Here is a 54,216-nt window from a genome sequence, read left to right on the forward strand (position 1 = left end):
ATGGACTAATGGTTCTACCAGATACTATCAGGTGAATTTCCCAATTTGACTTCGCTAAATCAGATTACTATAAATGAGATGTAGAACATGGTGTATTTTTTATGCATAGTCTTATTCTAAATTTTTTCTAGATTGCCATCAGCCTTGTTCCTAAAAGATTTGATTATCAAGACAAAGTAGGAAAAGAGAGAATATATATTATGCATACGCGGAAACTCATTTTCTCTCTGACTCTGCAGAAGAACCTAGTCCTTTTCAGTCATTCACTACAAAGTTCTACAAATAAACGGAGTTTAAGCAAATCTCAGGTAACTCCAAGTGAAAAAAACACTGCAGGTATCTAGTTTTCAAAGAACATCTGACAGAAAAATTAGTGTTAAAATTTTTGGTGTCACTAAATTAACTTTAAAATTTTTAAATGTGGCATATCTTGGTATTAAAACAAAGGATGCTTTAAAACAACTTTATGAAGCCACTTCCAAGGCTTTTTTGGTCTTCTACAACTTCTAGTCCTAGAAAAGAACTTACAAGGATATGCAGGACTCACCTTGGCATAGCTGGCTCAGAAATGTGAGATACGGTATGGGATTTATAATCCAATGAGGGTTCTGGGGATGTAAGAGAGCATTTGGGACAAAGCAGCAGTAAGGCCTGATTCCGATAAATCTAAAATGTGTTTTAATGTTTGCTATTCATTTTGTAAGTAACTGAAGTCCTGCATAAAATTTCACACAAAGGGGAAATACTTCCAAGTGGTAACTATTTCCTAATGTAACACGAGACCACCTTTCTTGACCTTAAGGATTAAGAAAATTGATGTTATGTTTATAAAAACGAATCAAAATACCCATAATCATTTTGGCAAAATCTATACCATTTAAATTGTTTTGTAAATAATTTTCATATTGAATATGGCAGGTATGCAACTAAAGGAGATTTCAAAACCCTAATTTGTAGAAAATGTTCCATATTATACTTTTTACCTATGTCCTTCTTCAAGTCTGAGTGCTCCAATACATGCTAGTGAAAAAAAAGATCAAAATTAGCATTAGCACAAGGATTTTCAGGTAACACTACAAATAGAATCACCAGGGGAAAAAAGGCCAAAATAATGGAAACTCAAGTATGTGACTAAATGAGAAATCCTTGAGACATACAAAATCAAACTGTATTACTTACCAAACCTCTACACCATCTCCTGATAAATATCCAGGAAAAAATGTGGGAGATCTAAAATGTATCATACACGGGCAAAGAGAACACTTTAATAGCCCTCCCCCTAAATAACATAATTCAAAATGAAAAATTTTAAGACAAGACCAAGTCAATTAAGCATAATTACTTTGAAGTCTTTTATAAAATCTCTAAACTTATAAATTCCCAGTTTTCTGAGGATGCTAAAATCCTTTGAAAAAGAATAAAAGCAAAACAAAACAAAAATCACTTAAATAATGGGGGGGGGGAAATCCAACACAGAACATGGGGTAGAGGGAAGTTGAGGTGAAGAAAGAGAGAAACACCAAACTTAAAATAGAAATAAAACAAAACAGGAGCTCTCTACAATACTCTGGCATTCTAGTTTTGAACAAACCAGTTACTGGGTATCTGAATCATGGCTCTACTACAAAATGTTCAGGCATCCCGGTGTCCTCATCTCTGAAGTTGTGAAGATTAAAGCAGACCACCCAAAAACACTTGGCACAAGTACTTGACATGCAGTAGACACTCAATAAATGCTATTAGCACTAAGCACATATTCATACCTAAGTATTTTTTATTGGCTATTATTTTTAATTTTGCAAGAGCAAAAGCAGGGATCTCCCTGACTGGCTGGAATTTGAGTCCAGATTTTAAGAATTTATCTAATGATACCTAACTTTCAGAACTGCTTTAGGTAAATTCTTTAAAATGCTGTCTTGACATAGAAGTAACAGACCTACATAGACGGTATCACTCCTCTTCTTGCTTGACACCAATTACTGCTATTGATATCAGAAGAAGATGGTAGACAGTGTGCCCTTACATATACAGTGTGTCTGCATGCTAAATGATGAACTGAATGTTCAAGATTGCTCTAGGGATAATCAAAGCGACCAGGCTATACTTGCAAGTACAGAATCAACTTCTTTCCTCTGAAGCTTCTGTATATATACAGAAGCATACATGAATCAATCACAAAATGTGGAAAAGGAAATATTCTATGATGCTGAGGGCAGGGTAAGAGAAGCACACAACAGCAAATTAATTTCTACAAATTTAAACCTTATATTCTAGAATAAACCTTTTGCTCTTTTAAGCCTGTCATTCAACCTCCCCCCACAATAAATCTAACATAAGAAAAGCTTTTGTCTCTAGCTCTAAAAAGCTAAATAAATATGTAGAGAAAGATAAAAATGAAAGGAAGTGTAATTCTCCTACTTGCTTTATCACAAACTAGCTGCACAACCCTGGCTAAGCCTGTTTTCCCATTGGTAAAATAGGGGTACTACTGATACTAACTTAGGAGTTACTGCAAATATTAAATGGAAAGCACCTAGGTTCGTGTGTCTGGTACACAGGAACTCAATGAATGGGAGCTATTCCTTGACTAATGTGAGGGGTGTTGGATTAGGTATCAAGTTGTTGGAATATCAAGAAGCCCTTCTTTTGCACTTTCCCCAGGAAGAGACAGCTGGAGCACAGATGTCATAAGGAGGCAAGTCTAACGGATTTTATCTAAAGTAGTTTATCACCCTGACTAGAGAAAAAAACTCTTATAAAAACAATCTCACCTGTAGTTTGGATGACTACTGCAATAACATCACAGTACGTTTACTTTCAGAAAACACAAAAGCATGTGAAAATCTGTGTACTCACCTGTGCAATTTTTAGGCCAGGACTGGCCAACTAGGTTGTTTTTCTGTTTGGTCTATGTACTCTACCAGAGCAGGCAATCCCCTTTGACTCACTAGGGTCACTTCAAAACCTGACAGCAAACTCTCATATCCAAATGATTAATTCTGACCCTTCTGCATTTTCTTGCATATTGTTACCCACAGCACCTAGATAACAAGGTTCAATACAATGTTGTCAAACTGTCATTTAATTAATTCTTAAATGCTCCTTGGAGTTCTGGTTGGAGTCTAGAAATCATTTAGTATATGGCAATTTTGATAGTTCTACCATGTATTCCTGTTATTTCATGAATGATACCCATTTCAATCCAAGTCTCTTAAAATGGAATAATCTCCAAAATGATTGCTAGGACTAAATTTAAGTGAGGTGGACAAAGGCAGCATAACTTTCCTTAAGCTAACAGTAAAGGTTTAAGTAGAATCACAGTCAGATTAGGAAAGGAATAAAAGGTCTGAAAGGGAAGACAAGAAGTATATGAAAGGCCTCAAATTTCAAGATTTTAGATTTGTTACCATGATGTAATGGGGATGTTGGCATTTGTGAAAATTATGGCAATTGTACAGGACAAAGAGAGAAGTGGGAGAGACTGAGTAGGACAATTAGGAAGGCGTGAAACAATATAGGACCTGACTTTTAAATCACAGAGCAATGCTTCCTCACCTTTACGTCTTGGACTTGGGGGTCTGTCAAGCAGACTCAACATGAATTTTTCTTCCCTTAATAGAACAGTAGCTCCAAAAGGGGAGAAGACTATCTTACACCCACTGCTATATTCTTAGAACCTAGAATATTATCTAACATAAAGGTGGCTCTCCCAAATTACCATCTAGATCTGAATGTAAATGCTGTTGTAATTAGTAAAACATAATTCATTTATGAGGTACTGCTGAATTCCTAGAATGTTTTAACTCAAGTTTTCCAATTACCTGAACTATTACAGTAAAACTGTTAGTTGTTAGTATTGGTCTGACACCTTTTCCTACATTGGTTCCAAGTCATTCTCTTAGAAGATTAAGAACTGCCACCCTAGGATAGTAGATTAATGACTAGAGAAATTAAGGAAAAAACATCATAGAAGAATAAGCATGACTTGATTAACAGAAAATCTAATATAAGGAACCATTATGATTGCAACCTGTAAGATCAAGAGGTGCTGCCCGAACACATTAATTCTTCTATGGCTAGGTCTATAAAGCTTTGCTCCCTATGCCGATGCTCCACCTTTATCCCCAGTGCCAGTACAGGGCAGGAACATATGTACTCATTAAGCATCTATTGAATGAACACAAACTGGTAATTATTTTTCAACATTATCAAGTTCCATGTGATTTGGAGGGACATATGAGAGTGAAAGATTGGGGTGAGAGATATAAAAATCCAGTAGTCCTAACAGTGGTTCAAGTTCCTAAAGATGGACAAAAGACACAGGAAGGGGACATTACAGGGGACAAGGAAATTCACGGAAGTGTGGATCCAAACCAAGCCAGCAAAAGCCAGAGAAGTTTTGAGGTCTGTCACAAAAATAACAAGATCAAGGACAGTGATGGCAAGAAAAAAGGCAACTGAAATGACATGAAGGTCACTACTGCCATCCTGGTTTGTACTGAAAAGCAACGAAAATGATCTGTGATTACAAATCTTCTAGGCAGAACATAGGTGGATGGAGCCCCAAAGCAACCAAGGGCGCTTTAGTTCATTAGATGTCTATTTGGAAAGAAGTTGGTCTTGGTGCTAAGTTTAACTAGAGCCAGCATGACTTTGATGACTACCTTCCATGTCATTAAATAAATCCCAGTTCTGAGATATTGCTACACATACATACTACACATATATACTACACATACATATGTAGGCTGTTACTATTAGAGAACAGATTTTTCCAAAGTTAACAGGCAATCAATCAGGATGCCACTGAACTTTGCTTAGGTATACTGACAGGCTTCTTTCTCCAGGAATCAAAGTGAGAGGAAAACTATCAGGACATAAGTTCTGGTTCTGCTCTAGCTTTATTCTATAACCCTAGCGTAGGCAAATCCTGTGAGTTATGAAGTGAAATGGAAACAACAATGCCCCAGTTCTAAAACATACACACACAAATGGAAGGAGAACAACTGCAAGTAATCAGAAAGGTGTTAAAAAAAAAAAAAAAGGATAATCAACACTACACAAAGCCATGGCTATGTATGCACCCAGCATACTTCATGACCTTCTGGTAGCCACTTCAAAGACATAAAAGAAAGCCAGGGAAGGTACAAAACAGGGCAACTAAGAAGTGTTTACAAAAATAAAGTGGCTTTTACCTTCAAAGAGTAAGAACTCCAATCTGGAAAGAAAGTTAAGACAATAAAATTGAATTCCATGTAAAATCATAATGATTGCAGATAAAAAAACCAACAAGACTGGCTCCATTTTATTAAAAGTAATTTAAAACAAATCCTGAACACTCTAACTAGGAGATGTTTAAAACTGGTAAAAGGAAATTTCAAATCACAAGATGTTTGTGGCTTTTGTCACAAGAAAAAAGAGCAGTTTGAAAAATCATACACAGGTTTAAGAAGCATTGTTCGATTAACGGATGCTACACAGTTAGCATTTATTTCCAAAGGGAAGTTTCACAGCTATTCAGTGGCAATCAGTAGTTTTACTATCACAATACAAAGTAGTTCTTATGCTCTTATTCCTAAAACTAGTTTTTGGCCCCATCTTTAGTTCTGAGCTGGGGAAACCACCAGTCTAACAAACTAGTTAGCAGTATCCCATTTATTCTATATTCCAAAGAAGCCTAATGACATTTACCTGTAAGACAACAAACAGCAAGTAAAATCCAGAAGGTAGTACAGAGTGGTGGTTAAAATATAAGCTCTGCTATCAGCCCCATCTGGGTCCAATACCAGATTGACTACTTCTGCTTAGGCGGTCTTAGACCGAACTATCTCTGGACCTCCGTTTCCACACTTACACTTTAAGTTCAAATAACTTAAAACAATGACAGCCCACTGGAAATATTCAGTATTAGCTCTTCTGTCAAGTTTCTTTTTGACTGAAATTATGAAACATGTTAACTTCAGTTCTCTTTTGCTGAAGTTCCAGCTGGCAGCTACAGGTCTTAGAGAACTGTGTGAAAAGGAAAAGGTTCATGAGTGAAAAATAAGAGGCTGAAAGCTATAAAGGCTGGTAAGCCGGTGGGTTAAACCATATAGTCTTACGAGACATGGAGTCCGGAGTCTTTTTTGAAAAGGAGCCATCATATCTTTTCTCAAGCACCTCAGCAGTCGCTCCTGTCAAGTGTATTGAAGTATAATACTGTGACAAAAATGTATTATCAGACACTAGATTAATCAGTTTCAAAAGACAATAATGAAGTATGAAAACAGCTTGACCTCCTAAGGAACTTTATGAGTTACAGGAAATGGAGAAAAGTTATTTTTAGTAAATCTATTCCATTTGCACGAAGCAGTATCTGTATGTCTGTTTATCTTCAGGGAGGGAAGAAATGTTTCAAAGAACTGCTCATTAGTTCAACCATGAGATTTCTCATTTAAAGGTTTAAAGTTTTCAGTGATGGAAAAATAAAAATATAAGGAAACCTACCTTCACATTTGTTCTTTCAAATTCAGAAACAGTCACCTCATCTTTATATATTTATATGTTCTTTAATTAAAAATTGACTGTATAGGTTAAAATTCTTAAAATCAAGTTACTTTGACCATATCCAGTGGGCACTGTATTTTTAGTTAGCTAAACAAACAAACAAAAAAAATGATGACACAATTTACAAACTTTTCTGCTCTCCAGGAATAACAAATCATACACACTATTCACGTATTCCAGTTATGAGCTGAAATAGGAGCACAAAATAGCTTTTAAGTTTCCAGTGGTGTTTCTGGAAGATTTGTTTTGATGACTGTCACTACGATTTATAAATCTACTATTGCCTTCTGTAATCTAATCTGAATTCTTTGAAGATAATGATCACGGATTACTAATACTATAGTCCTAACTCTGAACACACAGAACACTCAATGGTTGTGAAATGAATGGATCATGAATCAACTATCAATGTATAAACTAAACATTTTTAATAAATGGCTGACTTTTAGCCAATTGTCTAGATCTGGTCAATGATGTACAAGATTGATCCATTTAATATCCCTTCTTAAGCATTAACAGCTTGATGGAGATGTTACTGTATATTCTGAAAAGAAAAACAAGTTAATTACTTTTATATCATCTTTCAAGGGCAAAATCCAGAATGGAAAATTCTGGTAGTTCCCACTATTATTGAGAGCTCACACTATGGAGAAATAAACTAGCAGCTATTGTACAAATGTTTGCAATCTTCCTTTTAAGGTGAAAAACATATTACATTAATAAGATTAAAGTTCATTTTCAACACCAGAAGACATAATGACGCCTTAATTTGGGTTTGCTATCTCATTAGAATTATTTTAAGTTTTTTTCAAATGTTTATTGATTGAACAAGATCACATAAATTATATACTGAGAATTTATGTTCCGTGTTCATCTGGTAGACTACAGTTACTCAAACTTCTTTCTTCAAGGCTACTACATCCATCTACAGACACTTAAATATATTCTGCCCTAGACAAAATCTTTGGGTAAATTTTAAGAAGCACATAATTATCGTTGCTTTGACCTACTGTCCAGATTAAAATAAAAACACTAAAATTAATACATAAATGTTTTTAAAAAGCAATTAACACTGACTTTTCAAACATTGGACAGATTATTAATGTAATATAAGGAAACCTACCTTCACATTTGTTCTTTCAAATTCAGAAAGTCACCTCATCTTATATATTTATATGTTCTTTAATTAAAAATTGACTGTATAGGTTAAAATTATTTCCTTTAAATTTTTTATTATGTTAATCACCATACATTAGTTTTTGATGTGTATAGGTTAAAATTCTTAAAATCAAGTTACTTTGACCATATCCAGTGGGCACTATATTTTTAGTTAGCTAAACAAACAAAAAAACGATGACACAATTTACAAACTTTTCTGCTCTCCAGGAATAACTGAAATCATACACACTATTCATGTATTCCAGTTATGAGCTGAAATAGGAGACAAAATAGCTTTTAACTTTCCAGTGGTGTTTCTGGAAGATTTGTTTTGATGACTATAACTACTATTTATAAATCTATTATTGCCTCCTGTAATCTAATCTGAATTCTTGGAAGATAATGATCACGGATTACTAATATTACTAATATTACTAATAACCTCCCTCTGGCAGACATTTAGTCTACACCAAACAAAACTAACCTTGTAAAAATTTTAAGGAGAACTAGTTTTCTTAGAACCAGGCCAACTGATCAGTTATAAACTCAAAGAAATGACTTGAGAACTTAGGCATAGTAAATGAGCTTTTAGGCTCCCCCCCCAATATAGTGTCACATGACTATCATGGTGACCCTTAAATTCAAGACTGATGAATAGAGAATCCCTGATTCTATTCTGAAATACCCATTACTTTAAGCAATGGCTCAAATTACACAGAATTCTACAAGCAAGATATTAAAGATTAAGAATTAATAGGCTTAACAAAACTACCAGTATCTACGGACCTATGTATTTTCTATATGGCTCAGATTTTCATGAAAGAGAACAGCAGAAAAGAAAATACCTGGAATAATCTAAAGCCATTATTAATTTACCGAGAAAAATGTTCTAAGGCCACTTTTCTTTCTGTATCCAGGGAGAGAACATTTTCGTTAAAGAGTGTACAAGTAGATTCTTCATACCACCATACTGGCTATTTTTATGCATAATTTTGTATTCTTGTGCATGCATGCACACACACACAGGACAGGTAAGTGAAGTTGTTTAACCAACTCTTTCACTAAGTCCTTGAAAAATGGAGAAGGGCTGAAATCAAATATTAGATGATGGCTTAATATACCAATACTTTAAAAATGCTTAAATGCTAGTACAGATATGGGGGTGTCTGGCTGGCTCAGTCAGTAGAGCATGTGACTCTTGATCTCAGGGTCGTGAGTTCAAGCCCCACACTGGGCGTGGAGCCTATGAAAGAAAGGAAAAGGGAAAAGGAAAGGAAAGGAAAGGAAAGGAAAGGAAGGAAAAAGAAAGGAAGAAAGAAGGAAAGAAATAGTGCAGACAGAACTCAAGAATAAAACTAAATTTGGATTTTGTGAATAAAATATGTTGAAGTGAAATTTAAAAATTTTAAGTCATTTGGAAAGTGGCACCCCTTTCTAAATCAAGTATAATCTTGCCTACTGAAAACTGGCTTTCTCAGGGAGCAACATTCAATGATATTTTGGCCTAAATTTTTATATATGAATGAAGGATGAGAAAACAAATGATGACTGAACTATCAACGTAACACATACATAAAAAGACACTTCAACAATCCACTTTAATCTAGGACAAAATCATTTTAAATTCAAACCAGGGTGCCTTTATTTTAGGCTTAAAGGGCTTTAAACATAAACTTTCTTGTAAAAGTAAAAAGTTTAAAGTAAACATAAAATTTAACATTTAATTCTGAACTCACATTATCAGGCCTATTTCTAACCCAGTAGTTAAGTGTACACTTGGGAGTCAGGAAGAAAAGGGTTTGAATCCTGGCTTTGCCACTTCACAGATAGGTGAACCACCTGCTATATATAAGAAATTATATAATCTCGATCTCTGAATTCCTCATAAGTAAAGCAGGGACAATACCACCTACCTTAAAGGGTTGTTGCTTACATAATAATACACAATGTAAGGCAATTCTTTAGCACACTGCCTGGTACATAATACACCATAGTATTACTAACCTACCATTAAAAAAAGCTTGGCTAAGGAAAGGAAACAGCAGAGTATTTGTTTTCCATACTTCATCTGTTTTTATTTTTCAAAATAAAGTTTTAGAGTTGAAAATCAGATATTCTGCTACATTTATCAGGGACTACCTATATCCTCTAGCCCCTCTATATAAAAATTTATACATATACCTGCCATTTCTATTCTCCATGGAGCATTTCCCATTTGTTGATCTTAATCCATAGAAGTTGTTTTTAAAGTCACCTTTAGTGATTTTCTTCCTTAATCTGCTTTAGCTTTTTACCACCCACTCAAGGTTTACTTTGATCTAATTAGTGAATGTTAACCATGGTTTTTCTTTCAGAGTTCGAGATTTCAAGAAAAATAAAACCACACAGGTATTTTTTAGTAACCTATCAACTTTCCTTTTCTGAGCTTTCAGAAGTTATTTTATCTTCCATGACTCTTGTAACCTGCTTTCTGATCTAATTCTTAAATAAACATGCCATGACATTTCCTCAGCAACTTGATCTTTTTTGCTTTTTCCTTCCTGTTGCTATTTTCCACCGATTTCCTAAAACTTTAATATTAAAGCCTCTTTTTCTAAACTCATTTCATTTTCTTGAAGATGATACTCCTAACCTTTCTTTTGGATCCTGAAAACTATTAGTATTTGTGGTTGCCTTTGCCTAAGTTTTTAATCTCCAACTAGACCAACCAGATCCCGCAAACCACTGCACACATCTATTGCTGATACCTTTTCTACTAAGGTCTACTCTGAATTCCCCAGGGAGTGTGAGACAATCTATCACTCAAAGTATAGTCAGGGACACTGGCATCACCTAGAAGCATATTAGAAATGCAAATTTTTGCCCCACCTCAAATCCACTGAATTATAATCTGCATTTTTAAAAAATCCCCAAGGATTTCTACCAACACTGAAGTTTGAAAAATACTGTCAAATGATGAATTATGACCTAAACAGGTTTTAACTAGAAAATTAATCATCAGAAGTTCTTTCAAAATTATTTTGACAAATGCAACTAATGGTCTCATTTACCTTTTTTTTCACATTTTGGAAAGTCAAACAGAAATGACATTACAACTAACAAACTTGTATTACTCTTCATTATTTAAAAAGAATTTTTAATAACAATATTAATTACTGGTTGTATTTAGACAGATCAAATTTCTCCACACCAACTCTACATAAATACAATTACTCTGGTAAGGTTCTACTTCTTAACAGGAAGCATGGAAAGTTTCAATATGACCAGCCAATGCTAAACATGGACCACCTAACCAAAAATATTTATTGCCAAAAGTATACCGAAGTTGCTCTGACCATACCAATTCAGCAAAAATTATAAACCTCTTTATAATAGGTTCAAATGAAAACAATATTTTGATCAATATAAAGCACAAAAATTTCAATAGTGATTTAGCGGCTAAAAACAGTAATGCCTTTTTTAAAACATATGAACTGCTGTTTGATCTACTTAAAAACCTAGACAACCGATACTTGAGTTTTAAAGGATTCTTAGCTGAAGTACTGAAAGTATAGGCATGCCTTTGTCTCCAAATTCTATTAAAAAGTGCTTGATACGGTATATAAGTTCTTCAATAATGTAGTATTTTCATATTTAAGGAAATATTTTCCCTTTTACATTATCTGAAAACGGAGGTTGAGCTCCTGCCCCCACTCCCAATGTTACTATCCTTGCCAATACTGATCCTCACCCTTTACCCTTGTGGAAAATAATTTTAAAGTGATCAAACCTCATGTTATTTTAAAGGCATGACTTGAGATGTACAATTTTATGACTAATTTAACCTCCTGCTCTCTTAATAAATGGATAGCTGGGCCTAAAAATCACCCTTTGGGAATTTTAAGTAAATAGTTGAATAAAACACTACTCTTGCTTATTAATCTTTTTTGCATATTAGTTTTTGAGGAAATGCCTATACATGATCTTGAGTTCAGCCTCAAATTTCAAGTCTCAGTAAAAAGAAATGTGATTTTTTTTCATAGCTATAGGCAGAAAATATTCTATGTGAATATAATACACTCCACTGAAAATATCTAATAAAATCTAATTGTTTCTAAAAACAAACTAAATAAATTCAGAGCTTCAGGTAGAGCCAAAAGATACCAATAGAGCCTAAGCTTAAAACGATCATCAAAAGCAACCTTCTCTTATTTTCGGAAAAAACACACCATAAATCAGTAAGCTGCCCCACCCCATCCCCAGCTCTGTCAACACCTAAGGGGCCCAAGTTCAGATATTTTTTCGGTTAGAACATTCCTTCTTGTCTCTGTGAATGATCTGTTGATTTTGGACAAAAGGAAAACAACAAATAAAAATCTTTCTGGAAAATACTAACCCAGAGGAATTATTTTGTCTACTCCTTATCTTAAAACAGTAGGGGAAAAAAAAACCCAAAATAGTAGGGTAATCCCTTTTTCTTCCCAATAAGCTCACATTTATTTAATAGTCTTCATTCAAAAGAGACAAGGCAGACTATATTGCTATTCCTTCTGAAGAGTTTCTTACTCAATTTGTTTATAGATCATTAGGTCCCTATCACGTTCCTCCTAGATCTTTTTTGCTATTAATGGTACAGTTTACAGACAAATGAGCAAATTTCTTCAGGTAAATTTCCATTCTGAGTTGCAGAACTTCTACCTCTTTGATAAAGAACTAAGTACACCCTCAAGGGAAAGAACTCACAAGAGAAAGTATTGTATTAGGGCTCTCCTCAGGAGAATGGGATCAATAATGAAAACAGAAACGCTTACAGTTTTAAGAAATCACTCTCAATATGGTACTTCTTGTATACTGGAGACATTTCCCAATGATACATCTAAACCCTCCAACACAGCCTTCCTCAAATATTCCCCTCACCACTTCTTCACTTGCTGGCATTTATGTCAAGGAGTCAAGAACACGGGGAATAAAATGCCTACTGAAAGCACTGTACAAGTGTTTCCCTTTGCCCACCTCTGCATGTTTTCTAGGATCATTTCCAAATGGATATGCCACAATTTCATCAGAAAAACTTTACTGGCAACCTTTTATGCCAAAAGCCAACATTCCCATCTTAAACCTGAAGACCCAGCTTTAACCCCCAGTAAAGCTACTTCCTGACACTTTAATAAACCCCCTCAAGTTCAGCTATTTTTACTCCTTCCCACTCCTTCACTGTCTTCCTTCAAATCGGTACCCGATACCTAGTACTGAATTTGAAGACAGGAACTCCATTTGACCACAAAAGTCTCAATTACAGAACTACTGAATCTGTTTTGCACAATCGAAACCATCACACCCCACCCAAAATCACCAACACAACATTTTGAACATGTTAGATTTTATTAAAAATATTTAACATTGTACAAATATTCCAATACAGTTATGGTACCTGAACACTGTACCAAAAGCACGATTTTTATTAAACTGCCGATTAAGTGGTCTTGCAAATGTACCTACTTTAATATTCTCATATTACTGTATGCATATAGCAATGTTAATGTTCACAGGAGCTTTCAGCTCAATTATAGAAATAGTCTTACAACATAGTACTAAAAATCTAGGTAGGATTTGTTAAAGTACAATTCTACCTATGTTCCTGAACAGGCTAGAGAAGTTCCTTTTGTCCAACCATTATAAATGAGAAATCAAGAAAAGCAATGTTCATGGGATCCTGACAAAATTACCACATAAAATGAAAGCCCCTGTTTGTATTTGAGGAATTTAAGCTGTCCCCCCACCCCACAATGTCTCCCTTCCTGATCCCATGAAATGCATTTTGTTGTTAGTATATCAAAGCCAGTAACTAGACTTCATGCTGCAAAGATGAACCCGTAAGAATTACTTGAGTGTTCCTACTGCTTACTATCAAGCTTTCCAAAGAGCACATTATTAGTGCAATCTTTATAATCTTTTCTATCACTGGTACAGCATAAAATGTGTCAGAAGAGAAACAAGTACCTCAACAAAATGATGCAATCACTGCAATTCTTAAAGTATAATTTCATTGTAACGACTTACAAGTAGTCTACAACAAGCTTACAGACAAGATTTCAGGATACTGACTATGACTAGCACGTTTAACACCTAAGAGATTCTTCCTAGACTGATACGTTCAACCAACAAAGGAGGTATAAGAATATTTAGGAGGTTCTTCAGGCATGAATACTCACAATTACTTTTAATCAGTGATTAGATCATATTACAATTATTTTTTTATATGTTATGGTCAGAAATGCTTAGTTATTAAATTTAATTTCCTTGATTTATACTTTACTATTACGGAATCCTCTACTGTGAGAGATTTTCTTTTAAAATATCATCTAAAAATTGACTGATTCAACCAATACCCACTAATCCCAACAGCTGTCCTGGGTTTCAAACAAAACACAAGTTGTTGATAGATTTATGGTTTTGCTATGTTCAAGGTTCTAATATCAAACGTATTTTTAAAACAAGCCCTGTTTGTGAAATTGCTCTTTTAAGTTCCATTTTACAATGTTAAAATTTTTTGGAAGATTTAAAAAATAATTTCTCCTAGTGTTTAAATCCTCCATCCTATCAACACCTTCTAGTTTTACTATCAGCGTGCAATAAACATCTCTTAAGATGCATTATGTGCTAATCTACCCAATAAAAATGCAAACATAAAGATGTTAGAGGGATTGAAACCACAGTAAAATAAAGCAAATTTATTGTCTAAAAGACTTTAGAATCTATCTTGTAAAGTGTCTTCGATCACCTAAAATATACCGAGTATTTTATTACTTCATACTTGCAGACCTTTCCTGCTAAACTATAATTTGAGAATAAAAAGTATGAAGTAGTTATTATATGTTCCTATTAAGAACTAAGTTATTTAATATTAAAGTCTTGTCTACAAGGCCAACATAAATGCCCACTTATAAAATATGGGCATTCTCCCACACTTAATGCCCCACTACTGATAAAAAAAAAAATAGGAAAAAAAAATTTCTTACCAACAATTCCACTGGTTATCGTCCCCAGCGAACCCCACCTAGCAAGTCGACATCATGACATGTCAGGTCAGGGCAGCCTCAACCTCGCTTCCCTGATAGTCAGGTGATAAAAGGAAGGAGTTAAAACAGGAAAAGTACACTTGCAGATTTCTGGATAACATCTGAAAATGGTTAAAAAACAAAAACAAAACAAAACAAAAAACCCAGAGCTTCTGGTAACCTCTAAATAAAAAATACGTAAGTATATATATTTAAAAAGAAAAAAACTATTCTAGAAAGATTAACAGTAACTATTTCCAATTAAGTATTTATTATTAATTACTGACCAATACATTAAATATGCAGTATTTTTAAGGCTTGGTGTTTGCATTTCAAAATTCAGAACTAATTCACAAACTTCTAGTGCAAAAGTAAACATGCTTGGTTAGTGGATTTGTCATTCTGAATTCTCTAATCAGTCACCCAATCCACGGGCTTACTGAGAACTAAGTTAACAGAAGCTCCCATTCTTAGAGAAACATAAACACACTTATAAATCCAGTGCACTCTTTCTATAAGGCTTTTTCTTAGCTGCTCACTTAAGAGATGCTACACAATAAGGGACAACACTAACATTATCATTTCTTCCACATACTTCGCTGGTTTTAAGAATACCAGATAATTCAGTGTAACAAAATTCTCTTTGGAAAAATCGAAACTGCAAATTTTAACATATGTAGAAGTCTTTGTAACTGACAAATAAATAGCCTTATAGCAAGTATTTACTGGAAGGGTTTTGGATTTTACAAATAATACACAATTAATAAAACGTAGGTATGATTATCCAAATGGGCAGGAGGCAAATGATGTAATGAGTTTCCAGAATATTATGTGGCTTTATGCTAGGAATGGAATTTTATGTCCCTTCTTTTGGAATTTAAAATAGAATTTATTTTGATGCATGCTGATCTTTTTAAAAAGAGGGTTCACCTCCTAAGTCAGATTCCAAATGAGAGAAAAATTGTCTACTAACAGAAAGCATTGGGCTTTCTTATGCAGAATAACCCTAGTAACTAAGAAAACTGAAAAACAATTACGCTGAACTCTGCTTAAAAAAACTAACTACAGAACCATAGTAACTCAATTTCCATATCAATTGATCAAATAAACTTGATTTATTAGAAATCTGGCAACTTATTAGAAGTTTTTTGCTTTTAAAAAATTAAAACACCGTCATTTAAATACATACATTTAAGCAACTGCTATAAATGAGTGATCAAATAAAAATTAGCATTCCATTATGGGATAGGGGTGTACTTAGGTCAGTCTTAGGAGGGTACCTACAAAGAAGAGGTTGGCCTCAATATAATGTAAATATATTTCCCAACACACATTACTGTAGCAGGCTCATAAGTAAAAGCAAATGAATTAGGTTGGGGAACAAAAAAGATGGCATAAGAGCAGGAAATGAAATTTCCCAGAACTCATTAAAAAAAATTCATTAAAATAAAACAGCTAATGAAAATCTAAAATAAAGACATCCTGAATGCACATTTTTCAGGTTTATGTATTAGACTGTTAGATTTATTTCTGTGAAAAGTTAAGCTCTGAATCTCTTTTCTCTGAATGCTGCTACAGCAAGAGTTTACAAGCTATCAACAAGGGAGAAAGCTCTAAAGTGAGACTTAATGTTCAAAAAGTTGTGTTTTTCTGTGAAATAAAATAGCTACAAAAAAACCTATAAAGCAATATTAGAGGGCCATCTCTTAGACATATTTTAATAGGTGAGAGTAAAATATTATTTGCAATTAAAGGAAAGGATTTTGACGTGGAACCAAAGTTTTAGTCTTATGTTTTTGCTAGGGTTTATATTTTAGGATGGGTAGGGGAAGCACAATCAGTTACTTTTTCAGAATCACTTCTTTATCCATTCCTAATTTTCTCCATTAACTTTGTATCTGGTAACATCTAATTTTAAGAAATACAAATAAATCAAATTTTACTTGTAGATGCTTTCTTCTTTCCAAGAAAAATCAGGATTTTATTTAAGTCTAATTAAGGCTTATAGTTATAGTAACTACAAATTGTACTTTCAAAGTTTAAAAGCAGCATTTAAAGAATGTTTGGTGTCTCTACTTACATACATGGGCATAAGAAAAACAACTGGATCTAAGCTTTACCAAATAGATACCCATGTTAATTTGGAACTACTATACAACAGACTATATAATTCCTTTTTGAGTTTCCAAAAACACAAGAGGAATATTAATAAGGCCTGTTAACTTACTGAACTATATAATAAAGTGTACTTTTAAAGAGAAATGAAATATAGACTTTCATCAGTAAATATTAATTTTCTTACTTGAAATCAAAAGACAAGCCATGAAACCCAAAATATGATCTAAGCACGCTCATAAGGAATTAACTGGCTTATGATCCTGAGATCTCCTACTGCTGTCATAAAAGACACCAAACAGGAACAAAACACAAAATAATGGTGTGCCCATTTTAATTATTCCCTAAGTGGCTTATTTTTATAATTTAAAAACATTTTAGACCCACCTAGGAGTAAAACGGAAGGGAAAATTTTATGGTAATTTGAATGTGATCCAGACTTTTCTGCATTGTAAAGTTTGGATTCTTTTGTTCCTCTTATTCGCAAGCAAAACTGTCATTACAATAATTCAGAATTTCTAAAGGAAACAGGGAAATAGACGTTATAACTCGGCCAACAAAAACTTTAGCCAGGAGGGTAGTAAAAAAATAAAAGGTATTAACAGAAAGTTAGAAGTATAACTAGTGGACATTTTTAAGCCTCTCTTATAAGGCATGAGTGCTTCTCAAAGCAAATTTACGTAGCAATAGGAAATTATATTCCTAAACCAGTAACTGAAGTGGTAGTCATGATCACGTATACTACAACGGAAGTTTAGTCCGCAGTGCAATTGACGCCACAGTATTAACGTTTTTTCCTGTTATACATTCACTTATCCAGCAAATAAGGTCTTCAGTCAACAAATTATCCTTTATAGAAAGAATGTGGGTCAAAAATAAATTGCAGTCTGCTTCCCCAACCCCATTTTATTTAACGCAAATTATCCAATGCCTGCAAGAATGTTCAAAAGCGTTTGAACCTGTTTTTATAAAAATAAAGGACAAATTTTCAAAATCAGAAGAGACTATGAGAAAACACCAATCAATAAAGTGCTATTTGGAATAAATACTAGAATTTAGACTAATCCTCAGTCTGATAGCCACAATACATATTGGAATAGACAAGAAATTTTGCATGAATTTGATCACTCACATAGGCAGTTATAATTTGAAAACAATATTCCTTGCAAAGGATTACGAATAAAATAATGTTTTAGGACACAATTGAATTTGAAATAGGTAATGTTTTGAATAGATTTTTTAGTTTTATTGAAATCTTACATGAACAAGAAATTGGAAATACAATCACATCAAAGAACAAATTGTCACGGCTTTGACGTTTAAGCCAAACAAATTTTGTAGGGCAGATTTCAAAAAGGTGTGAAGTTATAACAATTTAAAAACACAGTTAACCTACTTCTAGGAATGCAAAACATACAATCATAGGTTATTTTCAATACAAGAAAACTTAAATTTGTTTGCTTTAATTTCTTAAAACTACTAAGACAAAGCACTAGCTTGTATTTTTATTTACAGCATACTCCATACTCCTGTGTAATCTATCCCAAATCCAAAAAAATGAAACTGTCCAAAACCAAAGGTTCTGCAAAATCATGATTTAACAGTGTGCTCAGCTTGTTTTTGAAGCTAAAATGAAGCCTGAAACGATAAAAGCATTGTAACCCCCAGAATAAGGGAACTCTGCAAGCCCAATAATGTCCAAGAGCATTTATGAAAAGAGGAAAAAAAAAAATAAAAAGACTTGAGTATATATACAATAGTGATTTCTTCAGCCCAATACAAATGGCAGCAAATTGCTACTTAAAGATGAAACAGTTAAGCCAATTTTTTTTTTTTGAAGAATGTAGATCTAGAGCCAATCGGATCTTGCCAATATCATTTTCAAGCCCTCACTTGTCTATTTCCACTGTTGCCCATAAGTATCCTGATAAAATTCCTGGTTGTCATTATTGTAACCATAGTTACCAGAATAGTCACCACCTTGCTGAAGCGGCTGCTGAGCGATGGGTTGGGAACCCCAGTTCTGTTGGTTGTTGGTCTGACGGCGCTTGGAATCAGGCTGGTTGTACCCATCTGCCTTTCTCTTGCCTCCTACATTGCCCCCACGATTGCCCCGAGATCCACGGGAACCACGGCCTCTCTGCTGTTGTGCAGGACCCCCTCTGCCACCCCTAGAGCCTCTTGGTGGTCCCAAAGGTGCCCCCCTCTGTGAATAGCCAGCTCTACCTCTTGGAGGTGGTGCTCCCCGCCCCCTTGGTGGTGGTGGAGCACCTCGCCCTCCCCTTCCTCCTCCTCTTCCTCTTACTGCATAGCCATCATCATAGCCGTAGTAGGGATCTTCATAGCCTCCACGATAGTCGTGATAATCATAACCATAGTAATCATCATAGTAATCTTCATAGCCATAGTAATCTGGAGGGTAGCCATATCCACCTCTCCCCCCACCACGACCCCGACCTCTAATTGGAGGTGGCATACGAGGAGGAGGGTGATAGTAATAATCTTCATACCTAGCGATGGAGGGAACGGAGAAAAGAAAAAACAAATTAGCTTACTTCAAGACTATTAAGTTGATCTCTATTTCCAACTTATTCTTTGTTCAGAGATGTATTTACTAAAATGTAGACTCACGCAGTGCTTCTGGAAGCCTGTCTAGCAGCTTGGCGCTCTTTCCTTTTCTTGTCTGGTGGCTTGGCTAAGACTATTTCAATTTCTTCCCCTTCTATTTCCTTGCCATTCATTTCATCCATGGCCTATACAAAATTACAAAAATAAATTTATTTTGCAAGTAAAAATAATACTTTAAAACATAATTACATAGACATACCTGTGCCAATTAATAAAAAATTTACTTCACAACTATTTTAATTGGCAAAAGAATCTAGCCACGAAGAAAAAAATACAAAGTACTTATTTCCCTCAATCTTACCTTCTTACATGTAAATTATATTGAAAACAAAACTGATGTCCTATTCTTATATTTAAAAAAATAAATGGGCTTCCAGAGCTGCCTATCACTGCTCCTTAATCCCGAATAACTAACCTCTCAAGGTTGAGCCATACCAAAGAAGCAAATCCCCATCTGGGAAAAGTGCCGTAATTAACACAAACTTTTCAGGACTCAAATTTTAAAATAAAAACATGACATTCAACATGTGAATCTGAAACTGCTCTTCCATAAAAATCTTAAAGATCTGAAAGACAAATGAGGTTACTGAATGAGGTTATCAGTTAAACTGAACAAGAACCAAAAAATGCCTAGGTTTCCTCCACAACACTTCACCTAAACATACTTCACCTGAACAGTTAAGAGCAGAGCCCGGAACTGGCGTGGACTGATGGAAGACTTGAGTATTCACCTGGAAAGCAGTAATCAAAAGCATCCTATGCTCTAGTCCTTTATCTATGTTGTTCCACCTAACAGCCTCTGCCATACATCCAAGTTCAAGTAACTCAGTAACAAAATACCTCACCTCCTTGCCACAGCCTTTCTGCTTCCCTACCCAAACGCTTTTCTATCTGGACAAACAGAATAAAATGCTCTATACATAAAGAACATTCAGAGATTTACAAGCATCTAGACAAAGATTAAATCAGTCCTCCTCTACATACTAACTGCTCCCCTTTACCACATTAGCTTTTGGCTACTTCACCTAAAGCAACTAAGTAAGTCCACAGAAGTTCCCCAGTTGCTGATATATTTTGTAATTTCAGAGACTTCTTTGGCAAACCACCCTACCAGTTTTTACACTTCTTTTCAATTAGAGACAACCAGTTATTTAATAACAACTGAATGAAAAGTATTTAGAAGGTATCAATTAGTAATAACAACTGAATGAAAAGTATTTAGAAGGTATCAATCAGTTATCCGAGTTTCATACCACTGGCAATTTCAGAAACCAAGCATTAAATTCTGCACTAAGCTGTGAATTTTGTAAGCAATGCTGTCTCACTAATTAGCTTTCATCAAAAAGCAAACCAAAAAATTCTAACTAGTCCAAAGATTCTATGAGGCACACTTTAAAGCAAATATCCTGGGCAGGAAACAGAAACTGCTCGAATTAGAGGGGGCGCCACTCCAACAGACCAATGCAGAAAAAGGACCAGGCCTGAGTCATTGAGGATCTTGAACCTACCTCCCCAAATAAAAAACTTTTGTTAGTATTTTGTCTTCTCTCCCCCACTGGGAAAGGTAAGAGGAACAAGAAACTACAAATTTTACCCATGAAAGATGCTGCTGATCCATTATCAGCAGAAAACAGCACAGGTATTCAGGTTTTACCCTCTAGCCACCACATGAAAATACTTTTTTCACACCTTTCATTACTATCATCAAATCGACTATTATATGCAAGAAATAGACCTCTAACAACTACTGAAACCAGCAACACAGTTAATACTATTGGAATTCTCCAATGACTGAAGAAAGGCAAATCTATGAAGGACTAACCACTCTCTCAGAACCCATCTGCTGAATTCGATATGCTGTACTGTGTGTGAAGTCAGGTACACTACTCTGGGTCTTTCACAGGTCTACCAACTAAGGTAAACAAAGTAGTTACAATACAATTCATTACCTCTTTACCATTTACAGCAGCTAATTACTATACCTTGTAATATTTCCAGGGCATCATGCTATCAAATCTTAGGCTTACAAAAAATACAGAGATTAAAAATAACTTGCCTGAAATCACAAACCCAGTTAGTAATAATCAGGCTTTGAAATATGAAATCTTACCTGTTACACTACTACCACTTCACAGATTATTAAAAGAAAGTTCCAGAGTTCGGGAAAAGCTGAAAACCAATTTTATTTCAGTTTTTAAAGTCATCTTACGTGTTTAGTGAGTTTCAACAACAAAATTCAAATATCACGAAGCAAAATTTCAAAATCTCTACCTTAACAGCTGCTCCTCTGTCTTCAAAATGAACAAATGCATAATCTTTCAACTTCTTCACTCGCTCGAGTTTTCCAAATTCAGAAAATGACTTTTCCAGTATTTCTTCTGTCACTGTAGTAGCCAAGTTTCTCACAAATAAAACTTTCACCTAATACAACAAATACACAAAATTGGCAATGGCTACTTAATTTTAGCTGAAGTCTTATGTTAAGGTATTTCTTCCTATCCTCACAGCAGGCTTTCCTTCTCAAAAACATTAAATAATAAAGGTGCATCACAGAAAGTATAAAAATTGACAAGAAAATTATTCTGTCAGTTACCAATTTATATAGATTATTGGTTCCTTCTCCTGCCCTGTCATTAAAGTAACTAACACTGGGGTGGCCTGGGTGGCTCAGTCGGTTAAGTATCTGCTTTCGGCTCAGGTCATGATCCCAAGGTGCTGGGGCTGAGCCCCACATATGGGTCTCTGCACAGTGGGGAGCCCGCTTCTCCCTCTCTCTCTGCTGCTTTCCCTGCCTGTGCTGTCAAAATAAATAAATAAAATCTTTAAAAATAAATTCTAAAAAAAAATAAATAAGAAAGTACCTAACACTGAATAGAACCTTCAAGGAACCAACAGGAAATTACTAAGTTAATTCACAAATTTAACAGGTCCCTAAGTACCAACTGAAACAACATGTTTTGGGGTTTTGCTCCCCCCCCGAACTAAGTTAATTCTAAAGTTCGAATGAAAAAAATAAACAAGAATAGTCAGGAAAAAAATTAACAAAATTCAGAGACTAGCCCTACCAGATATAACAAACTATAATGCTTAAATCACTGAAACAGTATAGTGTTCACTTGGATAAAAATAAGAGTTGGGGGGGGTGCCTGGCTGGCTTAGTCAGAGGGGCATGTGACTCTTGATCTCAGGGTTGTGAGTGCGAGCCCCACATTGGGTGTAAAGATTACTTAAAAATAAGATCTTAAAAAAAAAAGTTGGATTCATACCTCAGACTATATACCAGGATAAATTCCAAATAGATCAAAAATTTTAAAAGGGGTGGACAGGGGTAGAGATGGGGAGAGACAGAAAAATATTAAAAGAAAATAAAGGTGGGGCGCCCAGATGGCTCAGTTGGTTAAGCATCTGCCTTTGGCACAGGCCCTGATTGGGATTGAGCCCACGTCCGGCTCTCTGCTCTGCTTCTCCCTCTCCCTCTGCCTGCTGCTCTCCCTCCTTGTGCTCTTTTTCTGTCAAACAAATAAATAAAATCTTAAAAAAAAAAGAAAGAAAATAAAGATAATTCCTTTACATAACACTGCTCCAAGGAAGGCTTTGTGATTTAAAATCTATTATATAAAAGAGTGATAAAATTCAACTACTAAAAATAAATGGCTTTCACATGGCAAAAAGTGCCAGAAGTGGAGCCAAAAGACAAATGACTTCTATCACAAAGAGTTAATCTCTATTTTTTTAATATCAGAGCTCCAGAAAATAAGAAAAAGCTTAATGGAAAACTGAAAAGAAAGATATGCAAAATTCAAGAATACCAGGCTCATACAAAGAAACACAAATGGTCCTTCAACATATTAAAAACTTAAACCCAAATCATTATGGCTTTGAGATATATCATTTACCTAACTGGCAAAATCCAAAAATATGATCATACACTACTTTGACAAGGATGAGGAAAGTAGGCCTCTTGTATTTTGCTGGTGGGAGGGTAAATCGGTACAGGGGGAATATGGCAATATCTTAATAATTACAGATGCATGTACTCTGTGGCCCACAATTCTATCTCTGAGAATCTATCCTACAGATATATCTGCACTTTTATCAACTGACAAGATACAAGCTAATTCACCACAGTATTGTAGTAATAAAAGATCAGAAACAACCCAGTGCCCCGCCAGTTGAATATAGTATAGTAGATCTACACAAGGGAATATTATATGGCCATAAAAATGAGGAAGTGCTCTAAGCGGATATGAAGAGACTGCCAAGATAAACTGTTGGTAAGACATTTCCCCCTTTTTTACATCTCTGAAATAGGGATCCAACTTACAGTCAATGTGACATGCAAGCACTGTGTCATAATTGAATTGGCAACATTAAATAATTTCTTAGTGGTACACATAATAATGGTATACTACCTTAGAGCTAATAAACTAGGACAGTGGATAAAGAAAATATAAATCAGTGAATGCAGTAGGTTACCTGTAACCGTCAGGTAAAAAGTCGGGAAAGTAAGAATAAATACTCATATTTGCCTGTATCTGGTCTACTAAAACTGGGTGTGTACTGGGTCCAAGGGAATGCAGTAGATGGAGCTAGGTACAAGTGGGACTTCTTTGTCTATACCTTTCTACATATTTTTGATTTTTGAACTAAGGAACTGTATTACCTATTCAAAGAAAAGAAATTAACACATCCACTGAATAAATTGTTACCTCAGATAAAGGGGTGTATTTGGGGGAAGGTATTGATTCAAGAGGGGGAAATCTAACACTGTCCACCTCCACCTTCTTTATTTTTCCAGTATTGTCAGAGAGGTCAAACTCTGTTATACAGGCCTCAGTTGGTTTACTGTTTTTTTAAACTCAACACAGATCTTTTTTTCTTTTCTGAGATGAAACCAAAACACACTACATAAAAATTACTCAACAGGAAAAAGTCCCTTTAAGAAAAGATACATGTATGCTCTTAGATTTTGGCTGATTATAAAACTGACCCAACTTGGCAAAAAATCTTCAATGGATTACAACACTGATAATGTTAACAGCAGAAGGGTAGAACACCCACCCTCCAATTCAGAAAATAATAAAGGAATCAGTATTAGTCAATCAAATTTATTCAATCAGTATTAAGTTTACAGAGGCCTCCTTTTCATTCTGAAAGTTGCTTATGATCTAGGTATAGTTCTTAGAATAAAATGTTGAGGTTTTCTAATCCTATAAAAGTTTAGGATGCAGGGGCGCCTGGGTGGCTCAGCTGGTTAGGCAGCTGCCTTCAGCTCAGGTCATGATTCTGGAGTCCCGGGATCAAGTCCCACATCGGGCTCCCCCGCTCAGTGGGGAGTCTGCTTCTCCCTCTGACCCTCCCCCTCTCATGCTCTCTCTGTCTCCCATTCTCTCTCTCAGATAAATAAAATCTTAAAAAAAAAAAAAAAAGTTTAGGATGCATTTCAATCTGAAAGGTTACAAGAGGTATGTGAAAAGTGTCGAAACAAATCACCAGGGCGCCTGGGTGGCTCAGTTGGTTAAGCAACTGCCTTCGGCTCAGGTCATGATCCCAGGGTCCTGGGATCGAGTCCCACATCGGGCTCCCTGCTCAGTGGGGAGCCTGCTTCTCCCTCTGACCCTCTCCCCTCTCATGCTGTTTCTCTCTCTCTCAAATAAATAAAATCTTTAAAAAAAAAAAAAAAAAAAAACAAACAAATCACCAGCTATACTACACTTTAGATTTTCTGGGAATTTTATTTGCCACTTATAATGTGTAATATATTTATACTGCTATTTTAAACATGTTTTTACAGAAAAAGCAATACAAACTTTATTCAGTTTCCACAAGGCGGTTCGAAATTTTAAGGGTTCTTAACAGATTTACCCAACTCCAACAGAGGACATTAAAGTTCAATAGGTTTGCCCAAAGTCACAATTGTATTAGAAGAAACAAATGGAATTAAAATCAAGTTAGTAAAAAATAAAAATAAAAAAAATCAGAGCTATTTAAATTCCCAGTCCCTTTCCTTAACACAAATCTACTCAAGGAATATGAGAAAAAGACACTAAGCAGCACATCTGAGAACCTCTCTGGTTCATTCTCAGTGATCTTCTCTAAACCGAAGATGTCTCTGCCTACAAAACTTGATCACACTGGTATAAACTGGGGCTCTCCTCCAAACTAATTAGAGTGAAGACTACCTGCTCAGAACCTGGAATAAAAAGCTTCAGAGAAAGACTTCTCAGTCTAGGAGAATCCAACCACCAATTTATGGTCATCACAGAGTTGCTGCCTCACCAAGAAGAGAAGAGACATACCAAAATACTCAAAAATTCACTAAAAACAGCAGAGATGCAACTGTGATCAGTCCCTTCAATTCCGGGAATCACCCAAAGGAAAGCCTAACAATCAGGACTCATGGCACCATTATTTACCAGGCAGAGATCAAGGCATTGCAAACATAAGGCTTAGGAGGAAAGTGAGGGCCTGCCACAGGACCTGCCACGCATATTTTGCCAATATCACATAACAGCAAACATGATAACCCTTTGCCTTTTTTCATGGAGACGATAGTCTAAAGGAACTTAATAATGAATTTAAAAAAGAAACAAAAAAGAAAAATCAGTTATAAATCTAAATAAATTATCAATGGCTATGTAATAAAAGTCGTAGTATGGTCAATGAAGATTACAATTCATAATCTCCAAAAAACATTACTTCTGTCTTTATTCAACAAGACCCTGTCTTTTTTTTAAACCTCTGTATCCCTCCTACTGCCTAGCACTAAACAAATTCTCAGTGTATGTGGAAATACTTAAGGAATTTCATTTCAGTTCCTTTTGCACATTTAATCTCCAGGAAAAGGGATGATTAATAGAAATTTCTAGATACCAAGACAGACTACTAAGTTTGGTATTAAAGCAGATCCTAGAATTAAGATCAAGAGCTATAATCTGTATTTATCATAAAACTTTTAAAAGTTGAGCTTTACTCTGAGTATGAAATTTAAATAATAATCTCACCCCCATCCCAAGCAACTGCATTTACCTTAGCCATGACTTCTGGATCTGGTTCTTCCACAGGGTCAGCCCATTCAACTGTAACTACATTTCCCCATACTTTTACTTTTCCACTCATCAGCCGGCGTCTGGCTTGTGCTGCTGACTTGTGATCCTCATATTCAAGGAAGCAGAACCCCCGATTCTTCTTTTTGTCATCGGGTTGATGATAGAGAATAACGTCCACCAAACCCTCTGTTAAACCAACAGCCAGATATATAAGCCAAAAGCATCCACCACACATCTAGCGATTAGGCAGACCTAAATCCATTTGCCAAAGAGCAAAAAATATTGAAGAAGCCTCAAAATGATTCCCTAATTACCTAGTAGACAATTAAATCAGCATTGTTAGATATGGATTGTGAAACAATATTTTATGTTTCTTTTTAATTTTTTCGGGGTCCTGAGGGTACAGCCATAAACAACAGGTCCAGTTACTGTATTCTGATGTATAACATTCTACCATGTTTTAGAGTGTTTGACACAACATGACCTTGTAATTTATAAAAACACTACCAAGGAATTTAAAAATCAAATCATTAATATAAATTGAAAAGAACTTACATTCAACCAAGTAATCATGACCAAAAATCATCCTTGGATCTAACTTAAAAGTTACTGTTTTTACCAAGAATGAAAATGATTGCTGGGGCATCTGGGTGGCTCAGTTGGTTAAGCGTCTGCCTTCAGCTCAGGCCATGGTCCCAAGGTCCTGGGATCAAGCTCCACGTCAGCAGAGTCTGCTTCTCTCTCTCCCCCTTCCTCTGCCCCCACCCCCAGCTCATGCTGAATCTCTCATGCTCTCGCTCTCAAATAAATAAATAAAATCTTTAAAAAAAAGAAAATGATTGCTAAATATTGGTGTCCCCCTGTTTTTGGTCCTGTGTTCTCATCTTCCCACATATGTCCTTTCTAGGTAGTATCAGCTAGGTTGTATTTTTAAAAGCTATCTATATCCTTAAGAATGCTTACATTTTATTTCTAGTCCAGACTTAAAGACATTTCAAATTTAGCACGTCCAAAATTGCAGTTACCGCTCCCCAAATCTGTCTTATCTACTTCCCTATCTAATAAATAGTACCATCTCCTGGTTCTCAAGCCAGAAACTGAAGACTCATTCTTTATTTCTTCCTTTACTTTCTTTCCTTTATTCCCCTACCCAATTCAGAGCCCATCTACTTCCTTCCACCTTCACAGCTATTACCCTAGTCCAATCTTCCATCCAAACTACTGTGATAGCCTCAACTGACTGATTAGCTTCTACTCTGAAGCCCTTCTAAACCATTATCCATATGGCAGTAGAGATAATATTCTGTAAACATGAAACAGATGTTACTCCCTGCTTGAGATCTCTAAATACTGTCTCATTCTACAAAAATTAAATCTAAACTCCTTACAAGTCACAAAAGCCTTGCCTACTTCATCTAATTTTACAGTGTTTTAACAATACTGGCCTTTTCTCAGTTCCTGTAATACACCAAGTTCTTTCTTGCCTCAGAGACTTAGCATGTGTTGCTCTCTTGGAATGCACATCCCTCTGCTCTTTGTTATGCTACATCCTCCTCATTCTTCAGGTCTTGCTTGAAATGTCATCTTATCAGAAAAGCCTTCCATAACCATCAAAAGCGGGATAATAGCTATTCTCTAGCTAGTATCCTTTATTTCCCTCTTCTCAGTGCTCACCACAATGTGTAAATATTTCTTTAATTTTTTTGTCTTATCTCCTTTTCCAGAATGTAAGCCCTACAAGGGCAGAAAATAGATCTTATTCACCACTGTATCCCAGCACATAACACAATGCCACCACTTTAATAGGCACTGGATAAACACCTGCTGAAGGAATGAATAAATGGGTAAGAAGCGAGAAAGGAGCTGACAGGTAATAAAGTGATGAGGTCAAAGAACTGCACCATCTGGAGCCTGTGACCAACACAACTGTGATGGATAGTGGCAGTGGTTACAAAGTAGAACGCTAGAAATCAAGATTTTGGAGTGGGTAGAATTTCTGGCAGCAAGATCCAGAATGTGATCTGGATGTGGGGGAGCTGAAGTAAAGAACTGGAGATGAGGTGGTCATAAAACTAGGAGGCTAGGGGACTGGACAGTCATCCATGTACATACATGTTAAAAGTACGACAAATAAGTCAATTTAGGGCAGAAGAGAAAGACTATGAGCCAAAAGCAATCTTCAATTAATGAAAGACTGAATCCAGAAGAGCAACAGATGACAGCATCAAGGAAGGAGAAAGGACAGTTTATCTGGAGGACAAAAACATGGCTTTTATGAGGGGAAGTAATGGTCTAAATCAGTGTTTTTTAGACCATAGCTAGAATGAGTGTTTCTCTACCCACATTTAAAAAAAATGAAATGGTACAGGAAAGATCACACTAAATCATGTAAAATAAGTCAAAGTACAGTTCTGTTAATTTTGTTTCAGTTATAAATGTATATAGACCTGTGATGTAAAATGTACTTCTCAATCAACTCCATGGATTTAGAATTGGAAATTTTGAAAAATTTGATTTAGACAAGGCAACACGGAGGAGGAGGAGAAAAATGCTCATCCTCTTGGCCCGAAAGCACACTGAATGCTGGCGAGCCTTCACTGGAGGGCTACAAGGCAAAGACTCCGGCAAAAGCTAAGGATCAATTAAGGCACAAATGTAAGGGGACATTCCAAGAAATTAAGGATATAAGGGAACATGCTTAGACCAAACCACAGTAAAGCAGAAAGGAGGCAATTTACACACTGAAGATTTAAATTTTTAGATTAATATACACTTCCTTTTGTACTTATAAATAGTACCACATATTTCCCAAAACTAACTTCTACTAAATACATTTTTGTTTTACCTGTGACTTTACTGAATTCTTCCAGAATGTTTTCCTTGGTCTTATTCTTCGGAATTGATCCAACAAAAAGCCTGTTGTTTGCCACAGAAATGCACACTCCAAGGTGTTTACCAGGGCGAATTTCATAGCTGTCACACTGCAAGGAAGAAAAGAACCAGATACCCCACAACCATCCCAAACTCAGGACAACTGATCTCAACCTAAAAAATTCAACAATATAAGGTCAAACACTTCCTGCTTCACAAACTCACCAAGTTCCCTCATGCTTACCATTATAAAAATGTGTATTTTAAAACTTGTTACAGTCTCTCATCTTAGTTTGGTTTTGTTAACTTTCACTGCTCTTCTGGATATAAATGACTCAGTTATTCACTTTATTTTTAAAAATACCTTATGCCATATTTCAATGTTATGTATCTGAAAAATTTTCCAGAGAATTTCAGAAAAAGTACCCAAGACTGATCATTCAGGATTCTTGGAAATAAAATTAGATACACATAAGCCAAAAGCAAAATAACAATAAAGAGTTAACAACTATGTATAATCAATAAAAAGAAATTCAGAAGAATTTCACATTCTACACAAAACACAGTATTCTGAATGTATACATGAAAAGTTTTAAACTGCACAAACACAATACCTTCAAAATTATAGGAAATGATAGGAAATAAAAAAGGCTTTATTTAAATCACTATGGTGATAGTTTCCTTGATAAACTTTAGCTTGTTAGACTTTCACATTACTTACCCATTACCTTACTAAAAGATACGTGATTATTAAAAAATAAAAATCTCCATACATTGCCAAAAATGAGAAAATAAAGCTTTGAAAATTTCTCCGTAAAAACAAGTTGGAAGGAAAAGTTCTTAATAAAAACTAAAATCTGGGTCAAGCTAGAAGTGGAACTAATTTAGAAGTGATTCATGAAACCCAAAGCCCTGGTGAAAGAGATACACATTCTAGAAGGACTGGAACTAGACAAAGTGAGGCTTTTAAATGTCTGGAAAGAGTACGCAAAAACAACGACATGGTTATTTTAAGTTACTGAGATGGTTGTACCAACACAGGCATGAAAATATTTCTCATTTGCAGGACTCTGTTACAACTACTGCTACTAGTAGTAGCAGTACTATTGTACTACTAAGTACAAAGGGTAAAAGGAAATTACTAGATTACAGAAGATGGGCTATAAAATAGTAAAAAAGGAGAGAAAGACTGAAGGCAGAGAAGACTGAAGGGCCTGAAAACAAAATATAGAAAAGAACAGGCATATACTTAGAAAATAAACTGTATGATTAGGTGGTGACAAAAATAAGAGAGTCTCAATCATTTCCTGAATTGTGTCCTAAAAGTCACTGTCACCCCGTTATGTTCCCCAGAATCCATCCCAGCCTTCATTACACTTTTAAGAATCTTGTCCTAAAGTTTAACAGTAACAATTCATATCTTTTTTGCCTAAAATCCAGAGAACTGCAGAAGGCAAATATTCAAATGAAACTTTAGCCACTAACCAAATAGTTCTTGGGTATTTTCATTCTTTTTTACTTGTATAATCAGAAAAAATAGAGCAAAGGTCACATATCAACTTTACCAACATCTAACCATGCAAAGAAAAAAACTAAAGAAAATGAAACAATGTTAACTGCAAACATTTTTAATTGAGGTGATTTGCCACTAGACAGTGGCATTTGTTTATCACATACCAGTTTAACAGCCTCCTGTGCAGCTTCCTTTCCACAAAAGGTGATAAATGCATACCCTCTGTTCTGACCAGACAGTGGATCCATCATAAGACGTAGATCCCAAATGGGACCAGCCTTTTCAAAAAGGGGTACCAACTCATCCTCATATAAATCTCTTGGTATTTTACCTACAAAGACCTGAAATAAAATCTCTGTATTAGAACCACAATGTAAGCATTTTAGAGCCATAAAGCCTAACAATCTTTCTTCTAAGGGGCTAGGGGCACAAAGATAAGGAGGAATGAGGACAATTTGAATCTTTAGGAGTTAACCCTAATGTTTATTATAATGACCTTAGGGTCATTAACATAGAACAATATTCTATACTGAAAAATGGACAATGATTAATAAGAGTGTGCAAAATCTGTACAAACAACTCTAAATTTTTATTTTTATAGTTTCACAAAAACAGAATAAAGGATACATGTATGTATCTTTGGGAAACATGATATCTGCATTTTTATAAAAACAATAATTAAATAAAGACTGTAGTGGTCTTCCTCAAGTTTTCTCGATTCTAGGGGTGCCTGGGTGGCACAATCAGTTAAGTGTCTGACTCCTGCTTTTGGCTCAGGTCATGATCTCAGGGTCGTGAGACTGAACCCTGTGGCGGGCTCCACGCTCAGCATGGAGCATGCTTAAGTTTCTCTCGCCCTCTGTCCCTCTGCCCCGCATGGTTCTCACTCTCTTCCTCAAATATATAAATCTTAAAAAAAGTAATTACTAAAAAAAATTATGTAATAAGGATTAAATTATAATATACAATAAATTAAAATTAAACAATCAAAAACCTTCTCAGTAGTTAGTATCAGACCACAATTTCTTCAAGCTTCCACCACCTCGGCAACATTAAAGACAATCTTTTACGTTAAAACATTTGCAATCCACATGCAGTCTTTTATTTAAAGATTTATTTGAGAGGGAGAGAATCTCAAGCAGACTCCCCACTGAGTAGGGAGCCAGACACAGGGCTCGATCTCACGACCCTCAGATTATGACCTGAGCCAAAACCAAGAATCAGACACTTAACTGACCGAGCCACCCAGGCGCCCCCACAGGCAGCCTTAAAGATTAAGTCAGTGTCTGCATTTGAGATGAATTTTTTTTTTTTTAAATTTTATTTATTTGTCAGAGAGAGAGAGAGAGAGAGAGAGAGCGTGCTAAAGCAGGAGCAGCAGCAGGCAGAGGGAGAAGCAGGCTCCCCGCCGAGCAAGGAGCCCAATGCAGGGCTCGATCCCAGGACCTTGGGATCATGACCTGAGCTGAAGGCAGATGCTTAACGACTGAGCCACCCAGGCGTCCCTAGAGATAATTTTTCTAGTGAAACTCATCTACATCATTTCATATTCTGAAAAATGACCTGATTAGTGAAACACCAATCCAAAAGATGCCCAAATTATTACTGGATATTGCTTCTGACGTTAAATTAAGCTCTATAACTGTGCTAAGACAATCCTTTTCAAAATAATTAGATTTACCTTCACTGCTGTCTGGTAAAACTCCTTTTGAATCCCTAGCATAATTTTCACATAACAGCTATTCAATCCTTCTGTCTCTAGTCTCCAATCCTCATTCACTAAGTCATTCCAAGGAGACCATGTATGAAAGTCAGTGGTTTCCTCATATTCTTTCCTCTCAGCCTTAAAAACATTCTCAGAATCTATTTCTATTTCTTTATACCGCAGAAAAAGAGATTTATTTCCTTTCCAGGGTTAACTCCTTAACCGTAATAACAAAGCCCATTTCTTCACACCACCTTCTCCTGGAAATAACTGCAAACTTTTATTTCTTCAACTCTATTTTGCTAAGTACATCCTTCCAAACATGCCACATCTCCCATAACAAAACAAAACGCAAACAAGAAATATTTACCCATTTATCTTTCCTTTCACTTTCAAATGCTTTGAACACATGGCCATGTCTTTTATTTCACTCATGCAGTTATTCAACCCATCTACCATATCCTTAGTACCATACAGCTACAAAGTATAAGACATCTAAGGCATCATCTGTGCAATATCCCCACAGAACCATATTTCTAACAAAAACTCATTCTGGAGAGCCCTTGGCCATCTATGCTCTCTCTTTAACTACAACACTGGCTTCTTCCTCTAACACTAAGCTGCATACCCAAATGTCACTAATGGACTTCAAATGACTAAATTCGTCTTTTTTCCCTCAGTCTCATCTTGCCTTCTCGGTAAGCAATAACATTGGTGATGCTGCCTCCTAAAAATTCTCTTCCCTTCAATTTTTACAATCCTCCACTAGCCTGGTCTTTTTACCTTTAATTATATCCCTATCCTTTCCATGGTGATTCTCCTACTCACCTAATAACAGCCTGCATGTTTCCCAAAGTTATGGCTCTATCTCATCTTCCCTGTATTTCCTTCATTTCCAAAGATCATATCCATTCCCCAAGTCTATATCTATTTAGTCATCTCTCACATCTCCATCCTAAAACCTAATTTTATAATTCCAACTTCATTTGGAAGCATTTCCTCTTGGCTGTCCTAATTTTACTTCAAATCATCAATAAATAGCAATGTCATTTATTTGTTTTTTCACTATAGATGTATATATAGATATGAATGACTGTATATGTGAATAGTACTAATAGTGATTTATCAATGCATGAAAAAACTGTTATAATTTTATTCTTTTTCTTTAATTATATTTCCTAAATATTCTACCATAGATATAACAGATTTGTAACAAATGTTTTTTTCCAAAAATCAAAATAAGTAAAACCCACCCCTGTCAACCACTTCCTTTGATTTTCCTCATTTCGCTCCTCCCTCCACCCCCCAAGATTATCAAGGAAATAATACTTTCATAAACTTAAATCTCAGCTATTCTGAATCCCTCCGATTCCTATCCATACCCAATTAATCTTCTAAGTACCAGCGTGAAGTTGTTCCAATAAATAATACCTAGCCCACATAGCAACTGACTTCCAACCTACTCATAGAACTTGTCCAAACTTTTCATGAGACATGGAATTCCATATACCTTGAACTCATATGCCATGTATTTTTCTAAGTTCTAGAGATAACAGTGAATACCACAAACTAAGGTCTAAGGATTCATGAGGCTTATATACTATTGATAGAGACAAAAGTTAAAAAAAAATAAATACAATTTCAAGAGGTATTAAAGGCTAAGAAAAATAAAAGGAAAGGGAATAAATGATGAGGAAGAGGTTGTATTTTAATTAGAAGGGTCTCCCTAAAGAGGTAAATTTGAACTGAGACCTAAGGTAGAAAATTAAGTAAAAATCTAGAGCATTCCAAGGTAAAGAACTACGAAAAGATGGGAGTACACTTGAGGTATCTGATGAACAGCAAACAGGACAGTGACTGGAAGAAAGACCCACATAGGAGACAGTGTTGGGAAAGAGAGAACAGGGGCCAGATTAAGTTAAACCATGTTAGGAGTTCACATTTTATTCCAAATGTGTTGGGAAAATATCAGAGGGTTCTGAGCAGACAAGTGACTAGGTATGACATGTTCTAAAGGGCTGGCAACTAGGTAGAAGATGGACTGTATGGAGAAACAGGCTGCCCAGTCAGGTTCACAAGACAAACTAGGCAAGGGAAGATGGCAGCATGGAGTAATGGGTTGATAGCTTGAAGGTAGGGAGAATGTGAAAAATAGTTAAGTTTTAAGTTATATTGGGTTCAGATCTACATTTTAGTTACTTTGAGCAACTGAATTAGTGAGTTTCAGTATCTTCATCTGGGAATAACATCATCCAAAGGGTTCAATGTCCATGTGAGCAAAGAGCCCAAATCTTGTTCCTCATTTTATTCCCAACTTGAACACACTGCCTAAAACATAACAGCTGCTCATCTTTGATGAATGTTCAAAAGATCACCTACCTCATGCTGTTAACGTATACATGAGATCCCATCCCTTCTCTTCCACTCAAGGACACATGGTCCAGCAACAATTTGATCATCAGCACACAAGTGATTATAATTTCTCACTTAAAAAAATGTTTTTAAGGGATCCCTGGATGGCTCTGTCGGTTGGGCACTGGACTTAAAATTTATTTAAGATCTTATTTATTTATTTATTTGACAGAAAGACACAGAGAGAGAGGGAACACAAGCAGAGGGAGTGGGAGAGGGAGAAGCAGGCTTCCCGCTGAGCAGAAACCCAGATGCAGGGCTGGATCCCAGGACCCTGGGATCATGACCTAAGCCGAAGACAGAGCTTAATGACTGAGCCACCCAGGCACCCCTGGACTTAAAATTTAAATGAAAACAAAAATATATCTTGACTATGACACACCTTCCAGTTATTACCCCATTTCTCTACTCTTTTTAGCAAAATTGCTCAAAAGAGCTGTATGTACTTGCTATCTCAAATCCCTTGCCTCCCACTCTCTTGAATCCTCTCCAAATATGGCTTTCACCACCATTCTTGTCAAAGTCACTGATGACATCCATGTTGCCAGAATCAAATGTCAATTCACGGTCCTCGTCGTATTGGAAAGTTTGTTGTAACCGACCACCTTCCTTCTGTGAAAACTCTGTATTCACTGGACTTCTAGGATACCACATCCCTGATTTTTCTCTTACCTCACTGGTTCTTTCTGCTCAGTTCCCTTTGCTAGTTCCTTCTCATCTCCCCAATCTGTAAATGTAGAGGGCTGCAGGGATCAGATTTTAGACCTTTAGTCTATCTACACACACTTCCTTGGTGATCACATCCAAAACTCATGGTTTTTAAATACCAAGTAGATGCTTATGCCTCCCACATTTATAATCTCCAGCCAAAACTCTTCCCTGAACTCCAGGCTTATAGAAGTAACTGCTCATTCAACAGCTCCACTTAGAGGTCTAAGAGACATCTAACTCTTAACATGTCCAGAACTGAATTACGATCTTTCAATCCTGCTAATCTGCTCTTCTCTACAGCATTCTTCATTTCAATAAATGGCAACTCCATCCTTCTAGCTGCTCTGGTCATAAGCCTCGAAGTCATCCTTGGCTCCTTCCTCTCATACCCCCATATCCAACTCATCAATAAATCCTGTTAGATGTGCCTTCAAAATATCCAGAATCTGACCACTTCTCACCAGCCTCAGCTTATCAATCCTATAAATGTACATTCATAACAGGGCACAGCGCTAAAAAAAACTATGAATAAAAGATGTCCTGAGACAATATACAAGGATAATTGGTATTCATTTTGAAATGTATTTTTTGGTGTGGCTAAGCTCTCTGGCCCAGTCGGACAGCGTTTTTGTATTTGAGGGTATTTGTATTTGAACATTTAAAAACTGTTCTGGGAAGCAAATTCTGCTTCATACTACTTCCATTAACATAATGCAATGGTACTTCATAATTACATTATTCACTATCCCTATTTCTTTCATACCCATTACAAAAACACATTAAGCAAAGAGCACATAAAGTGGCACTGTGAAAATACATCTGACACACAGCTAAGTGAGGGAGCTAAGTGCCAGGTTATTACACTACTTATGTAACACTTGTGCCCATATTTTTAGAACAGACAGGTTTGCCTCATTAAGCAAACCTAACGTGAAAAACCTGTATTTTCAGAAAAAGTAATTTAATGATTGATTAATCACTTCACATACAGGATTCGTAAGAGCCAAGTTCCTTGTGTACTCCAAAGTATCATCTGAATGTTAGAAGTCCAACTACAGATTTTCCATAAGAATACTGTTTTACTTTAGAAGAAACATCAACAAATCTGTGGTCAACAAAGTCCCCAATATGATAATCACCGGGATCCAAGAAGAAACAGGCTAAAAATACTGATTTACTGAGAAGCAGGAGATGGCTTCATTTCAAGATCAGTTTAACACAGGACACAAAAGTAACTTAAAAAGGCTAAAAATAAACAGGATTCAAAACTAAGCACAATTCCTTTAAAAGTTTCTAAGCTCAATTTTTAATTAACTAAAATGAAATAAAAGTGTTTTCCTTTTAGTAACTTGTTGGTCGCTGAGCCATTCTTGCTCCATATGAACTGTTTAGAGTAAGCACGCAGGCATATATGCAGGTAAGCCTCCCCACCCCCGCCCCTATTAGAACGAACAGAATCTAATGAATACCATAACAACCAGTTCTTTCTTTACTCACTAAGCATCAAGGCTTGAAAAAAGTTTTGGCTGTCTACTATCTAACCATCAAATACTTCAACAGTAATAGAGAAAGTCCTCTGAGGCTCTGGAAGGAAGAGAGTTAACAGGCAGTGCAATGTAGTTTTTTGAGTATCTACTAGGGCTCTTCCATTATCCAGCTCCTATTTGCTACTTTGCAAACACAGCAGCTTTTCCTCATACATAATTCCATTCAGGTACTACTAAGTCATATACTTTTACATCTCTGTTAAATACACCGGTTCTCCAACACTTCCATTAGTTAAAATACCAAAGAATTAAATTTCACTCTACCATTTCCTTTGAATTCCTCTACAAAACATCAATGCTATGCTCTTTAAAAAGATAAGTGCTTATTATAATGGAAACAGATAAAAACAGAGGCTGCTCCCCCAAACAGTTTTACAATGCTAGCTGATGAATACAAAGACACTATAACCAGACTAAAAGTGAGGGCCCAGACACACTAAAAAATACACTTCAAAATTAATACCTAGCTTTTTTTTTTTTTAAGCTTTCTTATATATTTCTTATCTCAGGACAATGCTTAGAAACAATGCAAAGGAGTGCTCCTTTATAGGATTAATTTACAGTAGATTTTGCCAAGATGAAACCTCGATCTTCTCATAACTTTAATATTGTCAGACTCAGGCACGGACCCTAATTTCTACGTCCTCAATCAAGACCTAAAATCTTTTAATGATTGTAGTGAAATATAAAAGAACAAAAACTTAAACCTCACAGCATCAAAAATGACACCAACTAAAACCAATTTATTTATTAAATCAGCAACCCAATATATTAAAAACCTATTTTTCTGATTTTTTAAAAACTAATCTTAGGGGCACCTAGGCGGCTCAGTTGGTCAAGTGTCCCACTCTTGGTTTGGGCTCAGGTCATGATCTCATGGGTCGTGGAGTCGGCTTGAAGATTCTCTCCCTCTGCCCCTCCCCCACATGCTCTCGCTCTAAAATAAATAAATCTTTAAAAAAACAAAACAATACTTTAATTTTTAACAAATAGGCCAAATCTCATGGAATTTAACTTTATGGAAAGAATCCAAACCTTTACACTAAGATTCTGTTGTAACAAACTGCTTGACAGGAGTGGCTTAGGCTCATATAGGGATTTCACGGCAAAGTTATTTGCTGTATGCGATGATATCTAATATATAGGAAAATGCATTTTTCTCCTAAAGACACAATGCAATGTAAGAGAATATGCATATTTTATAATTAGGATACCAACTTTGTTTCTAATTGGATACTCAAAATAGTTTATCCTATTAAATTGTTTAAATGCTTTCAGCGAAACGTTAAGAGTACTAACAAACTCCTTTCTTACCTATATAAAACAAGTCTCCATTAATGAGCTCAATAAAACCAATCTAACGGGCTAAAAAAGTTCATTTTTATAATTATGAAATAGATACAACCAACTAATTTGATACCAGGCTATATTGGGCATTGGAAAGAACATTAACAATATTATACAGACTTAATTTTTACTCCTGAGGATTTTATAACTAAAGAAACAAGACTAAGATAAATGTGGTAACTGATAAATACTAATGAGGATATCACAGGCTGAATGGTATACTACAGATAACTTTTTCAAACATACATATTTCCCTCTTGAATGTGTTTTAGGCTGCCTCTAAATAAGGAAGAAGCAAAAGAGTAATTACATTTATTTATTTTATATGAGGGTTTTAGGTAAGAAAATTTAAAATCATTCAGAAAAAAAATACCTATGACGTAGCAGTTCAAGTAATAATGTTGAACTATATTTCTATATTGTTTAAAAGTTAGTAAAATGTAAATGTAGATTTGAAAGGTTCACAATCTAAGCAGAACATTAAAAATGAAGGACGGCTTGAGGCACCTGGCTGGCTCAGTCAGTACAGTGCAACTCCTGATCTCAGGGTTGGTATAGAGATTACTTAAAAATAAAAAATCTTTTTTTTTTTAACTATTTTATTTATTTATTTGGGAGAAAATGAGCAAGTGCACAAGCAGGGGGAGCAGCAGGGAGAGGAAGAGGGAGAAGCAGGCTCCCCGCTGAGCAGGGAGCCCGAAGTGGGGCTCAATCCTAGGACCCTGGGACCATGACCTGAGCTGAAGGCAGATGCTTAACCGACTGAACCACCCAGGCACCCCATTAATAAATAATCTTAAAAAAAAAAAAGATCAAAATACTACTCACTTGTATACTATGTTTCAATGACATCTGCTCCTATAAAAAACTTAGATGGCTCACAGTCCAATTCCAACTTTACAATAATTATGGAACATGAAATAATTTATAGTTTTTTTAAGAGACTCAAAACAATAATATGTAGCTGATTTAGGTTATCATGAAAAATAGAAATGCTTAGAGTCCCTTTTAATACCACTAAGTATTAAGAAATAGAATATTAACTGTAATAATGCTTGAAGGAAGTTCAGGGAACAAAGACCAATGAATGTAAACTCTATTCTATACAGAGAATACACTGGAATTACTTCTGATATAAATCTAAAAAGTTAGTTAACTGGTGAAGTCTTATTTCACAAACTAGAAATAATAATCTTTTCTTTTGGCTACCTGAAAGACACCAGAAAGAAAAGACCTTGCTGTACACTTATATTTTGGCACACAGTTTTTACCATTTAAAGGATCAGAACTGGTGGGGCACCTGGGTGGTGCAGTGGGTTAAGAGCCCAACTCTTGGTTTCGGCTCAGGTCATAATCTCAGGGTTGTGACATCAAGCCCTCCATCAGGCTCTGCACTAGCATAGGGGTCTGCTTGGGACTTTCCCTCTCTCTACCTACCCTCTCCCATGCGTGCATGTGAGCGTGCACTCTCTCTCTCTAAAATAAATAAATCTTAAAAATAAATAAAGGATTAGAATTGTCTAACACAAAAGTATATGAAGAAACCTTTATGAAGGCACCGATGGAGCAGAAATTGCTTCTTTGTTCAATGACAGACCAATGTGCTCAACCTTTTATCTGATTCTACATCCTTTCCCTGTGTGACCCACTCCCATCAATAAATCTCAGCAAATATTGAGTACCCTTTATGTGGTGGGGGGGGAAGGTCAAGAAGGGAGGAGGGTCAAGGAGGGAGGACAAGAGCTGTTCAGAATTACTGACATAAAACAAAAACAGAATAATAAAGCAACTGTTTCTTTTTAGGAACCTCAACCCAAGCATCTAAAATGGTGTGTTGCTGGCTGCATGGTTTTAGCAACCAGTTCCAAGAACTCTACATTCCTTTACAGAGTGTTTGGATATCTACTAGTCACATGGTTCTCCTTGCTTAGGACTATAGTAAAATACAAACGGATATCCAAAGGAAATAATTATAGCTACACTTTAAAAAGAATCAACTACTCTTCCCCATCATAAATAGACAGAATAATTTACAAACTGGAAAGATTTCAGCAAACAGCTGAATAACACTTACTTCTGTTCCAATTCCAGGTTGTACACCAGAGTACACACTGTCTGGTGGAGGACCACCATACTTCCTCTGTCCTGTGGTTACATCCAGAGTATAGCCAGTCCTTTCAAGCAATGCCTAAAGAAAATTATATATCTGTTTATACTTGAATATTATACCACACATCAGTATATTATCTTTTCCAAAAGATACCCCAACATCCTAGGCTATGTATCTTAGGTAAAATAATGTCAAAATTCCCACTGGTATCACTCACACGTGTTGCTCCCACTTCATTTTACTGCTCCTTTCCATACATTTAATGGAAAGAATTGTAGACAAATTAAATCTCTAAGCACACAATTTTTTGATATGAATGAGAACAGAAAAATGGGGCAGATTATTACAAATGTGACATAAGCTGATCCCAGGCTACATATTCATACTTCTATACTGCAGTAGTCCTCGTTTTGCATTCTCCTCTACTTCAATGAGAGCTTTCCTTAACAGCAGCTACCTACCTGTGATTCTTTTCAAATAAAATGTTCTCTAATCAGAAGTCCTACCTCCTTCATGCAGCTTCTCTCATTCACTATTCCTCACATCTTCCTGTGACTTTCTATTATAGTCAAGCAATTTAACCTTTACTTTGTTTAATCCTTTTGTTTTGTACTTCTGCTAGATCATAAGCTCTATAAGAACCAGACCATTTCTCATACAACACAAACTCAAAATACTTGGCAATTACCAAATGAGTATACTCAGGTTTCAAAAAACAAAACCTTACGTTTCCTGACTACCAACCTTCTTCACAACGTTGTATTAGGCATTAAAGAGGGATTGTAGAAAAGAAGGAAATGTTCTTGCCCTTAAGGGTTTGTATTTATATGACAGAACAACAGCGCAGACACAATGGAAAAAAAGAAATGTGATCTCCCTAGAAAGGGGAGAATTTTACACTTCATGTTTTAAAAATTAGATGGTCCCCAACTTGCGATGACTCAACTTACGATTTTTCGACTTCAGGATGGCATGATAGTGGTACGCATTCAGTAGAAACCACACTTCAAATATTGATTTTTGATCTTTTCCAGAGCTAGCAATATACAGGACAATACTCTGGGCTGCATCAGGGAGGCTCAGCTCCCAGCCAACCACTCCATCACAAGGGTAAACAACCAATACACTCACAACCATTCTGCATCCATACCAATCACTGTTTCTCACTGTCAGTACAGAACTCTATAAATTACACGAGACATCCAACACTTCTCTATAAAACGTGCTTTGTGTTAGAGGTGATTTTACCCATCTATAGGCTAATATACGTCTTCTAAGCACATTTAAGGTAGACTAGGCTATAATGTTTGGCAGGTTAAGTGTCATTAGGTATACTTTCGACTAAGGATATTTTCATCCATGTCCAGATAAACCCATCCTAAGCTGATGAAGATCTATACACAATGTCAAAACAACAAGAGATTTTAGACATCAAGTTTAGTGGCTTTCAAAAGTATCACTGGAGGAACCCTGGGATTCCAGAGTTACCTTAGGGTCTCTATTTTTCTACCTTTGACTCAAAAAGAGCTGCTCTAATTTTAAGCACAGAAATACATGTAATATATAATATACATACAAAAAATGTATTTATTACATATTTAAACATTACTTGTCTAATATGTAAAATACACGTATCACATATACAATATATACCTTATCAAAAGCAAATATCCACTTTTGGGGAAATAACACAGGCCTATTCAATACATACTAGTAAGTTTACGTCAAAGGGAATTTTCATGTATGTATTTTAAAAATGTTAAGACTAGGTTATGCCACTTTACAGATGAGGGAAAAAGGTACAAAAAGGAGCTCTATGTAAACTATTATATGACAGAAACTACAAGTTCTATTTCCTGTCTAAAACAAAACTGTACAAACAACTTCATTAAATATTTCAATTTGAGAAATCTATCACTGTGGCAAAACGTCAATATCCCCTTAACTAAGGAATGAGGTTCACTAGTCTTTCACCAAAAGCCCTATATTTATCTTGCAGAGTACTTTATCTAAACAATAATAATAGTAATTGGTGCTAGTTACATAGTTCTTGCCACATTCCAGGCATTATTCTAAGCACTTAACATATCTTAATTCCTTTAATCCTCATAACTCTATGGGAATAGGTACTATTACTATGCCCAGTTTACAAATAATGAAACTGAGATAAACAAAAATTCAGGAGTAAAGCAGTTATAAAACACCTCTTCACCAAAAAAAAAAGAGAGAGAAAGTGCTTATTTAGAAAGAAACCAAACCAAGAGACATGACTGAGTCAATCTGAAAAGCTATTATCAGAAGTATCAATAAACATGTATCATTCACAGCCGGAGCAAGTAATGAGGCAAGGGTCTGAATTAGGGTTTTTCACCAAACATAAAACTGTTTGCCCCCCAAATTCTTGTGTTATTTACCTTAAATTATCTCATTTCTAAACACTAGCTAAAAAAAAAAGTAGAACAATGAAAACTGTTTCTAGGAAATATGAAAAGAAACATTCAATCTCGTCATTAAACTTATTACCATTACAAAGACCCTAGTCAAGTTTTACCTTGATCTTTGCTTCATCAGGCCCCTTTGTGGACTCTTGCACCTTGCTCCCTTGTTTCTCCCTTTGCCTGTAGGTCTTCATAACTCCACATAAAAATGCACTCTTGTTCTAGAACAGACAAGTAATTCAATGAAAAGGAATCACCAGGAATCATTGAAGGGTCAAATACGTAATTAATTTACAATTTCAAAAGACCAGAATTTTAACAAAATATTTACTCATTTATTCACTCAACAAATATTTGCTGAGTGGTTACTATGTGCCAGAGACTGGAGCAGACCGCAATAAGACAGCCAAGACCTCAGGGATCTTACCTTCCACATTGGCAAAACAGTCTTCCATTTGTTGATACTCAAATGCATCTGGACTATCTTTGCCAGACATTCCAAAACTATTCCTCCTACCTACATTATTTTCCTCCAAGATAATAAAACAGGATCAGATAACCCAAAAATGTTTAAAATTTGAGTAACTTAAACCCATAAAAGCCTAGTAATAACAATCAGCAAACTCTGACTTTGATTTTAAATTTTTAAAGTAACTTACTGCAAAGAAGTGGGGAGAGATTTTACTTTACGTTTGTGTTTCTGAGAACTCTGCCATAAAAGGTCCTTTTTTTTTTTTTTTTTTTTTTTAACAGAAGCAGAGGTAGTCACAAAAAAATACCACTTCTCTTCAGGAAAAAAAGTAATGGTAAAGTAATTTCTGATCATCAGTTGTTCAAAGGCATTTCTAGTAAATGGCCTTACCTGAACATGTGATAAGTCACTTTCCTTGAACTGCTGTAGTACAGACAGAGCTCCTTCTTCATTAAATTCCCTGAGAGCATCAATTGCTCTTTCATCAAGATCGACATAAGCTACCAATCCTAAAAATTAAATTGAGAAGGGGTAATGTTATTGCAACAAAAGGGATAACCTAAACTGTGCTATCAATGTTTAATCAAGAATTGTTATATTCAGTACTACCACTAACAAACTACATTTTCATTTAATATGCATATAGGCAGCTATACAAATACTACACAAAAAGGTCAAGAGTACAAATATGAAAATAAAAGATAAAATGTCAAACATGAATTTCAATCCCTATAAACATGAATTGCAATCCCCACATCCCACAAAAACCCCACAAAAATCCTAGCCCCACTTCCCCTCCCCTCCTTAAGGCTTGGAAATTAAATCTGATGTACACAGTGTACTACAGATTAAGCATTAATATAACAAATTCTGATTTACATTAGAGTGGTAAGCATACACTGTATTCCCCAAGGATCAATCTTCAAATTATATGGACTGTTGTAGTTGTTGCTAACCACAAAAGAGGTGGGAGAAAAAATAAAGAGAAACCATTTTTACTAAATAATTCTTTCCACTCTCCAAAAGGTATCAAAGGCTTTTCCTCCTTAGCACCAAAGAGAAAATGAAATGCATTTGTTTATCTGAGCATCTACTTTGCTGCAATCAGAATGTGGAAAGGCATAATTTTAAACTCTTCTACGAATGCAAGTGCAGCTTGATTAATCAATTCTGAAAGTCATATTTTAAGGCATTTTTTTTGTTCTTCTGATGTGTCAAGCTGAGGTTTAAAAGATGCTGTGGCATTCACAACACTGTCAATAATGACTATTTTTTTCAAATGGCATTAAGGCCTTTATTTTGGACTTACAAGTAAACTATACAGAAAATATTTGCACTGCATTTTATCCATACAGTATATTAACTGCACACAGAACATCTACTCAGTTTGAAATGTAATTTCTTAAGTCTGTTAAGTTGGTGTTGTATTTCTCACTCTATAAGGAATATATTTCAGAATTGATCCAATGTAAAATGGAAATATTTGGCAGATTAAAACCCCAAGTCCATATGAACTAACATCAAAAGTGACTCCATTTTGATAAAGCAAAAAAGAACTTTATTCCATACAGTAAATATATTTACGTAATGCCATTTGTAAAGTTACTTTAAGAAAATGTTGCCATGTTTATTTTAAAAGCTCAAAATGAGCATGACTAAATATTTGGAGTTTCCTTACTTCAAAATTCCATTACCACCACCCAAAGCCACAACTCAGGACACCCATCGATCCATTCTGTCAATCCAACCCTACACCCAAACCATCAGCCTCTTATCAATAACAAAACACTCTACAAGAGAGCATCTCTGAGCAAATCACTGCCAATTCTCTATGGCAGAATGTCACAGAAAGTTCCCGAGGACTGATTTTCAAATGGAACCATCACCCAGGAGTCATTTTTAGGAAGTCATTTTAACGTCTAAAATTATCCTAAGCGTCTCAGGTTTGGAAAAAAAAAAAATTTAAGGACAAAAAAACAGATATTTGTTACTACAGTACTTAAGACACATTTGTGAGACAATTCAATTCTCTCTCCCAGAATCTGGATAGGCACACAAAACACAGAGGAAGAAAGTTTCCATCTATGGCCCCAAAGGGGGAGGACACATTTATTTATGAACAACACTCCCTAAGGGTAAATATTTCTCTCCCTCTTTAAAACTTCAAACCGCTTACAACCAACCATATTAAGATATTCAAATTTGCTTAAGCACTTATCCATGGGACTTATAGATTTTTTTAAAAAGCAGCTGTTACAAACCGAACACTTCCAGATTACTGAGAGATGTGGATTTTTGTCTATTAGAAACTAGACACGCCACAAACTCTCAAGGAGTCTGACATTTATTATCGTTTCAGACAATACAGTCTAACCAGTCCTCTTATTATGCCACCTAATCAGACCTAAGCTAATTTAACAATCACTTTAAGAAGCTAAAAGTAGAAAAGTAAAAGCAAAATGATGACTGATTTAGATTAAGAAAAAAACGTAAAATTTGGTATGCTGAAACATACATTTTAATTGGTGGTAAATCTAAGACAAATTGATGTACTGTTCTGAAACAACTAAGACTGCATATTCAACACTAAGAAAGCTTCAAAATAATGAAATAAGAATATCAAAGTCAAACCCAATATGCCCTCAATGAAGGGAAAGTAACAAACATTCAGCTCTACATAGATCAGAAACAATAAGTATTATTTAACCTTAAAAAAATCTATAAAATTCAAAGTGGTTTGCCCTCACTTTCATAACCAGTCAGAAACAAGAAATGCATATTATACCTGTCTGAAATATTTCATCAAGTCTTTCTGCCACCTTCTGTGGGAGGCCTGCCTCTATCAGTGTCTTGTAGTGTTCTGTGTGAGTTACACTGGAAGTATCCATTGGTTCTTCCTCTTCTTTTAACTGTACCGCATTACCATTCACCTGATTAGCCATTTTATTATGCTGCTGGAAAAAATTCAGGAGCTATATTACATTAAGCCAGAAATAACTAGTTTGTAGGACAATGCATGATTTATCTAAACTAATTTGTATACATGCTGCTAATAAACTCTATCAAAATAATATTATATGCCTTTTGTGATGTATCTGACCTAAATTTGCAACAATAATCCTGTAAAACCATAGGAAATGTACATGGAAGCATTAGATCTTTAAGGAACTTCATGTACACAGGGTTAAAAAAAGGCTTGAATTTACTGAAGGTAGAACTGCTGATTAACAAAAGCAGCTGTTGTGTCCTGACAAGCATATCAACAAATCACCACAAAATCCTAAAAAGCCCATCAGCTCTCAATTCTTACACAGTTTTTAAAAGTTTGATTTAGAAACAGAATGAACACCCACAGACCACTTGAAATCAAGGTTTAAGGACTTTCAAATTTTCCTAGTTCTGCTTCAAATCTAGGATAGGTGTGAGATAAATGCACTGCTGTCTCTAGTTCAACATGCTGGTGGTTTGGGTTTTCTCCGCCTCACTTAAAAAAAAACAAAAACACAACTTGACATTAATTTTTGTTCTAAAATTAATTTGCTATTCCCATTCACAGATTTAAAAGAAAAAATGACCAAGTTTAAAAGCTAAACGATTGTTTTAAGTCCACGTAAAATAAGTGAGCTACAATTGAGGGTGCGTCTTTAAAAAAAAAAAATCATGAGTACATATTGAATTTTTCATATCAGTAAAATAAAGCTGCAAAAACATATCGAAGAATAGACAGCTAACTTCTTCCAAATAATTTCAACAAACATTACCTAATGAGGGTAAACTTAGGTCAGATGTCCCAGATTAACCTACCCAAATTATTTTGTATGTTCAACCTTTATTGTAACACTGAAATGGACCAACTCCCTGAAGAGAGAGATTAGATAATAAAACCATACAAGGCCAGTCTCTATACTGCCTCAAAAGACAGGGAATTAAAGTGCACTTGTCTGTGGTGAATGTGATGAAGATAATAAGAATAAAGACACTGCAACAAATACTGAAATAGAGGACATGAAGGTGGATCTCAAGAAGAAGCCTACTTTTCTTGATGAACCTCAAGGTACCTAGTTAGCTATGAAGAAAATACAAGCTTCCGAAAAAGCACTAAAACCCGCAAGATAACCACACTTCCAGATTGCTTACAACCACTGTGCAAATGCACCAGGTGCAGTTTTCTGACCTAAAACAACTTCTTTTCATTTCAAAGTCCACTGATATTTGGTTGAAGTTAATGAAAAAGGGAGGAAGACCAAGGGGAACGAGGTAAGAGAGTAGGAAGAGAGGAAAATGCAGAAAGGGTTATTCTGAAAATAAGATAAGTATCAGGACTTCTTATGATTACAAAACATTAAGACTTGATAGCCCACCAAGGTCTACACAGACGCAGACTCTCAAACTTTGGGTGGAGAAATGTTTCTCAAGGCAAGCCTCAAATTCTGATGAATTGGCAAAAACGAAAACATTCAAAACTGGCACACTTTTCATCAAGAAACTACTTACAGTGTAAGATGAATACGTTTACTGATTAATACAACCTATTTCTATAAAGATGCACTCTAAAGTCCAAAATCTCTATAGTTCTGTTTTCCCACACTCCCCCACCCCCAAATACAACCATAAGATCATCAGAACTCAAAAGTTCTCAGTATCACAAGACCCTTGACAGTATTGCACCTGGGAATACTATTAGTCACAGAAAGAAAGCAAATTTTTAACAGGAAAGTTCAATGAACATCTGCTAAGGTGGTATTTTTTTTTTAAGTATGTGTAAAGCAAAAAGACAAGTTGTGTATTAAGCACAAGACAGAAATATTTATGACTACCATTTCATTGCAAAGGCTCTCCTACAAGTTGATTCTGAAATTGGTTGATATTGTCAAAAAGTTTGTAAACTTTAACAAAAAAAAAAGTAAAATAATTAGATTCCAGAAAATAAAACCTTTCAGATCAAGGAAAACCTCTCTCTTAGAGACAAATACAATGTGCTCATTTTAAAAACAGTCTTTTATGTCATATGAGACCGTTTAAAACTTGTGTCAATTCAACACAATGCCACACAGCCAAACCATATTTCTGGATGCAGCAAATATACTGTGACTGGAGTCATTTGATCTAAGCATTTTTGCAAAAAGTAGACATTTAAATAAGATTTTAAAGGGCTGCTGGGAGACTTCGGAAGTCACCACTAGCCCCTCCCTGACTTTTTCTGAACATCCCTGTGCAAATTCTTCATATTAAGAGACGGGCTTTAAAAGAACCAACGAAATGAAAACTAACGGGTATCTCATGAGTTAGGAGTGTCAAAGCCCTTATCCTACGACTGACTCATGAGACATAAATTCGGCCTCAAGTCTTGAGGACAGCAAAAATCTCAAACAGGTCAGCGTGAAAGGACTGAACCTTTCAAGAACCCCCTGGCCTTAAGTTTTTACATTTTGGCAACACGGTTACTACCGTATAAGAAAAAGAATCGCCTTTCCAATTTAGTGCGCCTAAGACATTCTTAGAATTATGTATCTCAGGCGCCGCTTGAAGCCTAAGTTTCATGGCCTCTAGTAGTCATTTTTTCCTTCAAATCTCGGCTCACAGCATGCAGAGTGGGGGAGGGGAGGGAGGCTTCCTACACAAATCGGCCCTCGGGCTCCAGCTCGCACAAAAGTTTTCTCCCGGCTCAGGTAACCCCGGGTTTGCATCCCGCCCTCTGCCCACCCCACCCCCTCATGCCCGTCCCGTTCAGCAACACATCCCACTCGTGGCTAGGCCGGCCGAGACAAGAGCGAAGCGGCTCCAGAGGAGAGAAGCGAAGGGGGCCGCGGGCGTCTTGAGGCCGCGGGCTAGGCCGGCCGCGTGGATCAGCGGGCGGAGGCGGGAAAAACACGGCAGTCCCCGGCAGGCCGTGGGGACAGTGCCCCGCGGGCAGGACCGCGGACCGAGGGCTGGAGGGGCGGGGGGAGGATGAGCAAGGGCGAGGAGGCGCCTCGGCGGGGCTAGGCCCTCCGCTGCGCGGCCGGACGAGGCCGAAGCCGCCCCCAGCCCATCCCCACCCCCACCCTGGGGCCTCGGAGCGAAAACGAAACTGGGGCCAAGGCGCCGAGCCCGGGCTGGGTCCGGTCGGGTCGGATCGGGGCTCCCGGCCCCTCCCCCCACGGGCCGGCGCGAGACTCACCAGGGCAGAGCTGGGGCCGCCGGCCGGGCCCGTGAGAATCAGCGCGAGGCGCTTTGAAAACGACTAGAAATGGCGCGCGCGCCACCCCCTCCCCCCCTCATGGACAGAGACGCGATCCCGGCAGCACGCGGGGTTTCCCGGAACTGCTTCCAGGGACTCCGAGCGGCCGGGCAATCACCTCGCGCGGCGGCCTGAAAGGCGGCTCGGGCATCCAATAGTAGCGAAAAGAAGCGGCTCACGCTGGACGACAAGGGAGCCAATCGATGAAGCCGTCGGCTGAGCCAATGAGGGAACTCAGCGCCGCCGGCTAGGGTGCCTCCGGGGCGGGGGCAGGAACACAAAGGGGTCTGTGGTGGAGCCCCGCGTAGACGCGAGGCTGCGGGGCACCAGGCCTTGAGTGACCGAGGCTCTTCGCTCCTCGTCCGCCGCCCATACGAGACCGAAAAGCTAGGCCTCACGCCGCGTGGCCGCCTCCAGAACCCCGCCCCCCACGATCCGCACCGGCCTCGCTCCTGTGCGGCCCTCCCGCCCCTTCGCCGGCGCCGCGGCGTCCCTAATCCCCTCTCGCGCCGGCGCCTCCGCCGTCGCCGCTGCCGCCGCAGGCGCTCGCCCCAGACACGCCCACCGCCACGCGGTCGGGCCTCCTTCTGGATCATCTTTTGGGTTCGGGTTAGAACACGATTGAAGAATGATTTGGCTGGCCGTCTGGATGGAGCATTTCACGGAGAAAGTCATCTCTCGGAGAGATCGGAAAACTGCCCCCTGGCTCCCTGCTACACATCACTGGGGCAGCTCAGAACGTGAGGGAAATCGCTAAAGTTGGCACCATTCAAGACCACTGTTAACTCAAATGCTAGAGCAGGGACCTTTTCCCACAGAGTTTGAAGCTACTTTTTATGAAGAAGTAAGGCAGATCTATGCATCTGCGAAGCCAAAAGAGCCGTGCAGGGAAAAGGGCTAAGTCCCAAAGGAGGCGAATTCCTGTTACTCCTAAACCCATTTTTCACCCTCCACCCTTATTGGTTTGTTTCCTGTCCTTGCCTTAGTCCAGACTTCTCTCCTCCCACAATCTTCCCAACTCACTTCTGTAGAGCCAGCTCTTCCCTACCCCAACATCCAATGCCCTACCCCTCTTAGGGAATGGAGAAAGTGAAGCAGTGGTCTACAGGAGTTCCAGATAACACTGGAGGATCATTTAAGTTTCCCAGAACCTATCAGCCCAAAATTAATTATTAAAAAGGTACTATGGGGGTGCCTGCATGGCGCAGTTGGTTAGGCATCTTGGTTTTGGCTCAGGTGGTGATCTCGGTGGTGGGATAGAACCCTGCCTTGGGGCTCTGAGCTCAGCGGGGAGTCTGCTTGAGACGCTCTCTCTTACTCTCCCTCTGCTCCTCCTGTTCCTGCTCTCGCTCTCTCTCAAATAAATAAATGAATCCTTAAAAAGAATACAACCTACTCTGTGCCCAGTACTGAGCTGAATGTCTCAGTGGATCCAAGTTTTGTATCGCAGGTTGTGAAACTTACACAAATGCTGGGCTCTTTTCGAGAAGTAATATACAATGATAAATACAAATTGAGAAACAGAATCTTAGAAGGGCATGGTAAAAGTGAGAGACCTCAAGCCTTAAACTTTATTAGCCTCTAGCTCAAGGGTTCTTAACACTTTTAGTGCTATTTGGTAAGGGCTATGGATCTCTTCTAGATTTTAAAATAAAATAAATAGCATTACAAAAGAAACTTTATATTGAAATACAACTAGAAATATATATATAATTTTTGGCAGAGAGAACAAGCAGGGAGAGGCAGGGAGAGGGAGAAGCAGCACCCGCCCTCCCAGGGGCAGGGAGCCCGACGTGGGGCTTGATACCAGGACCCCTTGGTTAACAACCTGAGCCACCCAGGCGCCCCAGGAAATATATATATATATATTTAAAGATTTTATTTATTTATTTAAGAGAGAGATTTAGAGAACGAGTGGGAGGAGGGGCAGAGGGAGAAGCAGGCTCCCCACTGAGCAGGGAGCCAGAGGTGGGACTTGATCCCAGGACCCTGGCATCATGACCAGAGCCAAAGGCAGAGGCTTAACTAACTCAGCCACCCAGGCACCCAGGCACCCTAGGAAATATATTTTAAGAACAAATTTGTGATATAAATCTGTTTTTCTTTATGAAGACATTAAATATCAAGATCTTGCAGCAGGTCAAATAACTACTGAAAGTTTAAAGCGGTGATGAGAAGATATTCAAGAAGTCCATGATAACTATAATGTGATATGAAAATGCCTTTGATTTCTATTGGTGACAGAGTGAAAAGTACTGCTAATTCTACTGTGGTTTGTTGCTTGCATTCACAATGGGAGAAAATGCTAGGTTTCAGTTGGACATTTCCTGAAAATAAAGATGTTAGTCGGCAGGTGGGTGCCTCAGTGCCTCAGTTAAGCCTCTGACTTTGTCTCAGGTCATGATCTTGGGGTCCTGGAATGGAGCCCTGCCTCAGGCTCCTGGCTCAGCAGAGAGTCTGCTTCTCCCTCTCCCTCTGCCCCTCCCCCTGCTTATGTGCATGAACTCTCTCTCTCTCAAATATATAAATAAAATCTTAAAAAAAAATGTTGCTTTTTTCCATCCAACTTGAAGGACCATGTACTTTCATCCGGACACTCTTTTAAATCCACTGACCACAGGATTAGAAACCCTGGGCTGGATATCATAATTAAAGTGATTCCATCACCCAATAGTTTCTGGGAAAACATTTCAAGTATTTTGGCCATATACTCCTCAGAAGTATACTCCACCTTTTCAAACCATTTATCATGATTTTTTATATTACGGAAAATATGGTCATTGGAGCTTTGCGTTTCCAAAAAAAATTTGTGTGTGAATTTGATATTCCACAAATATGTATCATGTGCCCTCTGCAGACAAATCACTGTGTTAAAAGTAGGGAATAGGGGCGCCCGGGTGGCTCAGTTGTTAAGCGTCTGCCTTCGGCGCAGGTCATGATTCCGGGGTCCTGGGATCAAGCCCCGCATCAAGCCCCGCATCAGGCTCCCTGCTCCACAGGGAGCCTGCTTCTCCCTCTCCCACTCCCCCTGCTTGTGTTCCCTCTCTCGCTGTGTCTCTCTCTGTCAAAATCAATCAATCAATCAATCAATCAATCAATCAATCAATCTAAAAAAAAAGTAGAGAATATAAAATGAATGAAAGAGTCTCTGTCCTCTAAGAGTTTACATTCAAGCTAACAACTCAGGCAAATATATAAATAAACATAATAAAAATGAGCTGTTAGGGGGCACCTGGGTGGCTCTGTTGGTTAAGCGACTGCCTTTGGCTCAGGTCATGATCCTGGAGTCCCGGGATCGAGTCTCACATCGGGCTCCCTGCTCAGCAGGGAGTCTGCTTCTCCCTCTGACCCTCCCCCCTCTTGTGCTCTCTCTCTCTCAAATAAATAAATAAAATCTTTAAAAAAAAAAGAGCTTTTAGGGAGCATTCCAGCTATATCTCTAATCTTTTGAGATTAGGTAACAGTGCAGCCAGGACATTTTACAATTCTTACCTGTCCCAGACCAAACCTGGGGTCTGAGCTGATATGTTAATGAACATGCTTTTGCTCTTTAAAAACAATTACAGGGCAGCAGAATATTCAAATTGAAGCTTTGACTTTTACTACTCACAACCTGAAGTTAGCAGAGAATTTTTAATATTATCAACCCTTCTTACTGGATCCATAGATCAATCTTCATCATGCTTTTCCCTTTTATAACATTTAGTCTATCCTTCAGACTTCGAACATGATGACAATTCAACCTCTTCAAAGTGCCTTCACTTGCCACTAACAAGGACAACCTATCCCAGCCACAGTTCAAAGTCACAGGCAGGGGAAAAGAATAGAAAGAAACAATATAGAAAGGAAGAAAGAGGAGAGAAAAATGGAAAACAAATACCACATGAAGCATGTTGTGGAAAGGATATTGCCAACCAACCCTTGCTAACATTAGATGCCATGAGTCCTCTACTCAGCTTTACTTGAAAACTTCAAACTTCATTTTCTTCATCAGACTTTAAATTTTTTTATTATTTTAAGGTGCTTTCTAACACTGTGGTGCTCCAATCAAACTGACCAGAGATGAAGGCTGTTTTTCATTTACACTTCCTAGGATTAGGCTTCTTTCAAAAAAGAATGTGCCAGGGGTGCCTGGGTTGGTCAGTCGGTTAAGCATCCGACTCTTGATTTTGGCTCAGGTCAGGATCTCAGGGTCATGAGATTGAGCCCTGCTCTCTAAAATAAATAAATCAATCTTTAAAAAAAAGAGAGAGAGGGGCGCCTGGGTGGCTCAGTCGTTAAGCGTCTGCCTTCGGGCTCAGTCATGATCCCGGGGTCCTGGGATCAAGCCCCGCATT

The 54,216-nt window shown here is 36.9% G+C and overlaps 1 protein-coding gene across 6 annotated transcripts; it reads right to left on the bottom strand.

Annotated features, from left to right (window-relative positions):
* Nucleotides 1–18,064: 18,064 nt before the first annotated feature.
* On the bottom strand, nt 18,065–49,975 carry HNRNPR (heterogeneous nuclear ribonucleoprotein R). 6 transcript variants are annotated; one of them, XM_027603727.1, is made up of 11 exons: nt 49,820–49,974; nt 46,445–46,610; nt 44,050–44,168; nt 43,301–43,408; nt 40,714–40,827; nt 31,082–31,258; nt 29,379–29,514; nt 26,514–26,728; nt 21,756–21,905; nt 19,488–19,609; nt 18,065–19,366 (listed from the first exon to the last, which is right to left on the bottom strand). In XM_027603727.1, exons 2-11 carry the CDS (start codon nt 46,599–46,601, stop codon nt 18,754–18,756), a joined length of 1,911 nt encoding a protein of 636 aa, XP_027459528.1. In that variant the 5' UTR covers nt 46,602–46,610; nt 49,820–49,974; the 3' UTR covers nt 18,065–18,753. The 6 variants fall into 6 exon arrangements, with proteins under 6 accessions (XP_027459528.1, XP_027459543.1, XP_027459535.1 ...); XM_027603742.1 differs by having other exon boundaries at nt 18,088–19,366; nt 26,514–26,719; XM_027603734.1 differs by having other exon boundaries at nt 18,088–19,366; nt 46,445–46,613; nt 49,820–49,972.
* Between the last annotated feature and the right edge of the window lie 4,241 nt (nt 49,976–54,216).

The sequence above is a fragment of the Zalophus californianus genome, chromosome 4 (assembly GCF_009762305.2).
Source record: "Zalophus californianus isolate mZalCal1 chromosome 4, mZalCal1.pri.v2, whole genome shotgun sequence".
In the NCBI taxonomy this organism is placed as follows: Eukaryota; Metazoa; Chordata; class Mammalia; order Carnivora; family Otariidae; genus Zalophus; species Zalophus californianus.

Coding starts and splice junctions, on each gene's coding strand:
- HNRNPR (XM_027603727.1), bottom strand. CDS start 46,601: ATGGCTAATCAGGTGAATGGTAATGCGGTACAGTTAAAAGAAGAGGAA. Junction 29,515..31,081: donor CACAGGAGGCTGTTAAACTG/GTATGTGATAAA, acceptor TCTTCCTTGCAG/TGTGACAGCTATGAAATTCG. Junction 26,729..29,378: donor AGAATTCAGTAAAGTCACAG/GTAAAACAAAAA, acceptor ATCTGGCTGTTG/GTTTAACAGAGGGTTTGGTG.